The sequence below is a fragment of the Malania oleifera genome, chromosome 2 (genome assembly GCF_029873635.1).
Source record: "Malania oleifera isolate guangnan ecotype guangnan chromosome 2, ASM2987363v1, whole genome shotgun sequence".
Taxonomy (NCBI): Eukaryota; Viridiplantae; Streptophyta; class Magnoliopsida; order Santalales; family Ximeniaceae; genus Malania; species Malania oleifera.
In genome coordinates, this window is record NC_080418.1 from 93,578,128 (window position 1) to 93,650,216 (window position 72,089).

Consider the following 72,089-nt stretch of genomic DNA (forward strand, 5'->3'; position numbering starts at 1 on the left):
TATACTATATATGTACATAATTATGAAAACTTCCCTAGATGACTGTATGTCATGATTTAACCCCTCATGATAGGGTTGTGTGGCCCGTAGGCGAGACTAAACACTGGTTGGCCTACTAAAGCTAGTTTAACTGTATGCATATGCCTGTATATGCCTATAGCACAAAAGGCCCGCTCCACCTAGTTCGGAAGCTAGCGAGCCCCCTACTCTACCTCTGGCACAATCGACATGACCATACTCTATTTGAGACATATGGTTGCATTGTCTATACTATATAGCTACGGTACCGTACTCTGTAAACTGCTCTATTCCATCAAGGTCTCATACTATGTAATACTATTTCTATATAATATCTATCTGTTTTACCATGATTCTGTATCAACTGTATTAACCATGACGCTGTAGTAACTATATTTTTGTATAATTTGCATTTCTATATAATCCGTATTTTTGTATGTCATGGTTCTATGCTCTGTATATCATGGTTCTTGTTAGCTTTGGTGTATTCCCAAGAGGGGGGGGGGGTGAATTGGAATTTAGACCTTTTTCCTAGGTTTGACCTAAATAGCGGCAGTACATTGACAACCTAGAGTTTGTCTATGCAGTTCCAAATGTGCAAATAAATATAACATGAAGAAATTAAAATCGTATGCAGCATTCACCAACTATAACATACATGTGCAGAATGTAAATTGTAGAAAGATAAACAGTGCACACAAGATATGTTATTAGGATTCGACCAACTATGCCTACGTCCCCGCCTTGGCTACACCAGCACAAGGATTCCACTAATGGCTCACTTAACTGGTGGAGCGTCACCTAATACAATCAGGTCAATTAGCACAAGGCTAACCTCAACCTTTACAAACTCTCCTTGCGGGGCGGAGAAGGCCCTAGGTTAAATTCGCAGGGCTGACCCCAACCTGATCCTTCCGGGCTAGATCAAACCCCCTTAGGACACGCTTGGAAATACAACAATATTTTTCACAAAGTAACTGGTACAGTAGTTATGCTTTTCAAGTAAAGCAGATATGTACCCAAATACGCGCAGTATAATCAATCAACCACACATCAACAATGTAGGTAAATGTAAGCTCAATGATGTGTATTTTTATGCAAGCTACACTCAATAGGATATGATTGCTAATATGCTTAAAAGTGTTCTAAGACAAGCTATATCTTTGAAACAATTTATATCAAATCTCAACAGCTAATCAGGGTTTCAAAGATGCTAATCAAACAATCAAACTAACTTAAAATATTTTCCTTCAATGTAATGAGCTCAAGAGTAGTTTGAAGAATATTATAGCTTGTAGAAAATGTTTTTGCACAACAAAATCAAAGCTATGAGACACTTGTAACAATGCAAATACCCTAAGCTTGCTAGTTTATCCCAGCACAAGATTTATTATATTCAAATCTGTGGGATAAACTTTGCTAACTCCCCAAAAAATAACTCAATTAATCAAACAAGAATAATGAGAGTATTAGCAAAACCTAATATGCACTAACACAACCAATATGCTCTCACAATACCAAAATATATCAAGGGAAGAAGGATATAAGAGTATTTGGGCAAAAATATGATTTTGAGATAGAAAGGATTTATACTAATGATTTTGGCTAATTTCTCTTTAATCCTCACAAATGAAACCATATATATAGGCCAAGACCAAAATATAACCATTTAGGACCTATAGGGTATTTTTAGAAAAGTTCTAAAATGCTTAGGGAGTATTAACCCAAATTAACTCAATTTACCGCAGTTAAATTATTTTTTAACCCGCCAAGGTTTGGGTGGCTGAACCTAGGTTCGGTTGACCAAACAAACACAATTATAAAAGCCATTTAAATCAATTCGGCAGCCCAAGTCTCAGTTCGGTGGCTCGAACAAAAGTCAGAAACATTTCTTCATAACTTCGGGTGCCCGGTCATAGGTTCGGTAGCCCGAACTCGTGTGTTCGGTCGCCTGGGGTCTGATTTGAACTGTATGGTTCAGTAGCCCGAGTTGGTGAGGAGTCCCTTTCAAGGGATTCGAGCGCCCGAGGACGATAAGGTCAAAATAGGTTCGGTCGCCTGAAGTTTGGTCGAACTGTTGACTCCTTAACAGTTCAGGCACCCGAGGTGATTTGTTCACCTGGGGTTCGGTCACCCGACCTCACACATTTTATGCCTTTTAAGTTCATTTTCACTTTGATTAATTCCCCTGATATTATGTAAGTGATTATGGGGACTTTGTGCACAATGTGTAGGAACTTAGGGTCTTTTCAAGTACACCTAAAAACCTGGCGTCGGTCAACCAAAGGGTGCCCTAAAGTCATTCGGTCCCTATGGTCAAACTACGGTCTTTTTGAGAGCTTACAAATACCTACATGCATGACATGCGGAGATTATTTCAGACCGATATCCTAATTACTATTACAGACCCAAATAATATAAATTACAACAAGAAGATAGTCTTTAGGGTCTTCAGTCTTCATGTGCCATCAAATGATTTTGTTATTATAAATCTGCACACAAACTTGACAGACATTAAATACTAAGAGTATTTGTCATTATCAAAATCGGGTGTGACATATAAGGTCAACAGTTCTGTAAAATTCTGTATAATCATGGTACTGTAAAATACTGTATAATCATGGTTATGTAAAATGCTGTATAATCATGGTTCTGTAATATGCTATATATTCATATTTTTGTGAAATACTGTATATCGTAGTTCTGTATAACCATGTAAACTATAATTCTGTAAGACATTGTAAATAAAATTGTATAAGCTACATATTATAATTATGTAAAAACTATATGATCATAATTCTATAAATCTGTATAAAATCCTGTAATATTCATGTATTTCTAATGCCACACAATTAAATAAAATTCATTAAATGTAAACTGCAAATCTGTATAATTTTCCATGCCCTAATATATTCAAAAATCATACTCTGAAAACTCATGATCAAATACTATACTTTATTGATAAAGTTTCTAATTTAACTGACATAACATATTTTCCTTACCTAACTAATTGAATTCTATTTTTCTATCTCACGCATGCGGCGTTCGTAACTTCAACGCCCTGAAATTATATACATATATTCTCCAGTCAATTCACCGAGTTCCCAAAATAATTATCATATTCATATTTTCCCGAACCTACATATTTCATTTTATCTACTAAATATCAACCAGACAAATATTACTATCCTTACCTTACTTTCTGGGAAAATACTCGCTGAAACTCTAAATCATGCTTGCATCATTTACACCATAACCCTGTATTTCACAAATTCCCATTTCCTTAATTCAACTCCAAAACTATAATCATACTTACATTTCTAAATCTATACATCCAACATTTCAGATAAACAATCCATAAACATTCAAATAACACCCTTACCTTAGTTTTGGGATGGTGCCCCGAAACCCTAAACAGAAATTCTACCTCGCCTACATTGTAGAGAATCTTCTCAGGAACCCCGTGGTGGTTCCTGATCATTGAAACGAGGGTTAACGGACTCGGAATCGAAGGAAATTGGGAGAGGGTACGTAGGGTTTTCAGAGAGAGAGAGAGAGAGAGAGAGAGTTTAATTTTAATGTTTTAAATGAATCTCTCGGGTTCCTTTATAATCTTTAGTATTGTCGAGAAAATCGTTGCCCGTTTTCTCGAACACCCAGAAAATCGTCGCCGGTTTTCTATTAACCGACTCAAAATTTACTGTTTATCCTTTATCCGGCAGCGATAATTTGTCAAAATCGGCACCGGTTTTCTTCCCCCTTTAGAAAACCGTCGCTAGTTTTCTCCTCCATCGGCTCAAATTCCATTTTTCCTATTTTCTTTTATTTATTATATTTTCGAGTCTCTACACTACAAATTAATATTTTTCTTCTATGATAACGAATATGTACATTTTAATAAATTAATTAATAAGATTTAAGCATCAATATTATAGAAATGATTGTTTTTTTTTAAATTATTAATATTGTATATAATGTCATATACATAATATGTATTTTCATGTATTTATAATATATCAATCCAATTTGGTTAACCACATTTATTGAGTGGGTGGAATTGATAATTGAAAAAATTAAAAGTTTCAAATAGAGTTAATGGTGAACGATGCCTTAAACTAAGTTTGAAAGCTAATAAATTTTGTGATTGATAAATGCTAAAAGCTAACAAAATGAATTTATTGAGCCACAAACTCCAACCACAACAATAATTGTATATTATAATAATAATAATAATAATCAATAACAATAGTTCAAACAAATAATTTTCTTTTTTTTCTTTTTTTTTTTCAAATTAAAAGTAGATTTGTAATCAATTGTAATAATTATAATGCAAATTTTTTTATGCTGAATTTTCTTCATATTTCATTATTTTTTTTAAAGAAATGTTTTCTATTGGTCTAATTAAAATTGTATTTGTAAGTCAGCAATTATGTAATTATTGTCCTGAAAAAGGACTCCGTATTTTTACCCTGAAAAGAACTCCGCACAGAAGAGAGGGGTAACACAAAACAACAGCGGAAGTCTCGCACCCTCAGTCGGACCTCCGTGCCTCACGCGCTTTTGAGCATCATTAACTTTTAACAAAAGGGAAATAAAGAAAAATTAACTTCCAACCTTTACTCACAAGAAGCCAAAGTCTAGGACAAACCTCTAGACAACCAATAGACTTAGGAAGAAAAAGCATTTCAAGTCTCTACACTTACGTTGAACCAAATCTTAAGTTAAAGGGTGTTGATTTTGGCCCTGAAATACCTCAAGGCTATTATCAAGAAATACCAGAATCAAGTTCTCCGACAGAATCACAAATCCTTACGGAAGAACAAAGAGAAAATCTTTATGAAGAAAGTCAAAGAAAAAACATTATGGTTATTAATACAGACTTTATACCAGATATGAAATTAATCGAAAAAGATTATTATCATGAACTCAATAAGAAAAACAGAAGATTATTTATCAAAAAATACAATCGTGAAGAAAGAGAACAAATTAAGTTAGAATGGTTTAAAAAGATGAATCAATTAAAAGAAAATATACCTTTCTTCAGATTTGTTAAGGAAAGACAAGAAATTAATGTTATTCAAGATCCAACAAAAAATTGGAAAACCACTGATAATTACTTTATCAAATCTATTCATCTGCTAGAAAATTCAATCAAGTTTAATTATAAAGGAACAGAAATCTTAGCCTCACCCTTTAAAGAAGCAAAAGGGAAAACAGAAGTTGATCAATTAATTAGTCAAAACAATTACACAAATCAAATGCTTAGGTCAATAGCTACTCAATCTACAAGGATTGAAGAACAACTTGAAAACCTTACTGAAATTAAGCATAACAGCACTTATGAAAAAGGTGAATCAAGTAAATCAAAAGAAAGATTAGAAGAACCAATTAGTTTTGATATTATTGATCATAATCTTAAGAACTTTAATTTTGACAAACAAAATGAACTACTTATCAAAAGAATTGATGAATTAGTTGGTCAAACCTCAAATCTTAAAATTAATATAATATCTAAGGAAGCAGCAATTAATGCTCTTGAGTCAAACTTTAAGGAAGAAAGTTTTGACCTTAACAAAATCAAAGACTGGAAAAGTCAAAGTCAAAGAACTTATTATAAAAAGCCAACTCCACCAAGTCTTTTATCAGAAGAGTCAAATGACCTCCTTCCTCAAAGAAATTTCCAAGGAAATGAAATTCATGAATGGAGAATTGATGGTCTTACTGAATATCAGCAAATGGCTATGGCAGCCACTGCCTACAGATTACATTCAAATAGAGCCAGTGAAACTCAAATTGTTTCACTACTTTCCTATGGTTTTACTGGAACACTTAGAGAATGGTGGGATCATTATCTCACTCCTTTTGAAAAAAGACAAATTTACGAATCAAAGAAAATTAAGGAAGAAAATGGAAATGTTACTCAAGAAAGTGATGCTGTTGCAGCACTCATTTGGTCAATTTTTAGGCAATTCATAGGAGAACAAAGTAGCCAACATGAGAAGAATAGTGTTATTCTTCTTAATCTTACTTATCCAAAATTATCAGATTTTCAATGGTACAAAGACATTTTTATTGCCAAAGTTATGAGTAGACCAGATGGAAGATCTGGATTTTGGAAAGAAAAATTTATTAGTGGATTACCAAAACTCTTTGCTCAAAGGGTAAGAGACCGTGTCGAAGAAACCTTAGGAACAAATTATGAATCAATCACCTACGGACAAATAGTTTGTACAATTAATCATGAAGGTCTCAAGTTATGTAATGAATCTCATTCCATAGAAGTTTCTCCTCCATCGGCTCAAATTCCATTTTTCCTATTTTCTTTTATTTATTATATTTTCGAGTCTCTACACTACAAATTAATATTTTTCTTCTATGATAACGAATATGTACATTTTAATAAATTAATTAATAAGATTTAAGCATCAATATTATAGAAATGATTGTTTTTTTTAAATTATTAATATTGTATATAATGTCATATACATAATATGTATTTTCATGTATTTATAATATATCAATCCAATTTGGTTAACCACATTTATTGAGTGGGTGGAATTGATAATTGAAAAAATTAAAAGTTTCAAATAGAGTTAATGGTGAACGATGCCTTAAACTAAGTTTGAAAGCTAATAAATTTTGTGATTGATAAATGCTAAAAGCTAACAAAATGAATTTATTGAGCCACAAACTCCAACCACAACAATAATTGTATATTATAATAATAATAATCAATAACAATAGTTCAAACAAATAATTTTCTTTTTTTTCTTTTTTTTTTTTCAAATTAAAAGTAGATTTTTAATCAACTGTAATAATTATAATGCAAATTTTTTTATGCTGAATTTTCTTCATATTTCATTATTTTTTTTAAAGAAATGTTTTCTATTGGTCTAATTAAAATTGTATTTGTAAGTCAGCAATTATGTAATTATTGTCCTGAAAAAGGACTCCGTATAGAAGAGAGGGGTAACACAAAACAACAGCGGAAGTCTCGCACCCTCAGTCGGACCTCCGTGCCTCGCGCTTTTGAGCATCATTAACTTTTAACATTAAGGGAAATAAAGAAGAGAGCGAGCGAGAGAGAGAGAGAGAGGGGGACGATGAGAGGTCGAATGGAGGAGAAACAGAAGAACAATCTCTGTGAAACCACCCATTCGAATTCCGATCCGTCGTCGCTTCAGCACGACCGCCCCGTCCGAGTCTACGCCGATGGCATCTACGATCTCTTCCACTTCGGCCACGCTCGCTCCCTCGAGCAAGCCAAGAAAGCGTCCGTTTACTCCCTTTCTTCAAATCATTTTCGTTGCCAATTAAATTCTCTCCTCGTCTGTTCAGATTCTTTGTCTGCTTACGAATGTGACGCGGCGTTTTATCTGTTTTATCCTTTGTTTGCTTCGATCCGTGTAATTTTATGGGTGCCTCTCATTCAGCGTGTGCTTCCTAGTTGTTTTTTGAAGTGCTGGGCAATTCGTGTCATTCACGAATTGTTTCTGTTGTCGCACTTATAGTTGATTGGTTGTGTGTTTTTAGATATTGTTTGTTAGTGATAATTTTTTTTTTTTTAATTTCCAATTGAATTTCTACTTGTAAAAATCTTTTTGTCAACTCAAACTTCTAGTTACTTATTTGTTTTTCGACATTTTGCTCCTTCTACTTGTTTTAAATTTCTTCCCGACTATGCTTGTCTTCGTTATGGTTCTGCTTTTGATTCTGAATTTAATTTGATGTACTATTTAAACTGGTTCTCTCGTAGGGATTAATTTTTGTTGTTGTTGTTGTTTCTGTTTAAATAGGTTCCCAAACACCTATCTGCTGGTGGGATGCTGCAATGATGAGATTACCCACCAATATAAAGGAAAAACTGTTATGACTGAGGCAGAGCGTTATGAATCTCTTCGCCATTGCAAGTTTGTTCTTATTCATCTTACTAGTTATTATTGCATTGGTGTGAACTACATGGATCCATAATCAAGTTAGTTAACATTTATATGCAAAGTTCTCATGTTGGAACTGTTTCATTTTAAGCAAATGTGTGCCCTTGGTACTGGAGCAACAAATAAATGTGATTCATTTTTTTGTTCTTTGTACTGCTTATCTAGTGGAGAATCTAATGCAGGATGCTTTGAATAATCCATGCAGGTGGGTTGATGAAGTTATTCCAGATGCACCATGGGTAACTACAATGGAGTTTATAGACAAGCATAAGATTGACTTTGTGGCCCATGACTCTCTTCCGTAAGATTACCAATACACATCTTTTTACCTGATACATGCATGTGGGTGGATAAAGTAGTTGTGTACTAATGATGAAATCATCTCTCTATGTTTCTCTTTATTCTCTTGGCTTGGAAAATCTATTGATTTTGAAAAATAAGGATTAAAATATATGTTCACGTACAATATTTGTTTCTTTGGAGTTTTATTTGATAATGCCAGTGTTTTAAAAGGCGTTCGTAAAGCATGCCTTGAGGTGTTTTGAGCATAAAACGCCCTAAGGCAGTAACTGGAAAGGCGTAAAGCCTCAAATGCGTATGCCTCAGGGGAGAAGGCGTAAGCTTTACGCAAAAAAAACATGCATTTTATGCCTCATTTGGGAAGGTGTGTGCATTTCTGGAGCACCTGATTTAAAATATATATATATAAAAAAGGAACAAGCGCAGCCTGAAGCATCAAAACCCCCTTGACGAAGCTTCTTTCCTCCCTCTCTCGACGAAGCTTCCGTAGCTCTCCGATGATTCCTCCAGCTCCTTCTCCCTCTCCAACGACTTGACAACTGCTTTTGACGATTCCTCTAAGCTTCTCGTCTTTCTCCGACAAATCAAGGATCCCTTCCAAGCTTTGATTTGCCTCCAACGATTCCTTCCTATGTATCGTCTCTATTTGACCACCCCTTTGGAGCTCTCTTATCTTTTGATCTGCCTCCGACAACCCCTTCCGAAGTCTCATCTCTCTCCGATGACCCATTTGAACCTCTTGTCTCTCTGCAGCGACCCTTTAATTACGATCCATTCCTTTTGAACTTTGTTGATTTAGATTTAGATTCTTAGAAATTAGAATCTTGGATGATGAGACATTGTGACGTTTGTGGCTTATGTTAGCTAAAATTGGCCTATATGATATTTAAAAATGATGTTTTTATTTTTTTCTCCATTATTCTAAAATTTTTGTCATTTTTTTTTTACTATATGTAAATTGATTTTATTTATTAATTTTTTTAAAAAATACAGTCCCAAAATGTGTTGCCTCAACGCCTTAAGGCTTATGCCTTGCCTTGCCTTACGCCTTCGCCTTTTAAAACATTGGATAATGCTAATACAAGTGAATTAAGCATTCGGGTTTGTGTGATGTTTGTTTTTGCCATGAATACTGCACAGTTATGCTGATGCCAGTGGAGCTGGAAATGATGTCTACGAATTTGTGAGTTTAATTGACTATTTCTTGATTCTTTTGAAATTTAGAGTTGCTGCTGAGGTCACTACTTGTAGTTCTCACTTTTTTTTTTTCCTCCTTCTCTGTTTGTCCATGTAAATCTTATGTTTGCTAAGAAAGCCTTCTATTGCACAGGTTAAATCCATTGGAAAATTTAAGGAAACGAAAAGGACAGAAGGGATTTCTACTTCAGATATTATTATGAGGATTGTTAAAGACTATAACCAATATGTGATGCGCAATTTGGATCGTGGATATACTAGGAAAGAGCTGGGCGTTAGTTATGTGAAGGCATGCTCTGTTGTACCAACAATTTTGTTTTGTTTTGTTTTTTGTTTTTTTTTGTTTCTCAATTTTGACTCCGCAATCTCTTTTTATTGGTATTTTAAAATTGACCTTTTCTCATATGTCTGATTGCCAACGAAACTAATTTATTCTTTTTTCATTTTTTTGAGGTAAACAGGAAAAGCGACTAAGAGTGAATATGAGGCTGAAGAAACTTCAAGAGAAAGTAAAGGAACAACAAGAAAAAGTAGGTGAAAAGGTAGCCCGCTTTTATGCTGTTATGCCATGAATATTGCTGCACTTTATTACATATTCTAATTTTCAGATTGATTTATTGACTGTTTTGAATGCTTTTTGGTTTTTACGTGGTACATTGTTCAAAAGTAACAGTAAAGCCACTTATATTGATTTAAACTGGTTTGCTATGCTGGTTCTTGTTGGGCTTAGGGATGGAAATTTTTTACTCCACTCACATAATCCATATTCACGTTGGGATAAACTTACGTTAGGCCAATGTTACCATGGCAGGCCAACTTCTTGTGGAAGTGTAATCTTTGTTGTGGGACAGAGTTTGCTCTGGTTTCACGTTTGGTTTGCTTAAATTGTTGACTTCATTAAATTAATGAGCACCAAATATAGCCCTTCCATGATCCATCCTTGTTCTTGGTCTGCAAATTTAGAATTTTTTAAAAAATAAGTATTTTTCAATTTAAACTCACTGACAATTTTTTAACCACTGTTTGATTTGATTCGGTTAACCTTGCACCATTGAAATTGCAATATGTTCAATATCTAATGATTGCCAGGTCAAGATTTTTCTCCAAAAGATGCTTGGTGATCCAACCTAGGGCATAATTGAGCAAGATTTTGTAGTTCAATTAATTTTTCAGAATATGTTTTGCCCATAAATGCTTGGTTTTCATGAGTGAGTTGCTACTGTGATTATATGTATTGCATACTCAACTAGACTAGAAGAGGGCATTTCATATCTATTTTTCCCTTATAAAACTAGCTATTTGATTTTTTCTTTTGCACCACCCAGGAGGTTTTTAGTTAGGTAACCTTTTTTATCTTTATGGCTGTATAATTGTTGAATACTCATCATAGTAATGATATTCCTTAAGGAACCATACATGAGGTGATTATAAATTATAATGGAGTTTATTTTTCTCTACTACATATTTGTTCTTCACACTCATTTAGTTCCGGTTTAGTGTCATTGCTTGATGTTGAGATTTAGAGTCTCGGTCATTTAACATTCTCACTGATTTTGACCAATTTACTCCTACTTGAGTTTCCATCCTCTCTTTCTATATCTCTCTAAGATATAATTGTGATTGATTAAAGGATAGGGTTCCACTATATGTGTTTCTTCAATTAACATTACTTTTTGCTACTTAACCTATTAATCAAAGAGGTTCCTTGGCAATAATTAACATATATTTCAAATCTAGAAGTCAACAATTGTAGTCGAGGTATTGATTCTATGCCAACTAGTTGATAACCTATAGGCACGATATAAAATGAACTTGTCAAATCTAACGACGGAGAGGATTAAGAGTTAGCTGTCAAGATTATCCATCCTGATAGGAGTATAACTATTTGTTTGTGCATAACGATGGCCCTATTCGTCTCTCTATCTCTCCCTCTTTCTTCCCCTCGTGATACTGTTCCTCTCCCTCCCTCATGCATTTGCTGTGATGAAGATTGGTTTAGGTTATGACGGGCTAGTGATTCAGATCTTCAATTTGCGTTTGGACAAGGGTGAGGGTAGATAATCTTTGCTCGTGTTGAGAAGAATGATTTTCATAACAGATGGGTTAGGCTATTGGAAAAGGCTATTTTGTGGTTGAAGGATTGTTAGTTTTTGGTCTGACGGAGAGGGGTTTTCGGAGTTTCTGCGAGGGTATTACAAACTATTGGCTGTCAATTAGGTGGACGAAGGTGGGAAAGTTCCTAGAGTTATGGTTGGGTTGGAATCGTAGGAGATTTTCTATGTTCACTTGCAGCGGTGCAAAAGGTGAGGGATGGGGAAGCTTCGCGAGTGTATTCTGTGACTTGGCGAAGGAGTTATGAAAAGATTTGGGTGTTATGGTTGCAAATGGTCATTCATGTTTAAGATTGCGGAGGCAGGTCGTGCTGGAAGGTAATATAGATGGAGGTGAGGGTCGCAATCATCAAGCCCTCTTTGGAGATTGAGTTATGGTGGTCGTTAAGGAGGATAGGTGCTGTAGGTGTGGCAGTTTAGCTTAGATTAACAAGCTGAGCTTCCAAATTCGGCTACAGTCGCCATTAATTTGTTGAAATCAACCATAGCCAACTAGTTGTCGAACAGTCAGCAACCTCCCAAGGTTGCAGTCTTTGTCAACCGGTTAGATTTGCCTGAGAAGGTAGCTAGGGCTTCGACAGAGGATTTGTTCGTTTTAGAGGCTACTAGGGCTGTATTCAGGGGGGAAGGAAGCGAAGAGATATGGGTCGGGAGGTATGATTATTGTAGTGGACTTGGCCCAACTAATTGTAAAGGGTATTTCTTTTTTATATAAACTGGGCCATTTACTTGAGCAAGCCCATGACCTAGGCTAAGTTGGGCTCCAATGAGGAGTCTAGGTGAGCTCCTCATTCCTTGGGTTCTATACAAAAGGTAAATGGCGAAGGTCAAAATGCTGGAGAGGTAAACGGGAACCAGACAAGTTAGAGCCTGATTTCAAGAATGCGAAGGACTAGATTTTAGCCCTTAGAGCTTAGGAAAAAAATAGTGGAAAGCAGGAGGTTAAACTTCTCGTTTATAGTCCCAACACTCCAAACTTCAAGTTGGGCTGATCAAACTCTGGTACATCTAAGACTATTAATAGGTCGGAGCTAGAATTATATTGTGGTATTAAAAATGTAACAAGGCTGGAAGAGTGTTAAAAAAATGGGGAGGCAAGTGTAACAATTTTGGAGCAGTTATGGGGGAGATTGATGATATATTGTGTCCAAATTTTGATAGATTTGAGGGTAGTAAGATGTATGCTCACTGGAAGTTCTGAGATGAGAAAGTGTTTGATGAGAAGAGAGAAAATTCTGGTGCGACATGGACAAAGCTTTTAAGGAGAGACTCTAGAGGAGAACTTAGTATAGTGGAAGACTCTCTAACAAAGAAGGTGGTTAGGTGCGACAATGGGGAAAGGAAAGAATAGGAGGTTATGAAAAAGGGGGGGGGGGGGATATTTTTGGTTCAGAAAGTGACGGTTTAAGTGAATTTCATTGGGGTGGGGGTTTATTGTTGGATGAGATTCGAAAACAATATGGGTATGCAACGAAGTAGGGGATTTGTCTTACGTTCATCCTGCCTAATTGGAATTTTTGGAGGGAGTGTCTATTTTTAAAAATGATGGTTTAATCAACAATCCACAGCATAGGGATGGAATATTGCCTACTTCTGTGGAGGAAATTCCCTAGGAGGATCTAGAAGCCCAAGATCTTTTGGATAAGCTCATAGGGAGGAAATGAGGTTCGCTTGGATTTTGGAAAAATTCGTAAATTGAAGGGTCATAGACTCTTAGCAAATTTGGAGAGTTTAGTAAATTATGATGGCAAGGGTCTGAAAAAGGGTTTTCTTGGTTGATTTTATCTGGTTTCATTGTGTGCTCTTCGGTTTTTTTGTTTTTCATTTTTCTTTCTCTCTTTTTTGTTTTTTTGGCAGACTCCTTGTCCCCCCTGTGTTGTACCTTCTTTTTTCCCTATCTAATATACTTTCTTTTATTATCAAAAAAATAAAAATTAAGAGTTAGCAGTCTCTTAAGTAAATCTAAAGCATAAGTTTTTCTAGAAAGAGTATTTGAAACTTGGTTTGTTTTGACCTAGAGCTATCTGAAGGATGAACGATTCGATCGTCACAAAGGTCATTGCATCTAAGATACATTCTTGTAAAGTAGGATCTTTTCAAGCAAGTGAGGCAAGATCTTCATGAACCAACCAGATTTGGGTTAATACTGTTAGACATTCCGAAACGTGTTCACTTGGTGAATCAAGCTCAAGCATTCTTCAACAGCTAATCTCAAACCAATCTTCAGTTAAATTTTGACACATTTTATATATGCTTTTATATGTTTTAAGTAAGTCTATATAGTTTTATAGGTATCTCTCAACCTTATATTTGTTCCAACCTTTCGTTTTACATTATGGTTTGGGAATAATTGCAAGCATTGGTGAGTTCTTTTGGTGGTTTTGCTATGGCTTTAGGGTAAATAGTTATATTGTCGTTCATATTTTGCTTTCCTTTATTAAATTTATTTTTTCCCTTTATGTTTGTTGCTATAATGTTTGAATTTTATTCAAGATCCCTCAGACCTTAACTTTTAATTATGATGCTTGAAACTTTGAATAGAGACTAAGAAGGCTACTAATCGAAGGTTAGCCTCCCTTAGTTTACCCACCTTTTGAAGATTTTTGAAGCAACCTTAAGCATGATCACCCACTTCTTTAAAATAAAGGAGCCATTTTTGTTGCTCCATATTGCAAAATGAGTTTTATGGATTAGTTGCCTAGCAAAGCTTGAGTTAGTCTTTTTGAATTCCATTGTGGATGTAAGCAATCTAATATAAGTAGGTTATGTTAAATTAGTTTCGAGTTTAACTTAGTGTCATGGGCTTAATGCTTCCTCTAGTGTGAGGGCTGTGCGACACTAGTTTTGGCATGCGGCTAGTTAATTGTGGATCTGTCACCTAAACACATTCATTAAAATTTGTCACTTTGTTAAGCGGCACGCAATAAGTGAGCATGAACAAGAAAAGTGAATCATACAGTGGAAAGTAGAGTAGCATGGTTTATTTCATTATGCATTCATAGACAAAGTGTGTTTAAAAAGGGTGGTAATAGAGGCTAAATACGAATACAATGCTATAGAGTTTACAAGATTCATGAATTCTCACCCCCTTAGCTAAATAATGTCAATACTACTTTGACATTAGTAACAATCATACTTTGCTCCCCAAACTTCCACATACTTACATAATGACCAAAAACATAAATCCTATGCTACTATGTATATGAATGATGCAAGGTGAATGGGGACATGAGATTGGTAGCCATGGGCAAGAATAAGGTCTTGGACAAGCTTGGCTCATGACATTTCTCTCCACATATGCAGTTGACGTCCTCGTAAACCAATTTTATCCATGACTAGATGCATTTGTTTCGCTGATACCTAATTGATATCTTCATCCTCTAGATCCTTCCACTTCGCTAAAAACTCCTGCCAATGATGCCTTGATGGTATAAACTTTGTATTTGCAAGGATCTTTTCAACTTTTTGTTGTGAGTTTTTATGCTAATCACTGGTGCTTTAGTTGTTTGATAGGGTTTGAATATTCTGTCTTCATATTATGACCTGAGGTTGTTCATTTGGTGTGGCACTTTCATTTAGGCCGGAGGTCAATCTTGTAGGAAGGCTTCATTGACTTTGGTGAGAATGAGGATTGGTGTTTTATATGTGTGAAGTAGTCTCTTATCCTAGTGTTGCAGGACAACATTAAGGATCTAAAACCATTAGAGAATGTTGGAGAGGTGAAGGGGAGTAGAAGAAGGAAGAGGGGGAGAGGAGAGAGGAGATACAAGAAGGAATTGCATATTCATATTCAAATTCATATTCAACAACAACCTGTACATGGTTCATACACTATTTATAAGAAAGCCAGCAAACATGAAATTACACATATACCCCTATAACTACATGAAATTACAAACACACCCCTAAAACACAAAAATATTACAAACAAGTCCCTAAATACACATAATCCTATACTAGATAAACTAAACGCACATAATAAACTAATTAAACACAATTAATCCTTGTTCTATTAGTCTCCATTAATATTCAACAAGGGTTAACCCATGGTTTGGATTCTTGTCCTACATCAAATCTCCCCTAGTTAAAAAAATATTTGGCCTCGAATTTTGGAATGTTGGAGGATCAAAAGTAAGAAGCAAACTTGAATTCTTCAAAAGTTGGCGCTTGAGTGATGCAAGAAACCATGTTCCATTAACAACACCATAGACTTGACTTGAGAATTAGCCTCAATGAACACATCGAGGATGACAAACTCAACAATAGAAATGTTTGGAAGACTTTGGATGTCTTCAAACATGCATTTCCATGCTTGTAGTATCTTCAAGTTGAGTAACTCTGGCAAATCTTTTGTCTTGGTTGGTATAGTGGGTTTCAAAATGATCTTTTCTTACCATTATAGTAGAAGATGCATTCTCATATCCTTGACTCATACCCGAATCATCCAACCAAGGAGAACATGGCCTATAGTCATGGGTATGATATCAGACCAAGCATTATTAGAATAATCACTTTTTTGGATAGGAACCAAACGTCTTTCGCGGACATGTAGAATTATCAACCCTAGATATCTTATAAGGAGAGTTATCAACCCTAGATATCTCATAAGGCTCTGGGTGAGGTTTCGGATGAATTTGCATACAATTGACCCCATTTATAGAAACCACATTCATAGGACATCTTGCATCAATGAAGAATTTGTAGACATTTTCTCTTTGAAAGGTATGGAATGGCTTGAAATTTTGTCCTGAGTATGATAAAAGCCATTCATTTTTCCAGTAAGCTCTCACCATGCTGCTGGATCTATTTATATGTACTGCAACTATATATTACCAAAAGCCCTGAACACTCTAGCAATCCTCAATCTATCCATTCAAAACCACAAACTAGCTCCCAATTTTCAAAAATATATTCAATTCACATGTGGTCTAGAGTCCATGCAGGAATTAAACAAATTGACGAAGAAAACTCTCAAAGCCACTGCAATGCAGATTGATTTTTATTGCTGGTAGTGACAAATTTACACTCCAAAGAGCTGATGGTTCAAGTGATACTTCAATTTCTATTCTCTCATATCAAAATATTGCACTTGCAAAACATTTCGTTGCAAATCAAAATATCATGGAAGAAAACCCAAAAGTTTGTGGCTAGAGGAAATTTCTTGTGAAACTGGAAAATGCAGAAAGTTTGGGTTCAAACCCATGCATGTTGCCAGTGCATGAGGTGTGTGTGCTGCCAGTGGTGGAGATGTCACAAAATATTTTCTGGAAATTAGGGTTTGGGTTTAGGGACACAACTGTGATTTGGATCAATTTATTTTTTTGAAATCCATGACTGGTAATTGATGTAGAACAGGGATAGGAAGTCAGAAATAGAGAGAGAGAGAGAAAGAAATATGATAATGAAAAGAGAAAATAAGAAGAAGAAGACTGAAGAAGGGAGGAATTGCTGGACAGAGACTGCTGCTAGCAGAGGATACTGCAACAGAATTCAGAAATCAGAGAGAATTGCGAGAGTTATGGGAGAGAATTAGAAGAAGAAGAGAAATAGAGAAGAAAGAGGGCAGAATGCTGCTGGATGGCAGGGGACTAGGAACAGAACAGGAGATCAGAACAGAGAGAAGAAAGAAAAGAAGAGAGGAGGAAGAAGAAGAGAATAGAGAAGATAAAGAGGGGAAAGTGGGGGACTGCAAATGGAAGGATGACGTGATAGTAGTTTGACTCTGATATCAAATGACGTGGGGCTGCATCAAGGATCTACAACCATGAGAGAATGTAGGAGAGAAGGGAAGATGAAGAAGGAAGAGGGAAGAGAGGTGAGATGAGATACGAGGGGGAGTTGTACGTTCTCTTTCAAATTCAAATTCTACAACCTCCTCTACATGGCTTTGTCATGCTATTTATAAGAAAGTAACATAAAATAATACACACATACCCCTAAAACTACATGAAATTACAAACATACCATTAAAATACTCAAATATTAGAGAAAAGTCCCCAAATACACATAATCCCATACTAGATAAACTAAAGATGCATAATAAACTAATTTATTAAACACAACAATCCTTGTTCTATTCTTCTTCATTAATCTCCAACAAGGGTAAACCCATGGTTTGGCTTCTTGTCCTGCATCACCTAGCCTTCGAGAGAAAAATAAGTTTACCTAATGTAACTATACTTCTAAATATCTAAATATACTAATTTAAAACAAAATACTTGATTTCTAAATCTTCAAGCAGAATACGGCTGCGTAGAATAATTTGCAAGTGATCCTAGATCACCAGGTCTCCCATGTTGAAGTGCAATGGTTTTCTTTGTTCTCTTGGTGGTTTTCTCAAGTTTGGCTTAGGCTATATTTGTATTTTTTGGTGAAGAATGAAGATGTAGGCTTTGTGATTCATTGTTCTGTTAGTTTCATCCATTGTGTGGGGTAATAGTGGGCAAAAGCTTAAAATGACTTCCCTTTGTTATGGAGATTTTTTGGCATTGGAATAGAAACTAAACCATGTTGAGTTGATGTACACGACCCTTCTAGTTTTCTTTGATGAAATGGTGCAAGTACTTCGAGTAGCCTATCCAATCTTTGTCTAGCCATTGTTTCAGGGTGATCATTTAAGGAGATGTGGAGCTGTGATCTATGGATTTTGGGATTTTTTTGTTAGGGTTCATCCATTGTATGGGGCAAGAGTGGATGTAAAAGCTCACAAGGACTATCATTGGCAGTGGAGTGGATTTATACTCAATTCTTCCAGTTGGTTTTGACGAAATGGGGAAGTACTCTTCCAATAATAGCCCATTGTGTCTTTGTGTGTAGCCATCCATCTGGGGGTGATGGCTTAAGGAGATTCCTAGCTGTGATTTAAGGATTTTGAAGAGTTATGCCCACAAGTTTTTGGTGAAGCTTGTGTCTCGATCATTGGTCATCAATTTAACTTGGGAAATAGTCCAATACTTGACCATATGTTTAAAGAAGAGTTAAGCGATCTCCTTGTGGAGCAGTACCTTGGTGCCCGGATGAATGTACCATACTTAGAGAACATGTCCACAATCACAAGGATAGAACCAAAATCCCAACTCTAGGAAGTTTAATGATGAAATCAAGTGAGACGTTTCCCCATTGTTAGTTGCCATTGTCAAGAGACATACAATATCACTCTAAATCTCAACTTATTGGTAGGTTAAGGAAGTTTAAAAATTATGATTCAATGGTTCAACCCATGGTTTTAAATAGCGGTGTAACATATTTTTGGGTCCTCGATAATGTTACACACTACTAAATCTGTGAGTGCAAAGATCATAGTCGTAATGACGCTACAAGACTCACAATAAAAAAAATATTTTATTTTATACTTTTTCTTCACATTTTTCCCCCTTTTTTTCCCTTTCATAAATCAATCTTGATGAGCTCTTTGAAGAAAGTGGGTTGAAGATTATAATGAGGATGGGGGAGATTGTGCTATGAGTTGCTTCTCTCTTTTTGTGTTGCTTCAAGTGGAGTTTGGAGAATGATGGTTTTTTGTCTATCTATAGAACCATGTAGACTTCTTTTTTCAATAAGCTGGCTAGTCTTTTTAGCCTTTGTAATCCACATTGGGTGGTGCTTGGGGATTTCAATACCATTCAGCTTGCCAAGGGTCTAGGGTGAGTAGAGGACCTTTGATTCCATCATATAGGACTAGGGACTTGAGGGTTCAGCTTTGGCTAACCATTCATTTGGATAACTTTGGGATCCGTATTGATCGTTTTGATAACCAATGGATGGGAAGATACCTTAAAGAGTTTTACTTGTCTCTAGACCAGTTTTTGATCACTACCTACTTATTTTGGATGCCAATCTCATTCATTAGTGCTTTACCGCATTTCAATTGGAGAATGTGGCTAGTGCATCCATCTTTTAGGGAGTGCATTAAGATTTGATGGAGGGAAAGCAATGTTCAAGCTTGGCTTGCTTTTAGATTTATGAGGAAGCTGAAGTGTGTGAAAAGCATATTAAACATTGGAATAAGGATCTTTTTGATGATTTGAAAGAGAAAAAATGGCTTGGCTAGTAAAGAGGATAAGGCTATAAAGGTTCAGCTTAGTAATGATTCGGATGTGACCCTTTTTTGGGAAGGCATAAGATGGAGATAAAATGTTGGATGAAGTGGGTGAAAGAAGGGGATTGCATCCATAAGGTGGCCGATGGGAGGAGGAAGATTTCTCATTGATGAGTTGGGAGTTAGATGCGGGAAGTAAAACAAGTTGAAAAAGAGGAAGGGGGGGGGGTTTGATTACAAAGTTTGATGTTGTACATTGAGAGTTGCATGATTAGGTTGATATAGAAGGTATTGATTGAAGTCCTATCGATGAAAACCTTGCTAGCTAGCTAGAACGACCTCTTGACATTTGAGGAGATCAAAGAGGTAGTGTTTGAAATGGATAGAGGTGAGGCCTTAGGCATTTCACCATGGCCTTCTTTCACGGTTGCTGGTAGGTAAGTCTGGAGAACATGATGGACTTATTTTATGAGTTTCATAAGAATGGGGTGGTGGGGAAGAACACAAACTCCACTTTTATTTCTCTTGTCCCTAGGAAGGAGCGCCCTAAGAGGGTGAGAGACTTTTAATTTTCTCTACAAATCCAAGGTTTTATCTAAGAGGCTTTGAGAGGTGTCAACGAGGACAATTACTTGCCTTCATTAGCGAAGTGGTGGAGGATGTGAAAAGGGGGGGGGGGAGGGGGAGGGGGAAGGTAGTCTTGCTCAAATTAGACTTTTTAACAAATCCTATGACATGTTTAACTCGAGCTTCTTGGATCAAATGTTGGCTAAGCAGGGTTTTGGACAACTGGAGGGATTGCAAGGAACTGGATTAAAGGGTGTTTATCCTCGATGACTATGTTATTGTGAATGACCAACCTAGGAATTGGTTTTAGGCCTCACGGGGATTGAGGCAAGGGGATCCCACTCCCTATTTTTCGTTAGTCTTGCCGTGGATGTGTTGGGTAGGATGATCATCCGGGGCCTCAGGGTAGGCAAGGAGGATGTACCATTTTGGAGGGGCCTCTTACTTATTTGGGTCTCCCTGATTCTTCCTCATTTTGGGACCCAATGGTGGAGAGAGGGGGCAATAGGTGGGGGACTTGAAAAAAGGGCTTACTTATCCTTAGGAGATCACATCACTCTTATCGATGTTTCTCTTTCTAAAATTTCCATTTATTTTATTATTATTTTTTAAAAAATTCCAAGGGGTTGGTGGAGGCTTTAGAGAGGATTAGAAGGGATATTTTATGCCCAAGAGATGGGAGGGTAAGAGAGATCATCTTTTTAGTTGGTATATGGGGGTTTGAGCCTTGGGAATGTTGTGTTTAAAAAACATCTCTTTAGTCTGAAAATGGTGTTGGAGGCTCCCCTTGGAGGTTGACTCTGTTTGGCCCATGGCAATCAGAAGCAAATATGGTTTGCATCGGAATGGGTGGGATACCAGCAGTGCTTCTCGAGCAAGTCCTTGGACATTCATTTCTTAGGTAGTCTACTCACTCTGCCCTTTTATTTGCTTCCAAGTTGGAAATGAAAATCTTATTTTATTTTGGGAAGATATTTGGGTGGGAGAGGTTTCATTGGAGTCTTTGATCTCTTGCCTCACTATATTGTCCTAATTACATAGTTCCCTGATTATTGCTTTCCCCTCTTTGGCTGGCCTTATGGAGATGTGTGGAGATGCAGGGTCTTTGCCTTTTTTGGACTTTATGGATCGAAAGGAATGCTAGGATAGGATTTTTAATGGCAAAGCAACTCCTTCTAGTCTTCTTTTGGGATGAAATTTATTATTATTTTTTTGTAATATTCACAAGATATGCATTAATTAACAATTTGATATGAAAATTGTTTTGTCAAAAGAGAATATTTTGATAATATTACTAATTTGATATTTCTTTTCTATGTTTATTCAGCTTCAACCTTCATTTCTTTTTTAATTTTTGTCGTGTTCTAGTTTTTAGTGCTTCTTTAATGATAAATTTTATGGTTATAATATTAATTTTGAAGATTTGATTTTACAATCTGGTTTCTTGGTCTAAATATATTAGTTTTATTTCCTTATAAAATAATAGAACTTGTTTAATTTATTGTATGTCTTATGTGCTTGATAGATTAATGGAGTGTATAACACATTCCAATAATTAATTTATCGTACATATGATTAATGAAAGTGAAAAATTTAACTTTTTTGTCAATGCTGGTTTAAAGTCAATGTAAAATTTAATACCCTTGCTAAACAAAGTTAATAAGTTGAAATGGGGGATCCAAAATACACTAACATTTTTTTTAAAAAAGGGTTAAGAGCTTCAAACATGCAGATATACATAAGATTGGGTATGCTTGAAAAAATTCATGATTGCTGCAGCAGCTATCCGCTATGTAATCGCTACTTTGCTTCCTACTACATCTGTTACCATTACACTATGCTACTAGCTACCGCAATTTGAAACCAGAATAAACCATGTCATCCCATATATGCAGCCAGTAATACCATTGCGTCAAGCCAAAGTCCATTGCCATCTTTGGTAATTCAGCCTGAGGAACAGAGTCAATTTTCATGTCCATTGGAAGCCATCCTCCACCAAAGACTAGCAAGGTTTAACTCTCACTAGCTTCATGATGGTTCTTGATGTGCTCCAGTATTATTGTGGCAGCCTTGATGGATTTTAATTGTGATGCACTGCTACTATTTGGATATCAAGCTTGGCCTTCTTCCTCAAAGTGTCTACAACTTGATTCATCTATTGTGCTTTGTGCTTTGATATGAAGACAAACATTGCCAAGAATTCTTGCCAAGAAGCCTGCTTGAGGGATAATATGATATGTGAACAGAAGTGGCTAAAAACTGAGTTAATTGCCTTGTGATGAGCTTGGACCTCACACTCGAAGGTGCAAGGAACTTAGTGTTGCTACAGGCAGTGGATCACCACTTTCTTGTGTTGAAGTGTGTACTTTTGTTTAGCTTTACTAAGCTTTTTCATGGGTAATATGATGACCCTTGTGCAATAGGATATCAATGAAGGCAATGTTAGATGATTGTACTGTTAGTGATTAATTAGTCATTTAGCGTTATTATTATGTGTCAGTTTGACTGAACCAATTGTTTTTTGTATTGAATTAAAAATTGGGAGGAATTGCGGATATCATCTAAAAATGCCAAATAATTTTCAAGACGGAAGTTGTCCCATAGATGCTGTATTCATGCCTGTTCGAAATTCGAATCATAGTATTCATTCCTATGGGAATGGGAATGAAAAACAAGAGATACTTTTTCTTGCAATATGGGAGTTATGTTAATAGGTGCGAGTTAGTAAGGATATTATGGTCATTGGTATTGTACTTGACATAAATTATAGAGAGAGAGAGAGCTATCATTGAGGCATTGTTTTCCATTTTACCCAATTATTCAACATGGTATCAGAGCAAGATCCGACCTAAACCCTAATTGCATAACCGCCGCTAAATCAAACCCTAAATATCATAATTCCATGCAACCTGCTGCAGTAGAAGGGTCATCAGTATCACCAAAGTCCAGGAGCTGCTTCAGCTGTTGCTGAAAAAATCTTGGATGCTGCTTCCTCTTCAACACTTCAAGAAATACCGTATATTTTGCAAAACTAACCACATAACAAGCCAAAGAACCTGCTGATCTGTCAGCCCTCAAAATTTCATAGCCAGAGGATCCCCCCCGCGTCCCCACGCGCTGGCAGAAAGCCAGCAGTGCTGACCCCATGCGCTAGTGCGTGAGACATTTTTGTGCAGCCATTTTGCTCTGATTCCCTCCCCAATGCCTTGAACCCTTCCTCACACCATAATGCCACGTTGTTTGTCATCTTTTTTTGTCCAAAGGTATCACCTTTTTAGTTGTTCATGTGTGGCATTCCAGGATTGTTTGCTTGCTAATGCCAGAAGCTGTTGGTCAGTAATTATAAAGTTCATTGAAGCCTGAAACAGTCATATTGCTGTGTCCTTGATTTGTTTTTTTATCTTTCTAGTTCATTGTGTGCTTGTGGTTTGGTCAGGTTGTTGAATGTTGTGTGTTGGGATGGTGTCCATGAGTTCCAGGAGGATGTTGTTCACTGTGTACTTCAGATGTTCTACTGTATAGAGGCTGTTTGGTATTGTTACAGCTGCATGTTGGTTTCTTGGGGATGTTTAAGTCTATTGGAGCAGTGGCAGCATTTATACATTGATTTTGTAGGGTTGTGGCAGTGCTTTGTCCAGTTGTTTAACTCTCTTGTAGCAGTGGCTGCATTTATACATTTATTTTGTAGGGTTGTGGCAGTGCTATGTCCAGTTGGTGGTGGTTTGTTCATGGTTGAATCAATGGTTGACTCGTTTTTGTTTGGTTCGGTTGGTCTGAAAATTCACTTGTGGTTGTTTTGGTTGGTCCAGAAGTGCACTTTTGGAATCCCAAGAGCATTTTGTTTGCTGTGTATTTCTGATTTGCTGCTGTATCAAGGTTGTGTGTGTGTTGGGATGGCGTCCTTAATTCTCAAAAGTGTGTTTCCATCGTCAGGCATTTGTTCAGGTGAACAGTGTACTATAACTATCTTGGAGGAAGAGTATTCAAGGTTTTTACAATATCAAACATCCCAACAAACATCTCATCACATTGCATCATTTGCTTAGAAGGGTTATCTTATAGTTTGTATGTCACCCGATATCTCTCCCACTAGTCCTTGGATTATCGACTTTGTTGTTACTGACCATGTGACAGGTGTAACCAACTTCATTTTTGCCCTCTAATATTCTAAAAACCTGCCTCAAGTTACTCTTGCTGATGGGTGGGTCCACAACTACATTTAAAGGGATAGAAACAGTAAATCCTACTCTCTCCATATCTCTTATATTTTATACATTCCTAAGTCCCATTCGATCTTATATCAATTAGTAAGCTTACAAAGGCACTAAATTGCTTTGTGACCTTTTTTTTCCTAATTTTGTGATTATATGGGATTTGAAGATGAGGAAGACAATTGGTGCAGGATGTGAGGCTCCTGGATTCTACTACTTTGAGTTGTTTTCTTCTCCCATTGCTTGCACAGCTGTTGCTACACCGCTTCAAATCCATTGTCACCTTGGCCATCCGTCCTTGGACAGATTAAGACAACTAGTTCCCACCTTGAGTTTTGTGTCTATTCTCGAGTGCGAATCTTGTTAGTTGGCAAAACATCGTGTTCCCTTTGCTTCTTGAGTCAACAAATGGGCAGATAGCCCTTTCATGCTCGTCCATTTTGATATTTGGGGTCTGAATCATGTCACGTCGAAACTGGGGTTTCGGTACTTCGTTACATTTGTCCATGACAACTCCAGGATGACTTGGTTGTATTTAATGGAAAATCATGTTGAGTTGATTAATATCTTTTGTGCCTTCTATTCTCAAATAAAGACTTAGTTTGATGTTCCAGTTAAGATACTTCGTAGTGATAATGTTGAGGAGTACTTCAGTACTCAATTTAGTACCTATATGAGTAATTTTGGTATGATCCATCAGTCTTCTTGTGCCCACACTCCACAACAACATGGAGTTGTAGAATGGAAAAACAAACATATTCTCGAAGTCACTCATACTCTATTGTATCAAATGAATGTCCCCAAAATTTTTTGGAGTGATGCTATGCTCATTGCTTGCTCTCTCATTACTAAAATGCCATCCTTTGTCCTAGTGGTAAAATCCCATATTTAGTTATCTTCCCTAAGGCTCCTTTGTTCTCCCTTCCGCCTCGTATATTTGGTTTTGTCTTTTGTCCATCAGTTAACTCTAGGAACCAATAAGTTGGATCCTTGTGCTATCATCTACATTTTTCTAGCATATTCCTATACTCAAAAGGGATATTGATGTTATAGCCTTACTTTACATTGATTCTTTGTCTCTGCTAATGTCACCTTTTTTGAGTATACACTATACTACTCTGATTCCTTGAGTTTTGTTGACCTTAGGTGGTATTTGGTAATTGTGAATCAACTGTAGGAATTGGAATTGGAATGGTTAATTCCCATTCCAAACATTTGCTTTACAATAATCTCATTTCGATTCCCATTCTATATAGGAATGGGATTTCCCCTTTTGCCAACATTTTTATTCCCAACTTTTACTCCGGAGTCAAATACTGATTTTTGAAAACACAATATTTATTATAATATGATAATTTTTATTATTTAACATATATTACATAAATTTTAAAAATAATATTAATATTGTGATATCATTATTAGTATTTTTATTATATATAATAATATTATAGCATATATAAATTAATAGAACAAGATTAAATGTTGAAATATTATGATATAATTGTGGTAAGATTATTGATCTATTATATTATTATTTATAATCTTAAACATAAAATAAAATAAAATATTCATTGTTATCTTCAACTATAAATATATAGTAATAACAAATTTAATAATGATATAGTATAAAAAAATATAATACTATCGTATATTAAATATGTGCAGACACATATATTATAATTTAATATTATTTATAATAAAATAAAATATATATAACATGAATATAAAAATAATATTAATATAATACTATATGTAATATAATATATATTATATAAAATATAATGTTAATAATACAATTAAAATAAATATGATAAAATATAGTACACAAAATATAATCAAATGCATGATTATCAAAACGGTTTTTTGTAATTTTTTTTGTATAGCTTAATAAAATAATGTTATATAATAATTACAAGTTTGTAATATTATTATTCCATATTAAATTAATTAAGTAAAATTTTTAATACTATAATGACAGTTGATAAACTAGACTGATCTTCGATTCCTATGTCTATATATACCAAACGATATAATACAATTTTGATTCCGATTCTGTATTGAACCAAACATGAGAGAGGAATCTAACATTCCGTTTCTAATTCTAGTGAATTCCAATTTCAATTCAAATTTTGATTCCAGCTGTGAAGCAAATGCTACTTTAATGAGTCCCTTCCTCTGCCTTGTCTTCCAGATCCTAACCTAATATCTGTGCTTAATCCTACAACATTTTCATCTAATTTGAGTCGATCTCATCGATTGGATAATCCTAATTTCTAAGTATACACATGATGACTCAAGGGAGGAAAGCCTCCTCTAGCTTTCACTTCTACGCCTTTAGTTCCGTCATCAAAATGATCCCATTCCAAGATGTCGATCGACCCATTGCTGTTTGAAAAGGTAAACGTAGTTTTACCCAACATCCAATTTCTAATTTTGCTTGTTATGATTTCTTGTCACCCTCATATTACTATTTTGTTAGTACTTTGTCTTTTGTTGGTCTATCAAAATCTATTTCTGAAGTCTTGTCCCATTCTGGGTGTATGAATGCAATGATAGAAGAGATGTGTGCTCTACAGGATAATGATGCTTGGGACTTAGTATGTCTTTGGTTGGTTGTTGTTGGGTGTACGCTTTGAAGGTTAAACCAGATGGTTCCTTGGCTCGATTAAAGGCTTGCCTTTTTGCTAAAGGATATACTCAGGTGTATGGCTTGGACTATTCATACATGACTATTCATACATGTTCTCCCCTATAGCCAAACTCGCCTCAGTATGCTTGTTCATCTCCTTAGCCACCACCTATCATTGGCCTCTGCACCTATTAGACGTGAAGAATGCTTTCCTACGTGGTGATCTTCAAGAGGAGGTCTATATGGAGCAACTACTTGGGTTTGTTACTTAGGAGGAGTTAGGCTCAGTGTGTCGGCTTAGGAAGTCACTATATGGTTTAAGGAAGCCTCCAAGGGCATGATAATCAAGGCATTCAAAGCCTAAATGATTTCTTGCAAACTAAGTTTTAGACAAAGGATTTGGGACCATTGAAATACTTCTTGGGTGTAGAAGTATTGAGATCTTGTATAGGAACTGTCTTGTCTCAGAGGAAGTATGTTCTTGGTCTTTTAGATGAAATGGGGCTATTGGGATCCAAACTTGTTGATACACCCATGGATCCCAATAGTAAGTTACTGCTGGATATGGGTGATTTGTTGCCTAACCCAGGACGGTACTGAAGACTTGTTGGAAATTTGAATTATCTTACAGCCACTTGTGTAGTAACCCGACGCAAAAAAAAAAAAAAAAAAAAAAATAAGATATTTTGGAGAAGATATTTTGAGATATTTATATATAAATATCTTGGAGGAGATATTTATTTAGATTACTTAAGGGCTAAGTAAAGATTTATTCTATAAATTCTCTTATCCTCTCTCATTCTCTCATTCTCTCTCTCTCTCTCTCTCTCTCTCTCTCTCTCTCTCTCTCTCACATTTTCTCTCTCTCTCTCTCTAAGATCCTTCGCTGTTCGTCATCCGTTTCCAAAAACGGAGGGTACTGCGTGGATCAGAAGAGAAAACTCTACACTTTTAGTGGATCGGATCGTCGTTTCGGAGAGTTTCGGGTTTTCCCAAGAATCGAGGTAGGAATCTGATCCTAATTTTGATTGGATATTTGGATAGCAGTAGAAAACATAGTAAGGTTATATTCTGTGGTTTTAGGTTTTCGAGATCTCGAGTTGTCGTTTTGGACCGTTTTCGTACGAAGTTTCATTTCGAATATAAGGTAAGGGGAATTTGATTACAACAGTTATTTTGGAAAACTAAACCGCTAAAAAGCTAGTTTATGTTATTATGTATGATTTAACTGCTTATTTGTGAAATTCTACCGAGTAGAAATGCCGGTTTGACGATTTACGATTTTTGGTAAAAACGAGGATTTCGACGTATGATCTCCAAATTTTACAAACATCTTTATTTGTATTTATACTATAGTAGGAGAGGCTCGATTCCTTTATTTATTTAGTTAAACTATGTATATTGAATTTCTATCATTTAGCGGGTTTTTGTATTAAACTTGTGTGATATATGTTGAAATGGAAATGAATGTATTTTCTATACTACTGATATAGAATATGGGAATGAAATTCCAATTTGTTATACTGACAATGTGATAAACAGAGGCTGGTGATACACCGAGCCGCATCAGTAAACAAAGAGGGGTAAACTGAGTGGAAAGACGCCGGTTTGAACCCGCTGGAATTATTTCTATACTATTGATATAGATTATGGGAGATAAAATCATATTTGTATAAATTGAATTTATGATACACAGAACCACAGCTTGAGAGTCCCGGGAGGGTTGAGAAATACTTTCTTTGCAGAGTTGAAATAAACTACTGTTATATGATACGGCACGATATCGTAGCTAGATGTACACGTGCAACCACACGTACTAAACGATGTGGGTACCAAGATGGTCGGCTAGCAGGGTGAAATTATTGGCTGATATTGGGCCAATGGAGGCAGTCGGATCGTATGTAGGTACCCGGCAGTGTCTGCACGAACAGGGCATTGAACGAGTACCAATGCACAACCCGAGCCACGCGGTAAAACTGGTTATAGGGATATTTTGCTGTTGGTCATCTGATAAATCATTAAATGGTCGAAAGACAGATGTGAGAATTTTGTAATATGAATAATGATATACCTGATGCATTACTGTATTGAAAATATTTGATTTATATTCCAGATGTTGAATGAAAATATGCATGTATGCAGTCACACACTGTTGTAACTCCTTCTTCCTTACTGAGAGGTGTCTCACCCTATCTTACAACCTTTGTTTTCAGGTCCATCCGTGCGTCGGTCCTAGTAGATAAAGGGACTAGGGAGGTTATTTTGGTTAGCTTATGTAAGCATCTAAATTTTGTACGAAACTTGATGAAAGTCCTTTTTGGAGGGTTGTAATATGACGATTACTCTAAGTCCGAATGTATGTAAATTATGGATGTATTAGTGAACTCTGGTATAAGGCTAGTAGTAATTCCAATGGATGTTTATGTTTTTCCGCGACATTTACATCATGATTATGTATGATTTACACCCGTATGTCCCTATTTAGGGCGGGTTGTTTCCATATCTTGAACAGGTATAGGTATTTGATGTATGTGAGTGACACCTGAGTCCGTGTAAAGGGTCGGGTCGTTACAACTTGACCAAATTTATCCTTCGCAACAAATGTTTTGTGTCATTTTCTCGATTCCCTAAGAACAAGTCACTGGGATGCAGTAATTTGCATTTTGTGATATCTCAAAGGTGCACTAGGGAGAGGTCTCCTATATCAAGATCAGGGCCAGACTTATATTCAGGGATATATATAAATGCTGATTGTGCTGGGTTGTCTTCTGACTGAAGATCTACAATCGGATACTATATCTTTTTCTGTGGAAATTTGGTGTCTTGGAAAAGTAAGAAACAAACTGTGGTGGCTAGGTCAAGTGTTGAGTCAAGTATAGGGCTGTGGCACACACTACTTATGAATTTGTTTGGTTGAAGAACATGTCGAAGGAACTAGGCTTTCTACATTCTCAACCTATAGAGTTAATCTGTGATAATTGAGCTGCTGTTCATATTTGCCTCCAACCAGATCTTCCATGAGCGGACAAAGGACATTGAAGTTGATTGCCACTTTATTTGGGAGAAACTTGTACATAAGCTCATTACAACCACTTAGGTGAAGTTTGAGTTTTAGCTTGCTGATTTATTCGCTAAAGTCTTGGGAGTTGCTCGCGTTAAATTCCTTTATAAGTTAAGAGCATATGATCTATACACTCCAACTTGAGGGGGGAGTGTTAGTGGTTGTTTAGTCATTTAACATTATTATTATGTGTAGTTATATTAACAAGTGTGAGTTAGTAAGGATATTATGGTCATTGGTATTGTACTTGACATATATTATAAATAGAGAGAGACCTATCATTGAGGTAAGGTCTTCCATTTTACCCAATTATTCAACATGTACCTTGAATGGAGTTATGATATTAGGAAGGAGTAAGGAGGGGATACTTCACCATGCGAAGGTGATCATTGATCATAGAGTGTCTAACAAATGGTTTAGGGATGCCCCTATTCTCTCACAAGAATTTCGCTTTGAATATCACCTCAAATTCTTCCATTGGAAAGAGATTGGCATACCTCTCCCATGGGCCAAGCTTCGTAGGCAGATGCTTGACCACTCCTAGTGTATGCTAAGCAATTGAGTTCATTGGCTTCATATGGCCTTTAGTCTTTGTCAAGTTTCAAACCAAGTTATTTTGCTTTGCCTTGTGAGATGAAGTTGAGTAGCCTTGGTGGCATGGGAGCTTTTGCCATTGATCTTCATTTTGACAAACATCAAGCCTTTGGTTCTTCTACCTTTCTAATGCATTGTGTAGCCATGTTGGGCCATCCTTGTGGGTCCCTCTTCATCTTCCTCTTTTCCTTTGGGAATCTTGCAAGGTGTTGAGTGCAAACTTGTGAGAATAATCAACAAATCAATGCGGGCTTTAGCATACAAAAAAATTTGTGCCCTTCGAATACAATGTGATAAAACTTAGAATCCAAAGACAAGGATGACTCCTTTGAAGATGTTGGCATATGTGGGTTTATCCTTGAAAGATTCTGCCATTGCCATACAACGAAGCACTTCTCTTAGTAGTGGAGGAAGTGCATTTGATGTAGTTTTCCAAATGTTTTGTTGCTATTAGTTAGGCCGTAGCCAAGTGTCGAATACTATGTTGATGGAGCTCTGCCATTGGCCATTATTTTAAATGTAGTAGACAATTTTGTTTCTTTAATATGTCTCTAATGTCCTTCAAGGAAGAGAATCATTTCACATTGTCCTAGTGTGTGTGAGGTTGTGTGGGTTGCATAGAGCATTATACTCAACATTTTTTAAGTCTTTTCAAGAAAATTTCGTGCATTTGCGATTTTGAATTTCATTACTTTGTTAGCCACCATAGCTTGGTGTCCCCAAGTAAGTATACTGTATCCATAGATATTTGGACTTCCTTTTTGAGTTGGCCCTAATTGCACGGAAGTATTGATGCTTATCAAAAAAGGAATCTTTTCAACTTTTTTTTTAGTAGCACAAGCACTAACAAAAGCTTGGGGTTTTGGTACCTTCCCTCTATGATACTCCATCTCAGTAGGAGTGATATTTCCAAATGCGCGAACCAAATGGTTCACTTTGGTTGGATAGTTTCCCTATCTTTTGTTGTAGGGCTAGCATTTTTGCATCAAAGTCTTCTGTATGATTGAAAATGGAACCTTCTTGTTGCATTTAGGTCCCTTCAAGGGAAAATGGCATGGTTAGCAAGTTTGGTAATCTCCATGGCCATTTCAACATCCTTTTTTAGTGCAGCGGTCTTTTGGTGACATTGTTTCCCCACCAATGCTTCAAGAAAGCATGTAATCAAGAGGCAACTGAATTATTAAGCAATGAACCGAGCTTTACTACCACACATCATGGGCGTAACACTTGCACTAATGTGAAGCCAATGGAGCATTCTTTTGGAGGCATTGTTTCCCCGCCAATGCTTCAAGCAAGCATGTAATCGGGAGACAGCTGAATCATTAAGCAATGAACCAAGCTCTAATACCATAGATCATGGGTTTGTTCAAACAAAGCAACATGATTCATTTCATTAGGTATCCATAGACATTGCGTGTTTAGTGGGGGAGGTAATGTAGGCTCAAATATGCTTACTATGCTAGTGAGTTACACAAAGATTGATGAGAATTCACTACTCACTTGTGGGCTATAGAGTTCTTCATGCAATTACAAACCTAAGATGTGGAAACATTATAGTTTGCTCTATTGGCATGTTTACATAATGATCCATAACATAAATTGTACACTAATGAAGAATAGGTGGATGCTAAATTGAATAGGCACGAGGACACATAACATAAATCCTATACTAATAAAGAACACGATGGATACTAGGTGAATAGGCACGTGACATGAGGTTGTAGGCAAGAGAAAAACCTTGGACAAGCTTGGATCATGACACTAATGTTTGTCTCACTCATGTTCTTTTGAAGCCAAGATTTTAGTGTTCAAGTTTATAAGATTTAAGTGCAAATATGATGTATATGATGAACATAGTTAGTCCGATCAACATTAAGTCATCTATTTTAAAATTTATTGGAGATATCATTTTCATATGACATGTGCACTTTGTTTCACTCAAATTTTAATGAAAAACTTATCCTTTCTCTCAATGGATGATTAGATGAGATATAAAGGTAAATAGATGGTTGCTCACAGGCTTATTCCATTGTTCCATGTGTGTTTTTTTTGCCACTAAGCTCATTGTTGCAGAAATTTCTTTTGTTTTTAATGAGTGTAGGATATGGCATATGTTTCTTATCTCTCCTTAAATCCAAAGATAATTCAAAATATTTGACATGTTGGTGATACAAGGAGTTAACTCATAATGTTAAGCCATGTGAAGATTATGGATCTGTTCTCATTGCATAGTTTCATGAAGAATATAACGCCAGATAAAATGATAGAGTTGCCTATAAGTTTTGAAGAAATTTTTATATTGATGCTTCTAGCCTTCTATGTACACTATGTGCCCAATATTGGTTTCTGTGCTTATGTAGAATTTTTGTACTATCAATATTGATAAAATATTTATTGTGTATCCTGTATTTGCCCAACTTGTTATACAATATTGATTCCAAAGCAGCCTGGACATTTCTAAAGTAGCAATAGCAGTCTTGCTATAAGCTGTTGTAGGGAGGAGGTTACTACTTTTAGAAGGATGTTACTATTATAGTATTATCTAGGTTGCAAACGTGAGGTCATAGACTGTTTTTGCATGCATGAGCAGAAGTAAACATCAAATTTGTCCTTGACATATCAATGCTCATATTATATTGAGTTTATATTTATATGTGGGCGCAGGGTGGGGGGGGGGGGGATCGATGGTGTTGTGTTTGTGAAACATTATTTATATTGTTAGCTATCTATACACAATATGCATTCTATGCCCTCAGGACCCACAGGAGAAGTTGGATAGAATGGAATATAATTTAGTAAGTCCTCTGGTGACTATGAAGGTTCTTGTTTCTCCTACTACCTAAAGTGGGAAAAAAAGGTTGGAAAAAGAATTGGAAAAATTTGCATCTACTATCAATTATGGAGTAAGGGTAAGGTTGCAGGATGAAGGTGTTGAGCTGGAATATCAGTGTCTTCTCCATCCTTCTCTTTCTCTGCTCATATTTGTTGGGATTAACAAGAACCTTCGAAGCCTGACCTTGAGGACATACTGAATGACACCCACTCTATCCAAGTTCTCCTGTGGGGTCCTGGCTGTCCCTCTCATTCGTCGATGGTTCTAAGGTCACTGCCTTTGTTTCAGAACTTAATTTTCTTTGACATAACATGTAGTCCTTTTCAATGAAAATTTCATCCAGTAAAGGCAAGATGCATTCATCAGAACCAATATCCTTCTGTCGTGTTCGTGAAATTGATGCACAGCGATTGGAGCACAACAATTTTTCGATAGGGATAAAAAAGAATGAGAAGAATCAGGACTACCTGTAGAATAGCATTAGCTAAATTTCCCTGAGCTACAAAGATCTTTGTACTTGTAGATATCCCTAACAAATCAGTACAATCTTGCGCAGGTGTAGAACTATTCAAAGCCTTTGTATCCGCATATGGTGACTATAATCACATCCATGATCAGCAAGATATTCCCTTGGTCAGCAAAGAATTCTGAGTCTGCTAGACCCACCAAATGAGGCATATGCCATACTCATTCTCATGGTCATGAATCTCTTCCAGCAACAATTTATTTTCCTCCTCAAAGGGAATGCTCCTGCAAATATTATGGTGTATTCTCAATAACTAACTCACTCATAGATCCACTACTTGGCTTGAGTTTCAAATGCTCAAACCATCTAAGCCACCCCTCATTTATCTTCTCTTCAATTGGTGCTATGCCTAGTTTATTGCATACATGTTTGTTCTTTAACTTATCTTTTAATTTTATACCACTCATCCACCATAACATTCGCATTTTGACAACTTTAACTTTTTATATATGTTGTTTCTTAGTTGCCTAACATTCTGATCTATAAAGCATGACTTGCCTTATAGTTGTTTTATAGAATTCCTTTTAATTTTAAAGATATTCTACCATCACACAAAACACCTGATGTACTCCTTTATTTTACTCATCTTGCTTTAACTCTATGTACTTCATCCTCTTCAATTTGTCCTTCTGCTTGCATAATAGATTCAAGATATCGAAATCTACTAGTGTTATTAATTTCTTGATTATAAAGTCTAATTTTATCTCCTATACTCCTTACATTACTGAAATTACATTTCTTGTATTCGGTCTTATTCCTATTTACCTAAAACTTTTAGATTCTAAAGTGTTCTCCAAAGTTCTAACTTAGATTCCACTCCTCTCCTACGTTCATCAATCAAGAAAATATCATTTGCAAACAATATTCACCAAGGGATTTCGTTTCGATATTCTTAGTGAGTTCATCAATAACTAAAGCAAATAGATAAAGGCTCAAAGTAGAAGCTTGATGTACACCTATTGTGATTGGAAATTCTCTAGATGGGACTCCTTTAGCCCTAACGTAGTCGTTACTCTATCATACATATCCGTAATTACCTCAGTATATGCATTGTATACTCCATTCTTTTCTAAAACCCATCAAAGAACTTCCCTAAGTACTCAATTTTATGCTTTCTCTACGTCAATAAAAACCATATGTAAGTCCCTCTTCTTAAACTTTTCCATTTATGGTAGATACTTGCACTCTACCTGTGTAACAAAAATTGGTCTAAATATTTTTACAAACATCTGATCCCAAGCCTTGATAAAGGAGTGGGGTTGCATTAGGTAGCTGGCAGCCAATGTATAACTTATCAGGTCTTTATAACATGAATTCTTAAGAATGGGTATTCTGTGAACTAAACATAACCTCAAGCTTTTAGGTGAAGTAGTAACCTAACACATAATAATGCAAGACTTTACTTTCATAATAGAATCCTAGAGTTCCATGAAAATTGTTAAGGGCCCATTTGGAATTTGGAAAATGTTAGAGAAAGGAAAGAAAAATAGGAAGGAATCCCCTTTCATGTTTGGTTATCAAGGAAAGGGAGAAAGAAAATATAAAATATAACAAATCAATGAACAAAAAAAAAAAAAATTTTACACATCGTTAACATTTGGGATTTCTTAATTTTTAATCATATTAGAACAAAATTCATTTTTAATAAAATTTTGATATGGAAAGAAAATACAATGAAAAATAAATCCTTCTTTTTTTTTTCCTTTCCTTTTTTTTCTAACTATTCCTTGATCTAAATGAAGCCTAAAATAATTTGAATGTGGAATTACATGTCCCAAAATTTAGTCAATAATTCCAAATGCCTCAATTTTTCTCATATATAATCCCTAAACATATTCCATTAATTAGTTTGATTCTTTGAAGTGCTGGAATTAGTTGGTTGATGTAACCTAATTCGAAATTGCTTATTGATGTTGTTGTGGATAAAATCAACCTGTTTTGAGAAAAAGTATTGTTTGTTGTAATAAACAAGGAAATGAAAGTATTTTAGATATTATCTGCTGAAATTGGAAGCCCTAGGATATGGGTATGCTACAACTACCATTGACTCATTCTAAAAATGAGTAGCGCGAAAGTTATCCCAAGTATTGGAGTTCAGTCGTGTAATAATTAGCCAAAGGGCCAGATCCTCTCCTTAGGGAATGCAGTTTAATTCTAAATTTTGTGTAATTCCAAAAGAAATAAAAAAAAGAAGAAGAAAAGTTTACTAAACACAGTTCAGATTTGGGTTCCTGGGATTTTTGAGATTTTGTGACGAAATTAAAACAATGTGAAATTTAATTTATGAACCTAACATGCACTAAATTAATGACAAGAAACGGGAAACAGACACAATAAGATAGACGATGACCAAATTAAATGCCAAACACAATCGTAAGTTTAATCATTCAGGCAAGAAAGAAATCCCACGTTTGAAATTTCGGACAAAAAGCCTAAAGACGATAACTTTACTACGTAATTGAAGCATGCAATCCTAAAAACCTCTATCAAACACTAGAAAAAACTAAACTTTAACACAATCAAGAATTTAAGTGACGATTAAGCTAGATCCAACAAAAGAAACAAACTTGACTCTTTAACAACTTAAAGAATAAACAAAAACACAATAAAAACTCAGACTTTAAATAAACTGAACTTAAATAAAAAGAACCCAACAAAATTTAAATCCTAAAAAAGATTTTTTTAAGAGATCAACTCGAACTTTAACAATGAAAAATAACCCAACCAAAATTAACTCTAATAGTGATATTAAATAAGAAGAGAAAAAAAATAAATTGACTAAAATAATAATAATCCAACAGAAATTTAGAAGTTTAAAACTTTAATTAAAATTCAACTGAAAATTAACTAGAATAAATAAACAAATATTTAAATGCAAGAAAAAAAATTAGCGAACAAGAGAAGAAGGAAAGAGAGAGAGAGAGAGAGAGAGAGATGGAAGAAGAATAGCCGTATGGGGAGGAGAGTAGAGCGAGAGTAGGAGAGATGCTCAGGTTCCCACAGGCAGCAAAGCTGCTGCTGCTGCTTCCTCTGTGCACCCTCCTGCTGCCCCCTGCCAAAGCTAAAAAAACCCTACAAAAGCCTCCTCTGCCGCCTCTCTAAAGCACCCTTAAAAAGACTCGAAGAAATCCTCCCCAAGCTGCCCTCTCCATTTCTCTTGCATGGCCGGGTCAAATCAGGCCCGGCCTCTCCTTTTTTTTTTCTTTTGTTCCCAGTGCGCACACAGCCCAGTCGAGGATGCACACAGCCTATCCGCAAGGACCTTTTCCACGTGGTCACATCCATGAGTGAAGCCCATACTCTCCCTTTAATTCCAAAGCCCAGCTCACTTAGCTCTCTACACGGCCACGCACGCTCCAGCCCACGGTCTTCCATGAAACCCAAAAACCCCTTCATGTGCATTGCTTTGTTCTTCGCACGGCTCAAGCTCATGCATGCTTGTCTCGGTCTCTTCAATTCTACACACGCACACGGCTTCAAATAAATGCGTGCATGGCACGATCACGCGTATGACTCACGTACATTTTTATTTTGACTTTAATTTCTAAAAATTATCTTGCAATAATAAAATACCAAAAGTCCATAAATTATCAATTTAAAGCCAAAATATTGTAAATTAAGCTCAATGTTGAAATATTGAAAATAATTAGACATTTAATTAAAATTATAATCTTTAATGCACGATTTTAAATGCCTAATTACGCAACTTTGACGCGTAATCACACCTCTCGATTAACGTTTTGTTAGTCTCTAACAAATAACGTGAATGAAATCCAGGGCAGTATCCACAAACACTAATTCCAATGAATATTAAATAAATACACATGTGACCGAAATTTACAATTTCACATACGAGGATATCATCAGATTACACACAAACTCATTCATACATAATTCACGCAACTCCGAAGCAAGTCATTCATGCAAGTTTCATCATTATATAGCAATTAAGAACAATATACTCACATAGATTTAACCAGCAATACAATTTAGAGTTAATTTAGTCATATAAATTTGAGTTTAAATAGGCGAAATCTCGATGCATATGTAATGTGTATGGCTTGTTACACCTAGGATATCAGTGGACACCTACAGAATGGTCGTTTTGACTCAGTTTAATTGGTATAAACTCAAAAACACTAAAAAAAGATGAGTTCACTCGTCATATGTGAGGATTGTCATGATCAAACATTCCACATATTGTAAGGAACAAATGCTAAATGTATGGAGTTGACTAGTCTGAAAAGGATCCAGCCTATTTGTGAGGTGTCGGTTCCTTCATCTTAACATCTTCTCACCTACTCGTCATATCCAACAAGACCATTCTAGATCAACTTATTCACAAACCAGGCGTGAATACATCTGAAACATTAGACAGTTGAAGAATCTTCATATGTGGAGAACATGTGTCGTGTCCTTGACTTTTTGTAGTAGTTGTGTGGTGTAGGTATTAATTTTTCACTTCATTCTTGTGCATTTATATCTCTCTCTCTCTCTCTTTTCTTTCTTCTGCTCAATTTTCAATTTCTTTCTTTTCATGGTCAGTTAGGATAATCATTACACTTCTTTTATTATTTTCATACCACCCATGTGAATTAAGCTCGAATAGGAGTCCATGAACTAAGTCTATTTTTAGGGAGTGCTCAGCCTTCACATTTTGAGTAGGTTACAAGACTTAGGTTTTTATCTCCCTACTGGATGTCACCTTTAGGCTAGCAAGTCAAAAATCGAGACTAGTGTACAAAGAATATTTAGAAAAAAAAGGAAAGTTGAGTTTCATGTACTCTGAGCCGACCTCAAAAACTCAAAAGAACGATAAATGGCTCAACAGTACCTCACAAGGTGTCATAATTGCCACGGGTGTTCTCTTAGTGCTCACAAAGAACCCTAAGTACTACAAGTCACGTGAACGTGTATTTTCAGCCTCATGAGATATCATGTAAATACAAGAGTTTATATAGCCATATTAACACGAATGAACTACTAGTCAACCTTCATAGAGTTATAATTTCTAGATTAGCCATATAAAGAGAAACTACACATAAATAACCTAAGTGTGTAACTCCTAGGTTATATGCAAGTATGTAAAGGGTATAAGTCAGTGTTAATCATGGCCTAATCATCCATATTCAACAAATTTTTTTTTTTTTCAATGTGTTTTCTCACCCCTCCCAACTAAAGTGAAGCATTGTCCTCAATGTGTAAGCATAAGAGAGACGGGAGAGATGATAAGAAGGGAAGTAGAGACATGCTTGGGTGGAGAAGTAAGGGAAAAGAAAAACTGAAATTAAGGAAAAATGTACCTGAAAATAAACTAAAAGTAAAACAAAATGGAAATAAAGAAAAGAAAAACAACACAGTATATTTGGAGGAGGCTCAGGAGGAATTTCATTTGATGGGTGCAGGTCTATAAATTGAACTGGCGAGTCTTTAAATTTGAGTTGTCATAATGAATTAGTCTTGTTACCATAGTAGTCAGAGGCGCGAGGCGAGCCGAGGCGCAAAGGGTCTTTGAAGCCGAGGCGCGAGGCGAAGGCGCGCGCCTCATGAAGGTGAGGCGCACAATTATTAAAATTGTGTAAAATATCTATTTGGGGTAATTTATATATGAACATATGAATATCTAGTGATATTAGAATTTAAAATGCCAAAACATTCAATAACAAAATTAGAAATTTAATAAAATTGCCAAGACAAAGCGCAAAAGCATCAACAATTCAACATAGTTCAACATCAAAAGAAAAGAGTACAATAAAAAATTTCAAAATATAAAATCTAAAAATCCTCCTCAATCATCACTCATCACTCATCACTCATCATCAACTAAGTCGGCAAAGATATCATCATCTTCCTCTTCATCATCAGAACTGTTTTCTCCAACATCTTTTTCCTCTTCCGTCTCCTCTGCACTATCAACTTGGATTTCATCCTCATCTACAAGTTCCAACATTGTGGTCCGACCCCTAGCACTGGTTGCACTACTAGATGAAGCCCTTCCTCTTCCTCTAGACGATGATGGCATATTTGTACTTATTCTTGATCTAGTGTGATGCGGGGGGTTATTTAGTCCAGCAGCTCTAGCAACAGAATCCCAAGTCAAATTATCATCTTCAAACACAAGTTCATCATCCTCATCAGAATCACCATCCATCCTACCAATCAACCACTCATTACTATCATTACTATCATCAATGTCCTTTAGGAGGATGGGATCAATGGTGTCACGTTTGTCGTATCGACGCCTTAGAGTTCGATTATATTTCACAAATACCAAATCATTCAAGCGTTGCTGGGATAACCTATTTCTCCTTTTGCTATGAAGCTGCAAAAAGTTTAAGGTAATATGGTTAATAATGATTCTAAAAAGTAGTAGATTGGTAGTTCTTGTTCTTTAATAATTAATCCATGATATACTAATGACTTACATGTTGGAATATGCTCCAATTTTTTTCGCAGCTGGTAGCACTTCATGTGAGGCTAAGAATTTTCACAACAAACTTTTGCAAGTTTGGAGTTGTTGATCCATATGCCATCCACCATTGCGCTGTTATAAAATAAATTTTAAATGAATACCTACTAGGTAAATAATTTCAAAAATAAAGAGGTAGTACAAATGCCACTTTACCTGGTGCTTTTGTCTTCTTTTGTCTCACTGCCAAACTAATTCCAAAGACGCCACTAGCGGCATTGTATTTTTCCAACTCATGTGAAACTTTATCTTGCATTTCAATAGTTGGCAGTAACCTTACAATACATTTGTACAAACCCGTCATAATTTCTTCATCTTGCAAAATGTTGGGGTTTGAATAGAAAAATTCTGGATTCAAGTAGTGTGCAGCTGCATGCAACGGTTGATGGAGTTGGCATCCCCACCTCGTATCAATAATTTCAACTGCCTCCTTGAATTTTTCCTCTCTCTCACCAAAAGCCTTAGCTATGGCTTCCTTAGCCTTATCCATTGTTTCATAAATGTATCCCATTGCAGGCTTCTTTTCCCCATCGACCAAACGGAGTACACGAACAAGTGGACCTGTTAACTTAAGAGCATAGACGATGGTACTCCAAAAAGTAGGCATCAAAACAATAGTAGCTGCTCTTTTGCCAGCCGCCTCCTTTGCCCATTTAGTAGTATTCCAATCTTCAGAAGTAAACATCTTCCTCAAGTTGTTCTTTTGAAGATGGATTGAACGAAGGGTGATGAAGGCAGTTGCAAATCTTGTAACTGCAGATCTAAGTAACTCCTTTCCTCCAGTGAACTGTCTCATCAAGTTGACAACGCCAACACGATTATAGATATAGCCATTCAAAAAAATTGCTCTTTTCAAAGTTGCATGAATTGAAAGCATCTTCCCAATATCCTCCAAAATTAAATCAATGCAATGAGCAGCACACGGTGTCCAGTATAAATGTGGCCTCTTTGCTTCCAACAATCTCCCTGTTCAAAAATCAAGGAATGAAGCCATTAAAATATTAAAATAAACAATATATACACTATAGAAAGTAGTTCTAAAAATAAGTTCTTACCTGCTGCAACATAGTTTGACGCATTGTCAGTTACCACTTGAATCACATTTGATTCTCCAATTTCCTCCACCATCTCATCAAATAATCTATACATTCTATCTGCATTCTTGACAATATTAGAAGTATCAATAGACTTGATGAATACTGATCCCCTTGGAGAGTTCACTAAAAAGTTGATTATGTCCTTATTAGCAACTGAATCTCTCCAACCATCAGACATAATTGAGCAGCCATATTTTGTCCATTCCTCCTTATGGACCTTCAACAATTCTTTTATTCGACTAACTTCCTCCTTTAGGTAAGGAACTCTCACTTCATGATAGCTAAGTGGCTTTATTCCAGGACCATATTGTCCAATCGATTCAAGTGTCACTGCAAAGCTGCTCAAACGTACAGCATTAAATGGTATCCCAGCATCATACATCCACCTAGCAAAATCTCCCATTGCCTTTTTTCTTAGTTCTTTCTTGCACGCTTCATTTATTGATGTTTGCTTCATCTTCCCTTCTTTCCTAGCTTGAACAGCTTTCTTTGGATCGGGAGTGAAAAACAAGTCTATAGGCCCCTTCTGTTTTGGTTTCTTCAAGTTGGATTGGTATGATCTTTTACTTCCATCACTAGTAAGCACTCTCTTGCCACGAATGTCAATTTCTTGAACTTCATCTTCTTCATCTTCACCGTAATGATCTATATCATTAAAGTCGGGCAATAACTCATTTTCCTCCTTTTCCAAATCTTTCTTCAACATATACTCTTTAATCTCCTCACGTACATGAGTAGGGCACTTAGAGCATTCTTTCACATTTCGAAATCCTCCAACAATGTGTTGTTTTGCTCGAAATATTCCTCCCCTTGTGACTTTACCACAAAAATTGCAAGTTAAATTATTTCTATTTTTTTGATCCTCCAAATGTGCATACTTCCATGCGGGATCTTTCTTTGCCGAGGCCTCACATCCAGAACTAGAATCCATTTAAGATTTTAGACTTGGTATCCCGTATCCTATATGAAAAAACAATGCATCATATATTTAAAATTTAAGACTTACATAATGCATTTCCAAACAAATTAGAAAACAGTAGTTAATTTCAATAAAAAGAATAAATATTATGTATTAGTTATAATTTATAAACTTACATTAATTAAACTAAATATTATAAATTAAAAAACAGTAGCTAAATTTTTGTAAAAAAAATAAATATTATGTAGTTATAATTTATAAGCTTACATTAATTAAACTTAATATTATAAATTAAAAAACAGTAGCTAAATTTCTGTAAAAAAAATAAATATTATGTATTAGCTTACATTAATTAACCAAATATTTAATTTATAAGCTTACATATAAAGAAGAAGAAGAAGAAGAAGAAGAAGAAGAAAAAGAGCAGGCAGCAGTCAGCAGCACGCAGCAAGCATGCAGTAGGAAGAAGAAGAAGAAGAAGAGAAGCAGCAGGCAGCAGGACGCAAGTAGCAGCAGCAGCAAAAGAAGAAGAAGAAGAGAAGCAGCAGGCAACAAGATGCAAGCAGAAGAAGAAGAAGATGAAGACTTACAAAGGTTCGAAGGCTTAAAGACGATCTCCAGCTGGTTCGAAATGTTGAAGGCGACGTGACGAACTCACGTCGTGCTCGAAGGCAGTCAGACGAACTCACGACTGCTTCGAAGGCAGGCAGACAAACTCACGAGGGCTCCGGCTGGTTCGAAACAAAGTCACGCAGGTCGTGCTTCTTCAAAATGTCGAAGATGAACTCACAATCCTGGTCGAAGCTCGAAGACGAAGTCGCGAAGGCCTCCGGCTGGTTCAAAGGCTCGCAAACGAGGCTTCGAAGGGTCGAAAGGGGCTACGGCTTTGTTCATGTGAGGGATACGAGTCTGGCGGGCTATTTCTCTCCTTTAAATGGCTTAAAAATACACAAGGCGAGCCTCACTGCTCCTCGTCTCGCCTAGGGTCGCCTCCTGCAGGTCGCCTCGCCCCACCTGGTATGAGGCGGCAGCCTCTTCGCCTCACTGCGCCTTGCGCCTAGGAGGCGCGCTTTTAACTACTATACTTGTTACCTACACAAAGGTTAACCTCAAATAAATCAATACGTTCTATGGTATCAGAAAAAATATGTGCAGACTGCCTTCCTTGTTTTAATAAGAAAGGATCTTTATTCAGTATATTTTTCAGGAAATTCACTTCTTTAAGAACCTGTCTTTGAGGTAAAGTTGTCAGAGCAATTACCTTTGGTTCTTCAGAAACATTAACATTACAATTTTTACCTGGTTCCTTGAAATTTAAACTCTCACCATTCTGCTCAACTTCTTTATCGGGTGTACCAATTACCTTACCACTGCGGGGATTAGCTTCGGCATTACACTCCTTGACATGTACTCCAGTAGGGAGTGACGGTTCTACAATTGCCAATCTCTGAGGATAAGGTACCACAGGTTGGTACTCCTTATTAGTCTTGGCCTCCTCATTAACTTACTTCTTCACTTTTGTGCTCGCTTCCTCTGATTTTTTTTTGACTTTATCTATCTCAGTTGTAACTTCAAGTGTCGGTACAACTATTTGTATGTCGATGGGTATCTCAGGTCAAAAAACTTCTTTCCCACTTCTCGAAGTAACAACGGTCTCTGCTGTCTCAAGAGAGTCCCTTGAGACATTATGTACTTGTTGTTGTTGCTGTCAGTATTCCTGAGGATTAGGCTGAGTTTGTGCCTAAAATTCCCCTTTTTCTAAGTTGTTCAATTGTGTGCTCATCTCATTAATGGTGCCTCGCAATTCATTTACGGTCTGCATATATTGCTGCAGTGTATCCTCAAGAGACTTCTCTGGTGGGGCAGGTGCTACATTAGATTGAAATCCTTCAGATGCATAGCTTTGAGAGATCTGTTGTGGCTAATACTGATGCTGAAAGACAGTCTGATGATATGACGGTTGATAAGGGGGTGCATACTTGAATTGACTGATCTGCTCCTGCAAAAATTGAGTTCTTTGTGAGGGAGAAAATTTATGCAGAAATTCACGTTCCATATCAGCCCAATTAGAGAGGCATCAAAGAATTAAACCACATCTTTGTTTTATCCTTCAAAGAGGAAGTAAATAAACGAAGTCTAGTAAATTCATCAGTTCTAGCTCTAGGAAAAAAAATATTGCAAATCAACTCAAGCTTCATCAGATGCTGATAAGTACACTCGGATTCCGTCCTGTAGAACTGAGGTATCAATGACGTCCTCCCATGCCAAACCATGAAATTAAGTTCGTTATTAGGTAAAACAGTGTAAGATGGTTCAGTGGTGCATGTAGGTTGCAAAAAATTCATAAGATTGTGTGGTGTAGGTGCAGCCATATTTTATTTTATTTTATTTTTTTTCAAAACCTTTTTTTTTTCATAAAGAACAGGAAAATAAAAGGGAAAAACACTAATTTGAAACTAAATCTGACATTCTCCGGCAATGGCGCAAAAAACTTGACTCACTCTAAAAATGAATAGTGCGAAAGCTATCCCAAGTATAAGAGTTTAGTCGTGTAATAATTAGTCCAAGGGCCAAATAGTCTCCTCAGGGAATGCAGTTTAATTCCAAACTTTGTGTAATTCCAAAAGAAATAAAAAAAAAAAAGAAAAGTTTACTGAATATAATTCAGATTCAGGTTTTTGGGATTTTTGAGATTTTGTGAAGAAATTAAAATAATGTGAAATTTAATTTATGAACCTAACACGCACTAAATTAATGACAAGAAACGGGAAACAGGAACAATGAGATAGACGATGACAAAATAAAATGCCAAACACAATCCTACGTTTAATCATTCAGGCAAGAAATAAATCTCATGTTTGAAACTTCATACAAAAAGCCTAAAGACGATAATTTTACTACGTAACTGAAACATGCAACCCTAAAAACCTCGATCAAACACTAAAAAAAACTAAACTTTAACACAATCAAGAACTTAAGTGACGATTAAGCTAGATCCAACAAAAGAAGCAAACTTGACTCTTTTAACAATTTAAACAATAAATTAAAACACAATAAAAACTCATACTTTAAATAAATCGAACTTAAGATAAATAGAACCCAACAAAATTTAAATCTTAAAGAAGATTTTTTAAAGAGATCAACTCGAACTTTAACAATGAAAAATAACCCAACCAAAATTCACTCTAATAGTGATATTAAATAAGAAGAGAAAAATAAAATAAAATTGACTTTAATAATAATAACCCAACAAAAATTTAAAAGTTCAAAATTTTAATTAAAATTCAATTGAAAATTAACAATAATGATTAACCAAGTATTTAAATGCAAGGAAAAAAACTAGAGAACAAGAGAAGAAGGAAAAAGAAAGAGAGAGAGAGAGAGATGGAAGAAGAATAGCCGTATGGAGAGGAGAGAGTAGAGCGAGAGTAGGAGAGATGCTCGGGTTCCCACAGGCAGCAAAGCTGCTGCTGCTGCTTCCTCTGTGCACCCTCCTGCTGCCCCCTGCCAAAGCCAAAAAAACCCTACAAAAAGCCTCCTCTGCCACCTCTCTAAAGCACCCTTAAAAAGACTCAAAGAAAACCTCCCCAAGCTGCCCTCTCCATTTCTCTTGCATGGCCGGGTCAAATCAGGCCCGGCCTCTCTCTTTTTTTTTTTTTCTTCTATTCCCAGCGCACACACAGCCCAGCCGAGCATGCACACAGCCCATCCGCATGGACCTCTTCCACGTGGTCACATCCACGAGTGAAGCCCATACTCTCCCTTTAATTCCAAAGCCCAGCTCACCTAGCTCTCTACACGGCCACGCACGCAAGTTTTTGACAGCCCCTTCACGTGCATTGCTTTGTTCTTCACACGGTTCAAGCTCACGCATGCTTGTCTCGGTCTCTTCAATTCTACACACGCACACGGCTTCAAACAAATGCGTGCATGGCACGATCATGTGCATGACACGTACATTTTTATTTTGACTTTAATTTTTAAAAATTATCCTGTAATAATAATATACCAAAAGTCTATAAATTATTGAATAAAAGCCGAAATATTGTAAATTAAGCTCAATGTTGAAATATTGAACATAATAGACATTTAATTAAAATTATAATCTTTAGTGCACGATTTTAAATGCCTAAATATGCAACTTTGACGTGTAATCAACCATTTTACTTTTAATTCTGATCATCCTCATTTTATCCCTTTATCCTTTGAGGTTCTCTCCTGGCTGTTTCCACATCTCGCAGTTGAGGGGTATATCTCCCTACTATGCTTGCGTATGATATATATATATATAGCACGAAATACTCTTATGAAATAGCATCATTGTTTGCTTGAATAAACTTACAGCCCTTCTTGAATGTTGTAGATTCAAACAGTTGCAAAAACTGCTGGTATGCATCGTAATGAGTGGGTTGAAAATGCTGATCGTTGGGTAGCTGGGTTTCTTGAGATGTTTGAAGAAGGTTGCCATAAAATGGTGAGCAGTATTCTCACCTCAATTGATGCAGTTGTATGGGTTTCAATCATTAGCTTGGATGTAGAAATTCATTTTTGAGAATTACCTTGAGAATTACCCCCCAAATTGCTTGTTTATCAGGGAACAGCCATCAGGGATCGAATTCAAGAGTCATTAAGGGGGCAGCAGTTGGGAGGGACCTCATATTTGATGCAAAATGGCACAGAGAATGTTGAGGATGATGAAGATGAAGATGAAGAATACTATTTTGATGATGATGATTATGATGATGACACAGAAGAATACTATGACGAAGAAGGATATGGAAATGAAGAAATGAAATAGAGGAGCTTCTCCATGTGTACTTAAATTTGGCAGGGCCTAGTCATGGATACCTGTTCTTGTAAAGTACCTTACAGCAGCCGTGGAAGTTGAAATTGGATTGTTGTTACAGAAGGGGCTTAAGGGAGCTGAATTGAAGTTATACTTTCTGTAACATTTTTATTTTCCATTTTTCCTTTTGCGTGGTCCACATTTCCTAGGAACTGGTACCAGATATGCGTAATATTCTGGCCTTCTTGTGGTCTGTAATGCAACTAAGGAACCTTATGGGCAAAAGTTTTACAAAGTTTTGTGAAGCAAGATAGTGTTTTATATAATTTGGTGGCTGGCGTGTTGCTCTTAATTATTTCTTGGTACAAGTTCTTGTAGGATGCAAATTTTCCATGTTATTGTAGGGTGTGTTCTGGCACTGAAAGGTAGTGGAAACTGGTTCCGACTATAATTGAGAAACATTTGAATCGAGTTCATTTTAAAATTATTCTTATTATGTTGCGTTTAGGAGTATGAAGTTTTAAATTTTAAATTTGAATTTGCACGAGTTTTAATTGTAATAGAAAATTTAGGATTTGAAATTTATGCTTCGAGACACGATCTGAATTTCCATGGAAAAGAGTTTTTCCTCGGGCGGCTGCTTGACGTAATGTATAGAGGGTTTTGTTCCGACTGGGGTTTTGTTGTGGTTCTTGTTGCATAATTTTTTTGTCTTCTATGATCTGAAGTATTGTCAACTTGGTAATTGAATGACTATCTAAAGTAGCAACTCCTACGGCTGCTTACAATTTTAGCATCGTGAGCTATCTGCTCATGTGTTATCTGCTCTCCAGTTTGGGACCGTTAGCTACTCTTTAGTAGAAATCTCATTGTGTTATACTATTTATAATCTGAAAAAAAAAAAAAAAGGTAGAGTGAAGAAAAAAATATGAAGGAATTACCTTTTCATATTTTGTTATCAAGAAGAGACAAAAAAAGTGGAATATATAGCAAGTAAATGAATAAATTTTGATTTTTCACAAGGTTAGTATTGGACTTTTCTCGTTTTTTAATCAATATAAAAATAAAATTTCATTTGTAATAATTTGATATAGTGAGGAAATACAGTACAAAATTATTATTATTTTTTATTTATTTTCCTTTCTTCCATTATCTCCCAAACAAAACCAAAATATGTCGAATATTACTAATTAAATCTAATAGATTATAAATTTACTTGGTACCTGAATTAAGATAACAATATTCTATTTTTCGGAGTTTGGTGTTAATTTGAACTTCATATTTTTGCATAAAATGTAAGAAAAGTTTGTGTTGGTTTTTGCCTAAACCTACGCAAATACAGGCTTAAAGCCTTTTCTTACATTTTGGAACATGGATTTTGGGTATTGTATTTGTATTTATGTGGATTTGGACAAAACATAGTATAAAATTATATTTGTTTTTCTTTTAAATTCATAAAAAATCTAAATTCAAGACTTGAAATTCATGTTCCCAAACACTACCTTCATTTTTAAAAATAATCCATATGTATTTAATGCTTAGCTATCACTCAAAATATCATTGATGCATTAATATACTAAAGAAAAGGTCCTTTTAAGACATATCAACCTTCTGTTATATTCTAATATTTTTGAAAGAATTGTATTAATTGGTGCAAAGTACCTTTTTTTTTTTTTTTTTGGTTTGTTGATGTCATTTTTGTCTAAATGAGTGAAGTGAAGTACCCTTTATATGCCTCCAAGACCTAATCTCTTCTCACATTTCACCAAATGGCCAATTAAGGATATCTTTGCCATTTAGGGTATCCCTTTCCAAATATCAATTGATGAATCCATCTAAATTCAATCGGAATCTTGCCAAAAACCACATCAAATTCCTGAAACCCTAAATTGTCACATTGAACCCACTGGAGCTCTAAAACAGTCAAATTGAAAACCTTGCAAGCAAAAAAAGTATAATCGAAACACCAAGTGCACCATAAGATTCCAAAATTCCCAAATTGCCCCTATTTGGAACATTGTTAAATCAAATCTCAATCACCCCCAAACCTTCGAACCAAACCCATTCAACCTCAATTGCAACATCAGACTTGCAATTTCACACCAATTTGAGTTGATTCCCATTCAAAGAACCAATATGAGACCCAATTTCACACACCCTAAAATAGAACCCCAATTTCAATCCAATTTTGAAAATTTTGACATAAAACCCATCCAAGCTCAAAATCCTCAAATTAAGACCCAATTAAACATGAACTCTCAAAATCAAAGCTCAATTGAACCTTAATTTTCTAATTAAGCTCAACTACATTTCAATTTCTAAGATTTGAATTTAATTGGTTTTCAATTTCAATTTTACCTCAATTTTTGCAATGAAACTTAGTTGAAACCTCAATTTCTCACATCAAGCCTTAGTTTTGTCAATTAACCCTTAATCAACACCTAACCCACCCACCTTGATACTAGTTTTGCATTTAATTAGATCCAATACACCAATTCCCTAATCTTCAAACATACCCCTAATACAGCCTCAAGAGGGAGGGAGGGGGAGGGGGGGGGGGGGTGAATTCGGTATTTTAACAATTCTTTAAACTTATTCACCACTTAATCCCTATTTCTATCTTTCACAATTTACTTATCAAGTTCGTGTGAGGTTATTCAACATACACATGTAATGTACGTAATGAAAAGTGTTGCGAAAAATAAAAAGAATAAGGGAAGAGAGAAGGCAAATATGATTTTACGAGGTTCAGCCAACCCGGCCTACGTTTTCGCCTTGAGAAACCCACTCAAGGATTCCACTAATTCTCTGCTCGTTTAACTGGGACGGAGCTTCCCTTACATCCGCTGCTTACAAGAGATACAACTCTCTGCTCACCCGGTTCACAATCCGAACCGTGATTACAATATAATTTCCAATCTACAAAACAACTCAATATTTGCTTCTACAAAAGCTAATGAATACAATTGAAACCTATCACATATACATATGATGAAACTTGAAGCTCAGTATGTATGAAACGATACAATTGTTATATGAATGAAATGCTTCAACCAATTTCCCTTTTATCAAATCTCCCAAGTAATGATTTATGTAAAAGCTTTGGAGAAAATCAGGGTTCTAGTTCTCTTTGCGAAAATGTAAGAATATCAAATGTGAACTTATTAAAAGCTTTGTCTTGAATATTATATCGATCAAAATCGGAAAGCTTTTTATCAAATATTCATTCACAATGTGATCTTTGTAATATGAAAAAATATATATAAAATGTGATTTCCAAAGATCAAAAATTGAATATAATGTTTTCTAGAAAATATCCCTCTATAAAATATATAGTTAATCAAGCGATTTTAAGATAACGAAAAAATATAGAGCCTTTAACTGATTCAAAACCGTTTAACCAATGGTGAAAACCTTTCTCAAGTATTGATCTTATCAAAATAATCTATAAGTAAGTACACTCAAGATCAATCACTCAACTTATATTCAATAATAGATTTTGAAATGAAAAGTTCTTTGAAAACTAAGTATCAGCAATCAAATCAGTTTATATGAAGAACTCTATGAGACTAACTTTTAACAAGTAGTGTGATTTACCAAACCTCAATATCTAAAAGCTGTACAATAATCACAAGGAAACCTTTTGAGGATCAAGGTAGCTTTAGCTCATATGTGCAGTATAAGATTTGAAATCCCAATCACAACCTCACTAGTGTGATCTCCCAAGCTATGCTAATATGCTCAATCATATGCCAAAGGTTCAATTTTCTTCTTCTCGTGGTTGTTTCTTATTGTTCTTCTTGTTCTTGTTGATCTACCTTGGGGCACTAGGGTTTAGATGTTCATTATATAGGTACTTTGCTCTTAGAATCAATCTCAACCGTTGGATCAAAAAATAGTTTGCGTGTTCTCTTATTAAAATCAAAATTTTAAACTTTCCCGCAAGTTCAGATGACTGAGGGTTGAGGTCCAGATGACTGAAGTTCCTTAGAGCTTCGAAAAAAAAACTTGGACACAGGGTCAGATGACTGAAGTTTCTTAGAACTTCAAAAAAATAACCTAGACATAGGGTTAGACAACTGAAGTTTGGGTTTAGTCTTCTGAAGTGTCGGGTCAGACGACTAAAGACTGAGTTCAATCTTCTGAGGTGCTCCTACCAGGTTTCGTGTTTCACCATTAATTCTTCAGACGACTAAACTTAATCTTCGGTCTTCTGAAGAAATTCTTCAGACGATTGAACTTAACTTCGGTCTTCTGAAGTTACATCTTTAGACGACTAAACGTTGAGTTTGGTCTTCTGAACTGACCCACTTCTAGATTTTCCTTTTTATTTTCAAAAATCTGTTTTACTCTCTTTCTTTTCCCTTTTATAAAAAATATTTTCTGGGGTTTTAACAATATCTATAAGTCCAAAAATATCCCCTAATGATGTTCATGAGATGCATGAGTCCTAAGGTCATTCTAGGGTGTATATTAAGCCTCAAATTAAATCATATGAAATGTAAATACATTTAGTTCTAAATATCCATTCCCATGACGATCTTGAACTTGCTGCTTGCATCTTCATTCTTATACTCTTTTAGTTCCATGGATTGTGCCAAGATATGTATGCTTTATTCTTTATGGCTTCCATGACTTGTTATCCTTCCGTGCATGCTAAATATTGTTCATGTTCACAATCTCAATGCACAGATCAAGTACCAAGTGATTTGTCATTATCAAAATCGGATTGGAGTCGTAGAGTCAAAAAATACCTCCTTATGCACCCAATGTTAGCTTCTTTACTCACCCTTGCACACACACCAAGACCACCATTTTCATTTGTCCCACATTGGAACCGCAAGGCTTTCCCCCCAGTCTTGCCACCTAAGACCACTCACATTTCACTTGTCCACCATTAGAAGATGGACCTTTTTTCATCTCCTTTCTCCCTTATAAACTCATTCCAGTTATATTCGGGAGCATAAGGAAAGAGGCCAAAGATATACTCTCCTCAAGGTATGACACTTTTTGACTAGCGTTTGATTGTCTTTTAAATGTTTACGCTTGTGTATTAGTCTAGTCTTACTTATTTAGTATTAAGAAATCAATTTTAGAGGCATATTTAGATTCTTACTTACTATTAGCAAGATACAATGGTGTGTAAATACATACCCTCTATGAATTAGTCTAGTCTTACTTATTTAGTATCAAGAAATCAATTTTAGAGGCATATTTAGGTTCTTACTTACTATTAGCAGGATACAACGGTGTGTAAATACATACCTTGTATGAATTAAGCTATGTGATCCTTATTTGTGTAAATACTTATTGTGTATGAATTAATCCATGAGATCTTGATGTTGGTAAATGCCTGTCACGTATGAATTAATCGATATAATCCTATTGTGTGTAAGTACCTTCCTTGTAGGAATTGTTCCATGTGATCTAGCGTATAAATATATTGCTAAAATGAGCATTTGGGGGCCAAGAGAACACATATTTATTCATTCAATTTTTTCCCAAACTATGTTTAGCCAACATGTTATCAAAGCCAAACATAAAAAATCATAGGTGTTACTATTGTGTTCTCTTCTCTTCTCTTCTCTTCTCTCTCTCTCTCTCTCTCTCTCTCTCTCTCTCTCTCTCTCTCCCCCCCCCTATCACGACATCTACATTCGATAGCACAAGGAAAGAAGCCAAAGATATACTCTTCTCAAGGTATGACACTCTTTGACTAGCGTTTGATTGTCTTTTAAATGTTTACGCTTGTGTATTAGGCTAGTATTACTTATTTAGTATCAAGAAATCAATTGTAGAGCCATATTTAGGTTCTTACTTGCTATTAGCAGGATACAATGATGTGTAAATACATACCTTGTAAGAATTAAGCTATGTGATCCTTATTTGTGTAAATACTGATCATGTTTGAATTAATTCATGAGATCCTGATGTTGGTAAATGCTTATAATGTATGAATTAATCCATATAATCCTAATGTGTGTAAGTACTTACCTTGTATGAATTGATCCATGTGATCCCGCTTATAAATATGTTGTTAAAATGAGCATTTGGGGGCCAAGAGAATACATATTTATTCATTCAATTTTTTTCCCAAACTATGTTTAGCTAACATGTTATCAAAGCTAAACATAAAAAATCCTAGGTGTTACTGTTGTGTTCTCTTCTCTTCTCTTCTCTCTCTCTCTCTCTCTCTCTCTCTCTCTCTCTCTCTCTCTCTCTCTCTCTCTCTCCTATCTCTCTCTCTCGTTATTGCAACATCTTCCCCTTCCTACTGATCTCACTGTTGTCTCCTTTTTCCATCTTCTTTACTTCGATGCCCGCCTTTCCTCTATCATAGTATTCTATTCCTTACCTTTTCAACTGTGCTGCTACCATCATCTATCATTCAGTCTCCTCTCTATTGCGATGCCAATTGTCAATGTTGGCTTCTGGACTAGGGTATCGACTATATGAATTTGTTTCACATGACAAAAATGAAGAAAAAATGAAAAGGGTTAGGGGCTAGTCAACCACCCTTTGAGGTTCGGTCGACTTGGCTATGCTTCCATCAAATTTGGTCAACTTAACCATTTTGAGGGGGACACTATATTTCAATTTTGCCTTTCTGAAAACATTTTTGTGTTCTTTTTTTATTTTTTGGAAGTTTTTTGATTGCTTGTACATTCTGTGAAAAATTTTAATTCAAATAACAAAGCCGCCACTTCATTTTTTTTTTTTTTGGAAAAAAGGTAAAAAATAAAAAAAAAAATTCAAAGAAAAATAAAGATGATATTTTTGGGCTTGGACGTTCGTTTGTGCATAAGGAAGGTAATTGGTTAATCATTTTGACAGTGGTTAACTAACTAGGATGCTACACCACCCATTTGAAGAATGGTTATCACATTTACGTACTTTTTTATCTCTCGTTTTTTAGGAAGAAATTATTTTTTAATGAAAAATGGATTATATTATTTATTATATATTTGACAAAAAGCATTTTTTTTTCTAGTGGAAAGGAAGGTATATTCCCAAGAGGGGGGGGGGGTGAATTGAGATTTTAAAATCTTATTTTAATCCTTTTTATTAAACTCTTTCTCAATCCTCTTTAGTTTTAACAATTACATATGTAAAATTTATTAACAATAATAAGTACAGCGGAAGATTAAATTAGCTGTTAACCTTAATAACTGAGTATGCTTACTTTGAATGCTTTATGGATTAGTCAAGAATTCTTTCAGCAATTATCCAACAAACCAATTCAATCAAAGTAACCAAGATAAGATTCGCAATAACACAATCTCAGCAATACTTCTAAGTATTAGCGCTTAAGTAATTCAAAGTTGAGTTTGAGAATGAATGCTTGCTAATAATAAGCCCTGTATTTATGGACTTGTTTTCTCAATGTAAACCACAACTCAAACATTCAACAATCTTCCAAAAAACTCAGACTTTAAATAAACTTTGAGTTAATTAGTCTTGGGTGTTAACCAATCAACGTACACCCGTTAAGGTTTCCGCAATTTATATTGATCAACCAACGTACTCCCTTTCGGTTTCTGCAATCCCAAAATCGAATTAAACCTTTGTTTATTTAATTTCCAATCCACGTAGTATATATGATCAAAAATTAAAATCCAACCACGCAGTTAATATAAACAGGAAATTAAATGAGAGTAGGGAAGAGAGTGAGACAAGAGTTTTTATGAGGTTCGGCTTATATCCAGCCTATGTCCTTGCCTTAGGCCAATAACACCAAAGGATTCAACTATATCGTTCCATTTCAGGTGGATCAAACCTTTTGTAATCCTCTTTTAGGGTAGTGCCCCCTCTCGAAGCGATACCCCACGCTCGGTCACTCCTTCAATAGGCTAAAGTGCGCCTCTCCATGCGATACCCCACCCTCAGTCTAACAACAATTCAAGGACCTGAACCATCTATAAAATATGAAACTAATATTGGTGTATAAAGACACTCTCAAAAGAGTAGATGAGTATAATTGCAATCTATATACTTCAATCAAAATCACAATATGGAGAGATGAAGCTCAAGAAGATATCACCATAAGTCTTCTTTCTAGGTTGAAAGAATTAGGAGTAGGCTTAGAATTTTTGTGAGAAACTCACAGCAAACCTCAGTAGTGAAACTCAGAAATTTATTGCACAAGAGGGCTTTGAGAGAATTTGAAGTTTTGAGAATATGAAAGCTTGATTGCTGTATTTTCTTAGTGCAATTAATCCTTAGCCTTAGGGGGTTGTTTATAGATGATAAATCAAGTCTATTTCATATTCCCCAAGTGACTTGGAGTGTTTCCCAAGTTTATAGAAAGTTTGGTGCCCAAGCAATCACTTTTGAAAATTTATATTAGCTGTTAAAAAATAGTCGTTACGAGGTTCAGTCGCCTGAACTATAGGTTCAGTGGCTTGAAGTTGAAATTCAGAGTATTTTTTGAAGTCAGTACAGGTTCAGGTGCCTGAACTCATAGGGTCAGTCACCTGAAGTTGTTGTCTACTATTTAGGCGCCTGAGCAGACAAGGTCAGTCGCCTGACAGCTTTGACCCCCCTTTAGTATTTTGGTCATAACTTTTTCTATAAAACTCCAAATTAGACGTTCTTGGTATCAACAGAAAGCTAAGTTTCCTACAAATTTCATGTTGAACATGTTTTAAGATAAGGAGTGTTTGATAGAGAAAAATTCACATCAATTCGGATATAGAAAAAATAACAGAATTTGGAAAATCCTATTTTGGTGCTTTTCATTCCAAAAATAATTTTATCCTTTTTGAAATATTTTTTGACCTTATAAAAATATTTTCCAAGTATTTTAAAAGTTATCTAGGTCTAAGAAATTAACCTAAGAGTTTCATGCATCCATATTGAAATTATTTGAAGTACTTACATAAAGACTTCTTAAGACTTTGACATTCCAAGCACTTAAGTCTTCATGCTTGTCTTTCTTTGACTCCATCTTGTCTTCAAGTTTCAATATAGTTTAAGCTTTTAGCAAGTTATCTTTAATAGTCATGCTCTCATGATCTTAAAGCTTTATTAGATCATCTTTGAATCCATGCCTTAATATTCTTTTAAGCTTATTTGATCATCTTTCTTTGGAATATAAGCTTTCAATGATCCTTGTGAGCACTTGACCTTGTATTCCCATACTTGAGTCCTGAAACATCATCACTTAACCAAATATGTTAAGTTCCTATGATTTTTTATCATCAAAAAATGATTTTAAGCCTTGTAAGGCCAACAATCTCTCCCTTTTTGATGATGACAAACAAGGAGCAGAAAATTGAGCAAGCCTTAAAAAGGCCCCCTTTACAATAAGCATCAACTTAACAATATTTGCAATATTAAGATCAATTTTAATATTAATTTCAATATCATGCTCATATATCAATATCACATCATTCAAGATCAAGATCACATAATTCAAGATCAAGATCACATCTTTCAAGATCAAATACTTTCATAGTTAAGCCAACATACATGCTTAGGTATACAGTATCATGTCCAATTTTTGCCCAAAACTTCTCCCCCTTTTGACATCAATCAAAAAGAGTAAGATATCAAGAAAAACATATAAATACTAAGGCAATGAGCAACCATAAGCAAAAGTATACATCTAGTGAAGGCTCAAAACAAAAACTTTGCATTCAACATGCATAAAAAGATAGACAATAAGTTCCCACAATAGCATGAGAAAATACAAAAGATTGTATAAATGATTTTTAGCATAAATCATGATATCACTATTTAACAAGTTTAACTCCCTCTAAATGAAGTATATTTCATATTCAATAAATTCAAACTTTCATTTGTGAATTATAAACTATGTATTCATGAAGATGTCAAGATTACCAATTATGCTTTTTATCATGCCATACTCAAATATCAATTAATTTCATGTAAGTGCTCATGAATACTAATATCAAGAATAATATCATTTTCATATCAATATCATCAATACCTTAACATGCTTATGGATACAAATATGTTGTCATATTTCAAATATCAATTGACATGCTCATGGATACCAATATATTTATAGATACCAATACTAATATCATATCATGCACTGCTCATGGATATCAATTTATTTTCATAGATACCATTTTTTCAATTCAACTCTCTCTCCCCCTTTTTGACATTAATAAAATAAAAAAGGTTATCAATAAGCATATGCATTCTAATGCAAGGAGCAACACAAGACAAATAAGCCTTGGACAATTCATTCATTGATTGTGACCAACAATATTATTTCCATTTGTTTCAATAATAAGCATCAATAAATTTGGAAACTCATCCTTATCCCCTATTTCAACTTATTAATATCCTTGTATTATGAAATGATTTTCCATAGATTTGAACAAGGAGAATTTTCTTCTTGAGTCAGCCATATGCTATGAGCATAAAACAAGTTCATTGCACCTACAATACTTTTATCAGTTGTATTTAATATTTTTCACTTGTGAGCTTCATTAGTGATTGATCTTCTAAATCTCAAGTATGTGCACATAATATCATATGCTATGCTCTTAAAAAAATTTAACATAGGTTTATGCTTTTTCATCCCTTTAGCTATAATTGAAATATTTTCCATGATATGCATAGTTGATATAGACTTTCAAATTATGCATTAGATCTTTAAGGTAGACATATCTATTTATATTTTATGAGTTAAACATGTCTATTATCAGAGCACATTTATAATTATCATTTTATTTCTTTTAGAATTGGCTAACTTAAAATTCTATAGGCTGTTGAGTCATTACTAATCCATTTCATTTTAACATAATTTTAGCTTTCTTAACTGCTAATAAGAGAATACCTATACCTAAAATCTATGGATTCATTGGTTTATGAACTAGTCTTTCATCTTGGTACCCATACTTTCTTGAGTCCAAATGGTTTAATTTGAGATGTTTCTTTTATTTTCCAAACTTGTTTAATTTTCACACCCTTTCTCTTTAACGGACATTCAAACTTTATATGTCCTTTCTTCTTACATAGGAAGCATGTGGTGTGAGTGTAAGCATTTGAAGAGGTGCTAGCATAATCTTTGGAGGCTTTTGTAAAGTATCCTATGCAGAGGTTCTTTTTCCTTATATTCTCAACTCCATTAAATCCTATGCCTTCTTTATTCAAGGACATTCTTTGCGCGCCAATTATTTTATCAAGATTTTCTTTTCCTTTAGTGAAGTTGTAAATTATTTTATTTTGATCCTCAGTTTTCTTTTCAAGGCAAAGTATTTCTGAATTTTTAATTCCTTCGCAGTTAGCTTGCAACCTTACTAGTTCTTTAGTCATCTGATTTATTTTGCTTTCAAGTTCATCAATGACTAGGTCTTTTTCTTTTTCAATCGAAGCTTGAGATCTTAAATCTTCTAGTTCTTTCATCACCTTTTCATTATTGCTTTCTAATCTCTTGATTTTTAGAACCTTTTCTCTTTTAGCCAGATTTTTAGATTCTAATTCTTTTAGCACAGTTTCATTCTTATTTTTCAATGAAGTATATCGTTTAGTTACTTTAACTAAAATCTTATGAGCTTTGAATAATTCACTTTGTAGTTCTTCATAAGATGACATACTCTCATCATTGGATTCATTAGATGAATATTCACTAAAATCATTAAATGATTTGAATGAGGAGTTTTGTTCTTCATCATTGTCCCACGCCATAAAGCAAGCAACCTCTTGGTTACTAGATTTACTATCTAAACTACTTGTACTAATATTATCCCACGTAGTGACTTTCATTGCCCTTTTATTTTTCTTTTTGGAATCTTTCTTAAGTTGTGGACAATCCAATTTTATGTGTCCAACTTTCTTACAATTATAACATGTTGGAAGTTCAGCCATTTGTTTTCTTCTTATTGATTTCCTTTTCTTCATCTACATCTGATTTTGAGTTTCAAATTTTTCTTGTAAATTTATTCTTCTTTCTAAGGATTTTTGTAAGTTTCTTGGTTATGAAAGTTATTTCATTTACATCCATCTCTTCTTTATCTTCATCACTAGAGCTTTCACTTGAGGCTTTAAATACAATGGATTCCTTGTTTGCCATCTCATAAGTGAGTAGAGAACCTATTAATTCATTTAGGGAGGTGTTTTTCAAATTTCTTCCTTCAGTTATTGTAGCGGCCTTAGGTTCCCAAATTAGTGGAAGTCCTCTAAGAATTTTTCGGATCATTTCATAAGTTGAGTAATTCTTTCCTAAGGCATTAAGGGAGTTTATTATATGAGTGAACCTAGTGTACATACTAGTGATAGTTTCATCTAGGTTCATCCTAAAGGTCTCATACTTGCTTGTGAGCATGTTGATTCTATTATCTCTAACATCAACCGTTCCTTCATAGGTTACCTTTAGATTATCCCATATTTATTTAGCTGATTTACATGCCACGACCCTATTGAATTCATTTACATCAAGAGCACAATATAAATCATTCATAGTAGTTGAATTTACTTACAACATCTTATGATCATTGTCTGTCATCTCTTTTTCCACTTTAGGTATTTCTTTGTTATCTTTGCTTTTGGTAGGGACAAGGTCACCATGTGTGACAACTTTTTAATCCATGGTTTGCAGGTATATCCTCATTCGTTGTTTCTAAAAAGTATAGTTGACACTGCAAAAGAGAGGAGGTCTATATGAGGATTGACCCTCAGTAAAGGGAGCTATGCATAGGTGTGCCATAACGATCTTTATGTAGCTTGTAGGTTAAGATTTTCTACAACCTCGCTCTGATACCAATTGAAAAGGAAGGTGCATTCCCAAGGGGGGGGGGGGGGATGAATTGGGATTTAAAATTTTTCTTTCAATCCTTTTTATTAAACTTTTTCTCAATCCTCTTTAGCTTTAACAATTACACATAAAATTTATTAACAATAATAAGTACAACAGAAGATTAAATTAGTTATTAACCTTAATAAATGAATATGCTTACTTTGAATGCTTTATGGAATAGTCAAGAATTCTTTCAGAAATTATCCAAAAAACCAATTCAATCAAAGTAACCAAGATAAGATTCACAACAACACAATCTCAGCAATGCTTCTAAGATTCAGCACTAAAAAGCAAGGTGTAGTCCCAAGAGGGGGGGGGGGGGGGTGAATTGGATTTTAAAATTTTCTTTTAATTCCTTTTAAGAATCCTTTAGAATTATTTTATTTCTTTTAACCAATTCTTAACTTGTTTGTTTAATTTTTCAATCACACAAGAACTTAGATTCCTTTATCCAATCAACAATACAATTAAACAACCAATCAATAAAGCACAATCTCCAAACCAAACAACCAATTTATTTGCCAAGTTTGAGTTAACTGCAGCACTATTAGTTTAATGAAAGTATGCAAGATTCAACACTCTTTGGAATATAAACACATTCAAACTTTAAACCATTCAGTCACAATATATCAATATATTAGATTCAACTATCAGCTTTTGTTGTTAGCCCTGGTTATAAATTTGAATTAAGCCTAGTAGTAATGGATTTTCTTCTTTAATATGATGTGTAATATGAAATCCAATCAACACAATATCCACACTCTTCCCAATATTCAAAATTCAAATAAACTCCCAGTTAATTTATCTTTGGGATGTTAACCAAGTAACGTACTCCCGTATGGTTTCCGCAAGATATGGTTTAACCAACATACTCCCTTTCGGTTTTTGCAACCCAAATCAAAATTAAACTTTAAGTTTACTTGATTCTCAAATATACGTAGTATGTATGATTTTCAATTTAAACCATCCACGCAATTTAAATATGTACTGAAAATAAAGAGTAAGGGAAAGAAAGAGTGAGATGGAGATTTTTACGAGGTTCGGCTTATACCCAGCCTACGTCCTCGCCTTTGGAAAACCACCAAAGGATTCACTAAACTTGTTCCTTTGACAGGCTGAACAATACCTTTACAACACTCCTTGGTTAAGGTTAGAGCCCGCGTTCTCCAAACGATGTCCCCTCATTCGATCACTCCTTAATTAGGCTAGAGGCCGCCTCTCTAAGCAATATCCCCTTGCTTAGCCAACGATCGAAACAACCCTTGGAATCATCAATCTACAAGATACAAATCAAATATTTGTGTACAAAGAATTTGCTCCTAAAAGAGCTGATTAGTACAACAATTCAGAACTATAATATACTTCAAAGTAAATAACAATATGAAATTTAACTTGAAACTCAATGAAGTATATCACTAATTAATTCTTTCAATGATTGAAATATTTAGAATTTGTAGCACAATTCCAGTGGAAGAAGATTAGCAAAAACTCAGTTGAATTTGTGCAAGTTGAGAGCAAGAGAGAGCCTTGAGAATTTGAGAGCAATTGAGAGAGATTTTGAATTTTTGCTGAATTGAATTCTTAGTGCCTTGATTCCATGATCTTTGAGGCTTATTTATAGACTTTAAAAAGTATGTAACTTGATCCCCAAGTGACTTATAGTATTCCCCAAGTTTTTGTAAATTTTGAACCCCAAGTAATCTCATTTAAAAATTTGACCGTTATGAAAAAATTTAAAACAACCATGTGACAGATGACTGTCCATTTTGGCAGTCGTCTATCTAGTTAAACCAAAGGGACAGTAAGGTGGCAGTCGGCTATCCAAACACAAATAGACCTCTCAAAGTGCACTAGCAGTCGGCTGTCCAGCTCTTGACAGTCATCTGTCAAGCTGTTAGCTTTGAGCACCATTCAGTCGTTTAATCATAACATTTTTGTGTAACTCCAAATTTGATGTTTTTGGTGTAAAATGAAAGCTAAGAGAAAATAATAAAATTGTCATGTTGAACACATTTTAAAATAAATATTGTTTGATGGAGAAAAATGTACATCAATGCGGATGTAGAAAAATTGACAGCATTTGAGAAATCCTCTTTTTGGTGTTTTTCATTCCAAAAATGATTCTAATCTTTTTGAAACAATATTTGACCTTATAAAAATATTTTCCAAGTATGTTCAAAGGTATCTAGGTCCAAGAAATTTGCCTAAGAGCTTCATGCATCCATATTGAAATTCTTTGAAATACTTACATGAAATTTCCTAGACTCTTTCAAATTTTCAATCCTTGAATTCCTTGAGGTCTTTATGCTTGCTTCATCTTTCTTTGAGCTTTCCATGTTGATCACTTGGGCTTTCATTGTTGAAACTTTTTCGTTTATATCAATGCTCTCATGATCTTCCAGTTTTAATCCATGCCTCAAGCTTGATATAATCATCCTTCTTTGAAGTACAAGCTTTCATGAATTCTTTAACCTTGTATTCATCATTGAGTCCTTAAAATACATCACTTAAACAAAGCATGTTAAGTTCTACTTGTTTGTTAGCATTAAAACAAGATGTTAAGCCTTGTAAGACCAACAATCTCCCCCCTTTTGATGATGACAGACAAGAAGCAAAAATTGGAATGAGTCTTAAAAAAAATTCCCCTTTCAATAAGCATCATCTTAACACTATTTGCAAGATCAATATCAATTTCAAAACTTGGAGTGAGTTTTAAAAAGACTCCCCCTTTCAATAAGCATAATCTTAACAATATTTATAAGATCAATATCAATTTCAAAAGCTCTTTCATAGTCATGCTCATCACTAACAAATACTTCTCCTTTTGATGTTTGCATGTCAGTCTGGTCCACCTTTGGGAAATCAGAGTTTAAATTAAAAGAGAACTTTATCCATTTCACTTAGTCTCAACTAAGAGAAGGATGTTGAAAGACTACCTTAGATCATTTTTGGTTGATGTATACTTTAGTTGTTTGGGACTTTAAAGAACCATATCCTAATGGCTTAGAAAAGAAAGAAAAATAAAAATTTTGTAGCAAATGAAAATGAGAAACAAGCCAGGGATCAATTGCAAAATGAGAAAAAGAAAAGAGAGAATAGAAAAAAAGAAAAAGAAATAAGAAGAGGAAACAATTGTGTTTTGGAAAGGGCTACCTATTATTGGGGTCTTAACTAAATAAAAAAGTGGGTACCTTTTAAAGTGTAGTAGTGTGAAAGACACCATTGTACATTCACGCATTGGAAACGATTACCTGCTACTGGGGTCCTAACTAAACAAAAAAGTGGGTGCCTTTTAAAGTGTTATAGTGTGAAAGTCGCCAATATAATGGTTTTGAATTAGAGTAAGACCGTGCGGTTGTCTCAGATTAATTGTTGTGATTGAAGCCGTTAATGTATATTGGCATTCACTCTTGGAATTCTAACCTTATTCGCATGCATTCAAGCTTTGTTACATTCCATTACCTTGGTTGGTTTACTAAATGGTGTATAAGTCTCTCAGTTGATGCTTTACTTGGATTAATCTGTTTCCTATGTTCTTAAACTCATAAAGCATATTTCATGGCATGTAATTTCATAAGTATTGGGATTATGGTTGTTTTTCCCTTGGTTTGATTGCATTTATGTTATTTGCCACAGACTAACAAAATGTTAGTTGGGGGGTGTGATTACGCGTCAAAGTTGCGTAATTAAGTATTTAAATGCATTAATTAAGTGTTACTATTTTAATTAAATACTTAATTATGTTTAGTATTTTAATCATCGAGCTCAATTGATAATCTTGAGATAATTATCCTATTTTTTGTTGTGAGTTTATGGATATTCATGTTTTAATATTGCAGGATAGTTTTCAGAAATTTTGAGAGGTTGTGGCTTTTCTTGACATGCATGCAAATGGGTGCGTGAGTCATGCAATTTAAAAGAAGCCCAAGCACGTAACTTAAGAAGCTAGGCCACATGCAACTTCAAAGAATTCCTATGCTTGGGCCATGAAATTTAAATGAAGTCGTGTACAAGCATTTAATGTAGGTTGCCAACAAAGAAGTTGGAAGTGATGTGAAGGGTTGTGCCATGCAAAAGGAATTGAAGGTCATGGGTTGCATGCGTGAAGAAGCTGAGTCCAAAACAAGAAGCAGTGTGGAGACCGAAAAATATAAATGATAAAAAAAATAAAAGAAAAGAGGAAAATGGTTTGGTGAGGAGAAAATCGGTGACGATTTTCTAGAGTACTTAGAAAACCATCGACGGTTTTGTATTCACTACGGGCCGATTACAAGTAAAATAGTAAAATAGAGCAGGTTAAAACCCAAATCGTCGACGGTTGTGTGAGGGGTGCAGAAAACCGTCAATGGTTTTCTCAGCAGAACTAATTTTAAAGGGAAGTTCCGCAAGTTTCATTTGTAAAAATAAAAAACAAAACACACACACACACACACACACACACACTCTCTCTCTCTCTCTCTCTCTCTCTCTCTCTCTCTCTATAAAACCTACAACCTTAACCCCTTCTCTTTTCATTTTCGCTCCGATTATAGCCTGTTTTGATGATCTGATGCTACCATGAGGTTCGTGGGGTATTTCTATGCAAATTAACTGGAGCGGATCGTTGAGTTGGAGTTTCGGGGCACCAGTCCAAATCTAGGGTAAGTCAGGTATTTTAGGGTTTAACTGTTAATTCGGAATATATGGGGCCTAGGAATTTCTAAATGAGAAATATTCTGGGGGTTGAGTTGATTAATTTGGGGAAAATGTAATTTCAGTGTTTTGAACTTCGAACGCCGTGGGGCGTGGAATTATGGTTTTCAGCAGGCTTCTTAGGAAGCAGGTAAGGGGATAGATTAAGTTAGGTATTTTTTAGAAAATTAATTACTGAATATACAATATTTGATTCAGAAATTTATATATGATTTAGTATAGTTTTTAGGAATATTGATGTTGAACTGAGGAAAATTTGAAAATAGATTTAATATTATTTTATTAGCAAAATATGTTTTCCTAGGCAAGACAATTTATTACAGAGTAGTACTCACTTGTGTGTGGCATTAGTATAAATTTTATTGTAAATAATGGTATGTTAGAATATTTTATGAATTCATAGGGCAAACACCATTTGATAATAGATTTTAGAAAAAAATATAAGCAATACAAAAATTATGATATTTTAAGTATACAGTGATAATTTAGTCGGTGTAGATGCCGTGATCATAAGTTGGCCCAGATATCGTGATTATTCACTCGGCCCAGATGCCGTGAACAGGTATATATATATATATATATATATATCTGTTTATTCAGAAATTATGATATGACAAATTTTATGCAGAAATATGAAATGAGATATGTTTTTGTTATATATTATATGAAATGTACCATATGATATTAGAATCCCTGATGGACTAGGTTGTTCAGAGCATGGTACCATTGCTAGCTAGCCAGATCAGATAGTGTAACCCCTGTGTGTCGACCTGAGAAGTGTTGCGGAGAGTAGGATGGGCGGACCAAGTTTGTGATAGCCAACAGTGCAACCAGACTATTTAGAAAGTGTTGGGTTGGAGGCCGATTAGCCCTGAAGTGTGGCAGAGAGTAGGATATCCACTATGTGCCGACCTGAGAAGTGTTGCGGAGAGTAGGATGGGTGGACCAGGTGGGGTGGGAAATCGTGCATAGTTATGTCATATTTGATTTAGCTTGGTAGGCCAGCCAGAGTTAAGTCCAACCCATGGGCCACACAATTCGAATCATGCGGGGTTAATTCATGATATTCAGTTATCCATTTATTGCATAATTTCAGAAATATATAGATATAACAAATGTTTTTTTTTTTTTTTGTATACAAAAATTTAGTACGATAGAGTATGTTATGCTAATTTACGATTTATTCATATTAATACGGAACAATTTTCTCTGACTTGTCAAATGCAGTTAAATTATGTACAAATTTTTCCTTACCTATCAGATACAGTTTATCACGAACAATAGATGTTTATAACACAATAATACTTATGTTGCCATACATTGATATTAGTCTATTTTCCTCACTAAGAGGTGTCTTACCCCAGCAATACAAACATTTCAGGAAACCTTGATAAATGAGCAGACCGAGCTCCGAGATAGAGGAGACTGATAGTGTTACCTTGGCTGAAGGATAAGTAGTTGAGTTGAAATTAGGATGGATTTTTGGGGGTATGACCTAGGGTATTTATGATTCTTTTTGGAATGTATATGCGTATTTTGGTTATAGTAAAACTCTAATATTATTTGTAAGGTTGAATAAATCATGGTTTTCGCTACTTAGTTGTCATGTATATATGGATAGGTATATCATCAGTTTCCTTTGGGGTTCGGGTTGATTTAGTGCATGTTTATTATTATTATTATTATTATTATTATTATTATTATTATTATTATTATTATTATTATTATTATTATGTCGAAAAAAATATGGCATAATTTTTGGGGCATTACAATTGTGGTATCAAAGCCTAGGTTGCTAGGTTCTGTAGACTTCAATGTATAGCGTAAACAATACCAGAGTATAGGAATAGATTTCAGAAAGAAAAGTAAATGGGGTAGATCAGGATTTTAGTAAGTCAAAGCTGGGAATTTGAGAGGAGAATTTAGGGTTTTGTTTTGCAGTTTGGCAGTTTGGAAGCAGGATTTCCGTAGTGGTTTCTGTGTCTTTCTTGGGGTGACGATTTCAGGAAGTTGGTAAACTATTGTTAGGTCGTGTTTCTAAATTGCAGGATTGAATCTTAAATTGAGAATAAGGACGTCAGATTAATTGATGATATGAGATTTTAGTTAGATAAATATATATTAATTATGTTACGAAGAGAGGGTTATCAGATTATGTTTATTTTTGTTTCAGGATGGACCCTGAGGGTAGTAGTGCTCACGCCAGTGGTGATGATGGTGCAGGGCCCTCTAGTATGGGCAGTGGAGATTCAGACGTAGTTTTGCGTAGTGTAACTCACTAGGTTATGACTGAGATTGCACGGGGCTCTTGGGAGCAGGGAGGTTCATCAGCAGACTAGGGCTGTACTATAGAGCGGTTCACCAAAATGAAGCCTCCAGCTTTTTCAGGGAGTACAGATCCAATTGCGGCAGAGAACTGGGTGTAGGAAATGAAAAAGACACAGACTGTACTGTGCTGCACTGATGAGTAGAGAGTATTATGTTGGAATTGGTGTGATCTTAGGAGGAGGGTGAATTAGGTTTTAAAATATTTTTGCTAAATTAAGCATTTCGCTGATTCACCACAAATCATATCCCATCCAATATACATGTGCATATGTAAAATAATAAAATGATAAATGAAGACATACACGTGTGCAGTATATCTTATTTAAATCAAATGTGCGTATGTAAATAATTATGACATCAAATAAACATTCATACACATGTTGGAATTAAAGTGCAAGAATTTAAATAAGATAGAGAGAGAAAGTGACGCACAAATTTGTTATTGAGGTTCTGCCAAACTAGCCTACGTCCCCACCTTGGGCATACTCCCCAAGGCTTACACTATCCCTGTTCACTTAAATGGGTAGAGCAGAAGCCGTTTACATCCTCTCCTTATGGGGCAAGAGAAATCTTAGTTCAATTTTTGGGCTGAACTAAACCAGTCTCACTTACGGGAACGAGACTCCCCAGTTCAATTTTGAGCTGAACTGAATCGGGCTCACTTACGGAGCTGAGACTCCCCAGTTCAATTTCGAGCTGAAGCCAACCGATACATAAAAATATTTTTGCACATAAAATTGCTTCTGAAACATACAAGCAGAAATGTACATGTTTAAACTATGAATACATGCACTCTAATATGATATGCATTATGCTCAGTAGAGTAAGGGTGCTATCAAATAATTTTACACAAATAAAATATATATGAAAGATGAGTATTATTGTTCTCCTATAAATATTTTTGCAAATAAAGAGCATTTGGAGAATCTAGGAGTATAAGCTCAAGAAAATATTTGTGCTATAAAGGATTTCTTCCAAAAATGTTTATCAATAAAATAATAGGGAGAAACCAAAGCTATACTCTCAAGAAAATGATTTTCAAAAATAAATAATAAGTGAGAGTATGTGTATGCGAATATGAAAATAAATGCCCAAAAATAAAATACTCTCTTAAAAATAATTTGCAAAAATAAATGAAAGAGAGTTTGGAGAGTGAAAAAATTGACCCCAAAATGATTTTTCAAGTAAAATAGTATGTGGGGGAACTTTCATTCGGAAAAAGATTTGAGAGAAAAGTTAGGCTAATCAAAGTTGCTAATCAAAGCAAATGAGGGGGTATTTATAAATTTTACTAAAATTGTGACCATTAGGGATACGCTCGGTATTTTGGAAAAGTCTACTTGAAAAATTAACAACATTTTAGCCTTTAAAAAATTTCCAACCTTAGAGGTTCGGTCGACCGTGTTACTAAGTTCGTTCAATCATGGCATTTTTGAACTGAGGTTTAGGTCGACCCTAGAAGGGCGATTTTGAACCCTCTGAGGTTTGGTCGACTAGGGAAAGTTCGGTTGACCAAATTCTGAGGTTCGGTCGACCAAGTCATTTTATAACTAGAGGTTTGGTCGACCAGAGCGTTGGGATTTCCCACATGCTAGTTCAGTCAACTAGAGCATTGAAGTTCATTTCAAACTTGGTGCACGAAATTGTCAATTGTTGACCCTATGGAGGTTCGGTCGATCGAAAGTCTATAAAGGTTTTGGTTTGGTCGACCGAATGTGTTGGCCTAATAAGGCTTACGACTTGTATTTTGTTGATAAAAAATCAAGATAATTTGATATGTTTCCAAGTTGAAAGGTTTCAGGAATCAAATAGTAGAAATCTTAAGTTCTAGCAAATGAAATAAACAAGTGGTTCAAAGGTAAGCTCAAAGGATGTTAAAGTTCAAAGATTGACATATTCTATGAAAGCTTAAAGTTTGAAAAAATATTATGAAGCTCAAAGTATGTTTAAAGCTCAAAGAAAGGACTCAAAGCAAGGACATGCATAATGTTTAGTGCGTGTATGTGTGCACGTTTCCAATCAACACCCAAAGAATCACACCAAATAGCTATTAAGAGAATTTTAAGATACTTGATAGGCACCATGGACTTAGGATCTAATTCTTGGTAAAGTCCTTGATGTTTCATTCTTCAATTTTGATTTTTCAGAAATTATATCTATTTTCAGTGATATTGGGTGGGAAAAGTTTATCACGTATCAGGCTACTAAACATTATCCGAATTTGGTTAAAATTTTTTATGCCAATATGAAGAAACAAGATGTTGGATTTTCAACTAATCTTTTAAGCTTTTCAAGTACGCTAACAAAAACACTTACATAGACATGTTAAGTAACCTTGACTTGTTATCATCAAAACAAGATTAAGCCTTGTTAGGCCAACAATGGGAAAGGGGTAGGGTGTTAAAATACCAAAGGTTTGTCATTTGGGACTATTGTTAAATGGATCATTGGTGGTATATAGGAAGTAATAATTAAAAAGGTTAGTTGACAACATTTACATATTTGATTTTTACATGTTCAACTAGTTCAATGGCTTGATTGGCAAAATATTGATTAAAGGTTTATTGACAACAAAGATTAATGGGCCGATAGATGATGAAGTTTAGCTAACCGGTTCAATTGGTTCATCTTATTCAATATCATTCATTAATGGACTCCTATGATCAGACAACAGATTGGTTTTTGAATAGGTACTTCCTGAAACTTCAAGATGTTCACATTAATAATATCTTGAATATGATGTTTCAAGAGAAATTTTTTTTTAGTGGCATGACCAAATGAATTCATGTGAAATTCACATGTCACATTTAGATTATGATACTTAATCTGTTGCCCTAGCCTTATTAAAATTGGCATAATTTTATCCTAGACAAAAACTTTTGGTATAACTTAGTTAATGGAATTGGTAGAGTTCAATACTCCCTTCTCGGTTTAGGATTTGGAATTGGAATGATTGGGATTTGGAGTCATTGGAGTTGGGAGTCTATAGAGCAATTGTAGATATGGGCAAGTTGGGTAGTGTAGGTCTAAATTGTTTCAGTAATATCTTGTTGATTTTGTGCCTTGCCATGAGTCACCATTGCTACTCCCCTTGTTTTCCTTCTTAACTATTGGTGTCTTCTTCGTAGTTCTTTATTTAGATGGATGATATGGAATGTAATCTATCATCTTTCTTGATTTTAATGCATTATATATTTTTGCACCAATTGCTACCACAATATTAAAATTGGAAAAGCTATGTGGAGTCAACATGTCCTAGTACATTCCTTTCAAAGTTCCTATGTTCCAACCATCTCAGTATCTACAAAAGAGGGTTTTACCTGAGTAGCTACTTCTTTCCACTTTTGAGCACACTCCTTAAAAGTTTCTAAATCCTATTTCTCTATATTCTGCAAGCTTCTTCAGTCAAGTGTAATAATTACATTGAATTGATATTGTTCTAGAATCAAGTTGGCCAAATCTCTCCATTTTTACATGTGGCTTTCGTCTAACAGTGCATACCACTTCAATTCAGAAGCAATGAGACTTATAACTTGGAACTTATTGGGTAATACACATTAGAGAATAAGTAGAGATATTTAATGTCTTCTGCTTCTACATCTTATAAACCTTGGATTGATCCCAACTGTTCTTTAGTGTAATCCCTTCAACCCTTATCATTAATGGATTGTTCTTCTTCCTTGTTAGCTTTGGTGCAATCCCAAGAGGAGGGGGGCTGAATTGGTGTTTAAAACTTTTATCCCCTAGGTCAATCCAATAATCAACATTATTACACAAGCCTAAGGTCAATCCGTTGCATGTAAAATAAATCAATCCAAATATACAATGGAATTTAAACTGCAATAGAAATTTAATCAAGCATGCACAATAAAGCAGTAAAGGAGACGACACCCAGAAATGTTATCGAGGTTCGGCCAAATTGCCTACATTACCGCCTTGGCTAACAAGCACAAGGATGACCACTATAGGCTCACTTAACAGGTGGAGCGGCACCTAAACAATCAGGTCAATTAGCACAGGGCTGACCTCAACCTTTACAACTAGGTCAATTAACATAGGGTTGACCTCAACCTTTACGACCAGGTCAATTAACACAGGGCTGATCTCAACCTTTACAATCCTTACTGGGCTGGATTACCGCCCCCTCAGGCCACGCTTGGAAGCACTCAGATTTTACAATCAAAGAATATTGGTACAACGATTATGCTTTCATGTAAAGTAGATGTGTACCCAGTTACATGCAATCACATACACCACCAATAAGATATAATAAGTAAGCTCAATTTGGTTTAATATATCAACTCTCAAATATATTTACTATCAATGTATTAGTGCGTGAGAGTGCAAACTAGTATGATCTTTGTATCACAAGATATTCAATCAACGTGCTCAAAAAAATATATCAATCAAATCTCAAATATATCAACCTGCAGGTTATCTCAAATGTGTAAAGCTTAAGTAATGTATATGCTTGGTTTGCAAAAGAAGTTTTAATCTTTGTATTCAGCAAATGATATATGAATCAATGAATATTGCAACAAAGATTTTTATCACATAAACAAATATCTTTTCAAGGGTATGTCAAGATAAATCTCACAAGATATTTGGAAATGTTTTGGAAAATGTTTTTGTAACCCAAAAACAAATATAAACTTCCTAAGATATTGCAACGAATATGCAATACTCAGAAGTTTAGTACAAGTCTTCTTAGGAGAGTTATTAACAAAGTCCCTTAAGAACACTTAGGTTTGGCTCTCAAGAAAATCGAATCAATTAAGCAAAGCAAGGAGAGCAAACCTATCAAAATAATCACTCAATCAACTTACAGAGAGTTTAAGCAATAGTAGAGGGTAAGTATGAGTGAATGAGGCTTAGAAATGAGTATTATTGGATTTGGGAATTTTAGAGAATTTTTTTTAATCAAGATTGTTAATCCCTTGCTAATTACTCCAAATGACAGGGTATTTATAGACTTCCCAAGAAATATAACCGTTAGGGACATGG

At 35.2% G+C, this 72,089-nt stretch overlaps 1 protein-coding gene across 2 annotated transcripts; it reads left to right on the plus strand.

Annotated features, from left to right (window-relative positions):
• Positions 1-6,954: 6,954 nt before the first annotated feature.
• On the plus strand, positions 6,955-47,645 carry LOC131148510 (choline-phosphate cytidylyltransferase 2-like). Of its 2 annotated transcripts, none has more exons than XM_058098230.1 (8): positions 6,955-7,291; positions 7,815-7,928; positions 8,161-8,256; positions 9,396-9,438; positions 9,586-9,741; positions 9,914-9,982; positions 46,871-46,981; positions 47,102-47,645. In XM_058098230.1, exons 1-8 carry the CDS (start codon positions 7,122-7,124, stop codon positions 47,303-47,305), a joined length of 963 nt encoding a protein of 320 aa, XP_057954213.1. In that variant the 5' UTR covers positions 6,955-7,121; the 3' UTR covers positions 47,306-47,645. The 2 variants fall into 2 exon arrangements, with proteins under 2 accessions (XP_057954213.1, XP_057954212.1); XM_058098229.1 differs by having other exon boundaries at positions 6,971-7,291; positions 9,914-9,994.
• Positions 47,646-72,089: the final 24,444 nt, after the last annotated feature.

Coding starts and splice junctions, on each gene's coding strand:
- LOC131148510 (XM_058098229.1), top strand. CDS start 7,122: ATGAGAGGTCGAATGGAGGAGAAACAGAAGAACAATCTCTGTGAAACC. Junction 7,292..7,814: donor CTCGAGCAAGCCAAGAAAGC/GTCCGTTTACTC, acceptor CTGTTTAAATAG/GTTCCCAAACACCTATCTGC. Junction 46,982..47,101: donor AAGAAGGTTGCCATAAAATG/GTGAGCAGTATT, acceptor CTTGTTTATCAG/GGAACAGCCATCAGGGATCG.